Source organism: Desmodus rotundus, chromosome 10 (assembly GCF_022682495.2).
Source record: "Desmodus rotundus isolate HL8 chromosome 10, HLdesRot8A.1, whole genome shotgun sequence".
NCBI lineage: Eukaryota > Metazoa > Chordata > Mammalia > Chiroptera > Phyllostomidae > Desmodus > Desmodus rotundus.
The window spans coordinates 59182778-59254866 of NC_071396.1; positions in this window are offsets into that span (position 1 = coordinate 59182778).

The window sequence follows — 72089 nt, forward strand, 5'->3', positions numbered from 1 at the left end:
GCAACTTCTGTCTTTTCCCAAAACTAAAATCACCTTTAAAAGGGAATAGATTTCAGACCATTGATGAGATTCAGGAAAATATGACGGGGCAGCTGATGGCGATTGGGAGAACTGTATGAGGTCTCAAGGTGTCTACTTTGAAAGGGACTGAGGTGTAGGGTCCTATGTACAGTTTCTTGTATCTTCTATCTTCTTCAATAAGTGTCTCTACTTTTCATATTTCTTGGATGGATGCTTTTTGCATAGACCTTGTATTATTGGGTTGGCCAAAAATTTCATTTAGTTTTTTCTGTAAAATAAAAGACACATTTTTCATTTTCACCAATAACTTTATTGATTTGGATATTTGGAGTATGTAGGTTATCTCCCACATGGTATAATGTTGATTTTTCTCAATTAATGTCTCGATTTGATTGCTATCAACTTCAACTGGTCTACCAGAGCATGGAGCATCATTCAGCAAGAAATCTCCAGCACAAAACTTTGCAAACCACTTTTGACATGTTCAATCAGTCACAGCATCTTTTCTACACACTGCACAATTTTTTTTTGTATTTTTGGTTGCATTTTTACCTGTCTTGAAATAATAAAGCATAATATGCCAAAAATGTTGAGTATTTTCTTTCATCTTCAATATTAAAAAGGCTACACAAAAATTCACCAATTTTGATGTTTTTTTTTAATGCACGTCGATATGACAGTTGTCGCAATACAGTCTAACAAAATTGTTTTGAATGAAGTTAAAGACAAATAAGTGCTACTGGAGCCATCTCACAAAAAAACCCAAACAGACTTTTTGGCCAACCCGATATTTTCTGATTAAAAATTAATATGTGTTCATGGTAAGAGAAAGAAAGAAAAGAAGGAAGACAAAATCCTTGAACTTGCAGAAAAGTGTAAAGAATAAAATTAAAATCATCCATAAGCCTGTCACTGCTGTTAATATTTGGGAGTATTCCCTTGCAGCCTTTCTTTCTAATATATATATTATATATAATATTTTATATTATATATACATATCTGTATATGTATATAAAATACATATACAAATATATGTATGTTATATTATATGTATATATGTACACATATGTATATTAAATGCATATAATATACATATATAATTTGTAATATATATATCAATTGTGGAATTACATTATTTACAAGGTTTTTAATGTACATTTTTACTTAACATTTCCATAACCCATTACCATGTATTCTTTCCTTTTTAAAAAAAATATATTTATTGATTATGCTATTACAGTTGTCCCATTTCTGCCCCCTTACTCCACTCCAACCTGCCCACCCCCTCCCTCCCACATTCCCCCCCTATAGTTCATGTCCATGGGTCATACTTATAAGTTCTTTGGCTTCTACATTTCCTATACTATTCTTACCCTCCCCCTGTCTATTTTCCACCTATCATTTATGCTACTTATTCTCTGTACCTTTCCCCCCCTCTCCCCCTCCCACTCCCCTGTTGATAACCCTCCATGTGATCTCCATTTCTGTGGTTCTGTTCCTGTTCTAGTTGTTTGCTTAGTTTGCTTTTGTTTTTGTTTTAGGTGTGGTTGTTAATAACTGTGAGTTTGCTGTCATTCTTACTGTTCATATTTTTGATCTTCTTTTTCTTAGATAAATCCCTTTAACATTTCATATAATAAGGGCTTGGTGATGATGAACTCCTTGAACTTGGCCTTATCTGAGAAGCACTTTATCTGCCTTTCCATTCTAAATGATAGCTTTGCTGGATAGAGCAATCTTGGATGTAGGTCCTTGCCTTTCATGACTTGGAATACTTCTTGCCAGCCCCTTCTTCCCTGTAAGGTCTCTTTTGAGAAATCAGCTGACAGTCTTATGGGAACTTCTTTGTAGGTAACTGTGTTCTTTTCTCTTGCTGCTTCTAAGATTCTCTCCTTCTGCTTAATCCTGGGTAATGTAATTATGATGTGCCTTGGTGTGTTCCTCCTTGGGTCCAGCTTCTTTGGGACTCTCTGAGCTTCCTGGACTTCCTGGAAGTCTATTTCCTTTGCCAGATGAGGGAAGTTCTCCTTCATTATTTGTTCAAATAAGTTTTCAATTTTTTGTTCTTCCTCTTCTCCTTCTGGAGCCCCTATAATTCAGACTTTGGAATGTTTCAAGATGTCCTGGAGGTTCCTAAGCCTCTCCTCATTTTTCTGAATTCTTGTTTCTTCATTCTTTTCTGGTTGGATGTTTCTTTCTTCCTTCTGGTCCACACCGTCGATTTGAGTCCCAGTTTCCTTCACATCAGTATTGGTTCCCTGTACATTTTCCTTTGTCTCTCTTAGCATAGCCTTCATTTTTTCATCTAGTTTTTGACCAAATTCAACCAATTCTGTAAGCTTCTTGATTACCAGTGTTTTGAACTGTGCATCTGATAGGTTGGCTATCTGTTCGCTGCTTAGTTGAACTATTTCTGGAGCTTTGAAGTGTTCTGTCATTTGGGTCAGTTTTTTTGTCTTGGTGCTTCTATTACTTAAAGGGGCGGAGCCTTAGGTGTTCACGGGGCGGGGTAACGCTGGTCACTGTGCTGTGAAGCTGTACATGGGGGAGGGGCAGAGAGGGGGCAATGGGGCCTGCTCCACTCTCCACCAGATTTCATTCTTTCACTCCGCTACCCACAATCAAATTGGGCCCCTCTGGTGTTGCTTCCCGAGCCGGTGGGCTTGTGCACACTCTAGGCCCCTGTGGGTCTCTCCAAAGACCTCTTCTGTGAGTCTGGGAGTTTCTCCCGCTGCCGCCCCAACTCCCATGGGTGTTTTCATTCAGAGGTTTGAGGCTTTATTTCTCTGCGCCAGAGCCCTGGGTTACATGGTCTGCTTTGCTCCCCGCCGTTCGTCCTGGTTTATCTGTGCACGAACGTGGGGCCATGGGTTGCTACCCACTGCTCTGCCTGCCCCGTCCTCCGCCACTCTGAGGCCGACCCTCTCAGTTTATCTGTGTGCGAATGTAGGGCCGCAGGGTCTGCCTGTGGTCAGACTGCCTGCCCCGTTTGTCCCACACTACAATGCGAGTCCTCTCCACCCCGGCTGCCCATCTCCACCCCTCCTACCGGTCTGGATGAATGTTTCTTTTTTATCTCCTTGGTGTCAGACTTCCTTGGCGTTCGATTTTCTGTCAGTTCTGGTTGTGCGAGGAGGCACAGTGTGTCTACCTATGCCGCCATCTTGGTTCTCTCTATTCTTTCCTTTTTTAAAGTACATTTGCTTACCTAATATTTTTTATTGTGAATGTGACATATTTCATCATTCTAGTGGTGTAAGTCTAATATATGTGATATTTTTGAGTCTCGTATTCAGGTAGACAAACAATTGTAGTACTTTGTATTTACCTATTTCTTGACTTAACTCCACCTCACACTCCTTTCTTCAGATAGCAGAAGTTTGATCTAGTTATTGCCAGGGCAGTTCAGTCACTTTAAATTCAGATTTAAAAGAAGGTCACTTCTGCTTCTGTCCTTTTTCCCCTTCTTCTAGGTTTACAGCTAAGTTTTATTCTATTTTGTTTCTCAAAAGCAATCTGTAAAAGCCTCAGGGCATTAATCCACTGCTGCAGCTACAGTCAATGTTCCAAAAGCCCAGGTAGAAGAAAGTTCTGGAAGGGCACAGGCAAGATCACACTCCCTAGGAGACAAGACAGCCAAGATCACATTCCCTAGGAGATCCTGCACCATGCTTTCTTTCCCCATGACTGATGGCAAAATCACCTGAGGGTTTTCAGAATTCTTGACGCTAGACCATACTCCAACAGACTTCCTGGGCTGGTTCTCAGCTTCAGTACTTTTTAAGTCTAACCACATAAGCTTGAGAACCAGCTATATACCCATTCACTGTGGAGTGGGGTCCAAGGAAATGAGCTTGACCTAGGAGCTGTTAAAGAGCATAATCTCAGAATCTGTACTTTAAGAAGACCTCCATGTGGTTTAAATACACATTAGAAATTTATAGGGAAAGTGATATGGGTGCTAAAAACAATTAAAAAAACACTGAATGGGATTACTGTAGAGAGATCCATGCTGTGAGTCCCACATTGCCCATGGAGTGGGGTGGATATTATTGGGTGGTCTAAAAAAGGAACTTGATGAGGGCTTGCTGGCCTCAAAGCCAGTGACCTCTGCCACACAGGACCCAGAGCAGGCTAAACTAAGGGGCTTAGAAGTCATACCTCTTCTAGAAGTATAGGAGTGATGGATGAGTGAGTGTGCCCCATGGACTGGAGGTGATCATACACTGAAGGAGGCTAATGAGGACCATCTCCTGGTTGCTTGGAGGCCCAAGGGGACCCTGCAGATGGAAGCTGAAGATGGATCCCCAGATACTGGGGAATGTGGTCTCTCTGAGGGGGCTCTTCTGAGGAGCCCATGAAAGTACCTGTAAGAGGAAGAGTTAGCTTGAGATACCTAGCAAGTTCCCAAAAAGCAGAGAATAATCATTTGTCCATCAATGAAAAACCTTTCTGTTCCCTCTGCTCTGTTGACCTTAAAAATAAGTTATTTTATCAGCAAATGTGTATTTATTCAGGAATACCAGAGAATTTGTAACTCAGCACATGCAAGCAATGGCAAAGCCATAGGGAAGTCCAAAAACAAAGAGGAGGAATGTTATTCTATAGAGGAAAGGGAAAATTGGTAGGAACTGTTTTAAACAAAGACTTCATTGGAGGTCTGGGAATTTCAAGTGGTTTTCATTGGTTGGGTTGTGACAATCTCTTATTCACTGGGCCATTGGCAGGGCAATAAAGTAGAAAACATCTTCCTGTTGGAGATGCAAGGTATTCTATTCCTGTTTGGAACAACCAAGGAAAAGTTGTAGGGCCTGAGAGCTCTCCTTACAGGCCCTCCCAACACCAATCTTGGTTGAGGTCTCCTTCATTAATCTTCCCATCTCCAACCCTGGCATTGGCTAAGATTCACAGATGGAAGAGGAGGGGGTGGATAGGAGTGGGGTGGGGACTGGCTCAAATCAGATTTGCTTGTTTCCTAAGGGCAAACATTTGGATGCTGGAAATGAAATAGCAGTTTCTACTGAGTGACTGTAGGACACTGTATTGCCATCACAATGGCTATAACCGTTGTTATCCCTTTATCTATGTAATTGGTGCTAGTATGGGGCCTGCCAGTGGCATAGGGAGACAGAACTTCTGGGAGAACAGTTCTCATGGAATTAGGCTGGGTGAGTGAGTGATAGAATTCCCATGGTTTGGAATCTGGGTAGGAGAAATCCTAGTGCCTGCTCCCAGATGGGACTGTGGTAGGCATTGAGCAATTCAGGGTTTCTCCTGTTCCACATTTGCAAAGGTGGACAGGAGACAGTGAGTCCCAGTCCTGGCTGCCATTCAATTCCTTGCACAGACATTCAGGGGAATAAGAGAGATGCATTACAAAAATTCAAGCAGAATGATTCTTATGTTGGGAATATGTAAAAAGGAATATATAATAGCATTACAGGAATATTACATATGTAATATTACACTGATAAATATTACATTATGTGTAATATCTGGAAAGATTTACACTAAAATGTTAATAACATTTGGATTTTGGAATTGTGGATAATATTTATTTTAACTATGCACATATAATTGTTACACCAAATATATATTACTTTGGTTTTTTAATATTTTTAAACATTTTTTATTGTTGTTCAAGTACAGTTTTCTGCCTTTCCCCCAGACCCTTCCCCCCTCCCGAGTCCTCCCCACCTCCTTCCCCTGTTTCCACCCTGCACCCATTGTTATTGTCCATGTGTCCTTTATAATTGATCCTGTAAACCCTTCACCATTTTCCCCCATTATCCCCTCCCCTCTCGCCTCTGATCACTGTCAGCCTATTCTCAATTTCAGTGTCTTTGGTTATATTTTGCTTGCTTATTCATTTTGTTGATTAGGTTCCTGTTAAAGGTTAGATCATATGGTATTTGTCCTTCATTGCCTGGCTTATTTCACTTATCTTGATGTTCTCCAGTTCCATCCATGCCGTCTCAAAGGGTAGGAGATCCTTCTTTATTTCTACTGCATAGAATTCCATTGTGTAAACGTACCATAGTTTTTTGATCCATTCACTTACTGATGGGCACTTAGGTTGCTTCCAATACTTGGCTATTGTACATTGTGCTGCTATGAACATTACAGTGCATAGGTTCTTTTGGATTAGTGTTTCAGGGTTCTTAGGATATAACTCTAGCAGTAGAATTGCCAGGAAAAAGGCAGTTCCATTTTCAGTGTTCTGAGGAAATTCCATATTGTTTTCCATAGTGGCTGCACCGGTCTGCATTCCCACCAACAGTGCACTAGGGTTCCCTTTTATCCTCATCCTCTCCCACACTTGTTTGCTGATTTGTTTATGATGGCCATTCTGAATGGTGTGAGGGGGTATCTCATTGTGGTTTTAATTTTCATCTCTGATGGCTACTGAAGCTGAGCATCTTTTCATATGTCTCTGGGTCCTCTGTATGTCTTTCTTGGCCCATTTTTTAATTGCATCGTTTTGTCTTCCTGGAGTGGAGAAGTGTGAGTTCTTTATATATTTTGGAGATCAAACCCTTGTACAAGGTATCATTGGCAAATATGTTTTCCCAAATAGTTGGTTACCTTTTCATTTTAATGCTGTTTTCTTTAGCCATGCAGAAGCTTTTTATTTTGATGAGGTCCCATTTGTTTATTCTTTCCTTTATGTCCCTTGCTTTAGGGGACATGTCTGTGAGGATGTTGCTGCGTGGAATGTCTCAGATTTTCCTGCTGATGTTTTCCTCTAGGACTTTTATGGTGTCCAACTTATATTTAAGTCTTTTACCCACCTTGAATTTATTTTTGTGTATGGCATAAGTTGGTGATCGAGTTTCATTCTTTTGCATGTAGCTCTCCAGCTCTACCAACACTGTTCACAAGGCTATTTTTGCTCCATTTTATGCTCCTGCCTCCTTTGTCAAATATTAATTGACCATAGAGAGTTGGGTCTATTTCTGGGCTCTCTGTTCTGTTCCATTGGTCTGTGTGCCTGTTTTTATGCCAGTACCAGGCTGTTTTGATTACAGTGGCCTTGTAATGCGGTTTGAAATCAGGTATTGTGATCCCTCCTGCTTTGTTCCTCTTTTCTCAAAATTGCTGCAGCTATTCAGGGTTGTTTATGGTTCTATACAAATTTATGAAGTCTTTGTTCTGTATCTGCGAAATATGTTATGGGTACTTTAATACGGATTGCATTGAATCTATAAATTGCTTTGGGTAGTATGGCCATTTTGATGATGTTAATTCTTCCAATCCATGAGCATGTACATGCTTGCATTTGTTTGTGTCTTCCTTAATTTCTTTCTTCAGTGTTGTGTAGTTTTCTGTGTCCAGGTCTTTTACCTCCTTGGTTAGGTTTATTCCTCGGTACTTTATATTTGTTGTTGCTATAGAAAATGGGATTTTTTTCCTGATTTCTGTTTCTGATGTTTCATTGTTGACATACAAAAATGTGTTTGATTTCTGATCATTATGTTTGTATCCTGCTGTTTTCCAAATTCATTTATTAGGTCAAGAATTTTTTTGGTGGAGTCTGTAGGATTTTCAATGATATCATCTGCAAACAATGACAGTTTTGTTTCCTGTTTTCTTATTTGGATGCCTTTTATTTCCTTTTCTTATCTGATTGCTATGGATAGGACTTCCAATACTATGTGGAATAGAAGTGGTGAAACTGGACAACATTGTCTTATTCCTGATCCTAGTGGGAAAGTTTTTAGTTTTGCCCATTGAGTATGATATTGGATGTAGGTCTCTCATATATGGCCTATATTATGTTGAGGAATGCTCCCTCTATTCCCACTTTGCCGAGTGTTTTTTTTTATCATAAATGGGTGCTGTACCTGAGCAAATGCTTTTTCTGCCTCTATTGTGATTTTTTTTTCTGCTTTTGTTTATGTGATGTATAACTCTTATTGATTTCTGAATATTGTACCATCCTTGTATCTCTGGGATAAATCCCACTTGGTCATGGTGTATGATCTCTTTAATGTATTGCTGGATGCGGTTTGCCAATATTTTTTTTGAGGATTTTAGCATGTATGTTCATCAGCGATATTGGCCTGAAGTTTTCTTTCTTTGTTGTGTCTTTATGTCGTTTTGGGATTAAGATGATGCTGGCTTCATAAAAAGAGTTTAGGAGTCTTCTGTCTTCTTCCATTATTTGGAATACAGTGTGAAGGACAGGGGTTAGCTCTTCTTTAAATGCTTTGTGGAATTTTCCTGTGAAACTGTTTGATACAGGGTTTTTGTGTGTTGGGAGGTTTTTGATTACTGCTTCAATTTCATCTGCTGTTATTGGTTTGTTCAGGCTTTGTGCTTCTTCTTCATTAAGTTTTGGGAGATTATACTTTTCTAAAAATTTGGCCTTTTCACCTAGGTTTTCAAATTTCTTGGCATATACTTCTTCATAGGAATTTCTTACAATCCTTTGTATTTATGTGGTATCGGTTGTAGTCTCTCCTCTTTCATTTCTGATTATGTTTGTTGGATTGTCTCCTTTTTTTCTTGATGAGTCTGCTTAAAGGCTTGTCTATTTTATTTATCTTTTCAAAGAACCAGCTCTTACATTTATTGATCCTTAGAATTGTGCTTTTAAACTCTATGTCATTTAATTCTGCTCTGATCTTGGTTATTTCCTTCCTTCTATTTGCTCTGGGCTGTCTTTGTTGTTGTTCTTCAAATTATTGTAGGTATAACATTAGTTTGTTTATTTGAAATGTTTCTATCTATTTCAGGTAGTCCTGTATTGCTATGAACTTTCTTCTCAGGACTGCCTTCGCTGTGTCCCATAAGTTTTGTGTTGTTTTGAGTTCATTTTCATTTGTTTCCAGAGACTTTTTGATTTCTTCCTTGATCTCATTCTTGTCCCATTCATGGTTTAATAGTATGCTATTCAATCTCAATGAGTTTGAGTGTTTTTGAGTTTTTTCCTTTGGGGTTCGTTTCCAGTTTCAGTCCCTTGTGGTCAGAGAAAATGCTTGATATGATTTCTTTTTTTAAAGTATTTTTTAATGATTATGCTATCACTATTTTTCCTATTTTGCCCCTTTATCCCCCCTCCACCCTGCCCCCCCAACCTTTCAGCATCCATACCCCCCTTATGTTGTAGATAATGTTCATGTCCATGGGTTGTAGATATAAGTTCTTTGAGTTCTGTGTTTCCTATACCATTTTTATCTCTCCCCATCTATTTTATGCCTACTAATTATACTTCTTCTTCCCTGTACCCTCCCCCCCCTATTCCTCTCTTCCCTCTCCCCACTGAAATCCCTCTGTGTGATGGCCATTTCTCTGATTCTGTTCCTGTTGTAGTTGTTTGCTTAGTTTTTGTTTTCATTTTTTTTCTTCTCTTTTAGGTTCATGTGTTGATAGTTGTGAGTTAGTTGTCATTTTATTGTTCACACTTTGATCTTCATTTTCTTAGATAAGTCCCTTTAACATTTCATATGATAATGGCTTGGTGATGATGAACTCCTTTAACTTGATCTTCTCTGGGAAGCACTTTATCTGCCTTTCCATTCTAAATGATAGCTTTGCTGGATACAGTAATCTTGGATATAGGTCCTTGCCTTTCATGACTTCAAATACTTCTTTCCAGCCCCTTCTTGTCTGCATGGTTTCTTTTGAGAAATTAGCTGATAGTCTTATGGGCACTCCTTTGTAGTTAACTGTCTCCTTTCCCCTTGCTTCTTTTAGGATTTTCTTTTTCTCTTTAATCTTGGGTAACTTAATGATGATGTGTCTTTGTGTGTTCCTCTTTGGGTCCAACTTCTTTGGGACACTCTGGGCTTTCTGGACTTCCTGAAAGTCTATTTCCTTTTCCAGATTAGGGAAGTTTTCCTTCATTATTTGTTCAAATAAGTTTTCAAATTCTTGTTGTTCTTTTTTTTTCTGGCACCCCTTCAATTCAGATATTAGAATGTTTCAAGTTGTCCCAGAGGTTCCTAAGTCTCTCTTCAATTTTCTGAATTGTTCTTTCTTCCTTTTCTTCTGAATGGATGTTTTTTTCTTTCTTTTGTTCCAAATTGTTGCTTTGAGTCCTGGTTTCCTTCTTCTCACCATTGGTTCCCTGAATATTTTGCTTTATTTCAGTTTGGGTAGGCTTTATTTGTTTTTTTTCATTTTTTGACCAAGCTCAATTAGATCTGTGAGCATTTTCATTACCAGGGCTTTAAATTCTCCATCAGATATGTTGGCAATCTCCTCATTGTGTAGTTCTGAGGTTATGCTCTGTTTTTTCATTTGGGCTATATTTCTTTGTCTTGGTGCTGCTGATAGGTTGTAAGGGGGTGGGGCCTTAGGTATTCCCCAGAGCAGGGTAACCCACCTTGCTGCACTGGGGCACTGCCTGTTTGTGTGTTGGGTGGGGCAGAGAGGGAAGAGTGTGGCCACCTGCTTGTTTCAAGAACACTTTTCAACAAACTCTCATGTGAAGCTGGGAGTATTTCCCACCACGGCAATCCCATCCATAGCCTACAGTCAGGTCTGAGTATCAGTTTTCCCCTTAAGTAAGGCCCTCTTGTGCAGCCCACTGAGTTCAGCACCCAGCCTCACCCCCACGATCTGATGAGTTGTCGCGGTTTTTCTGAGTTGGCCGGTGCGTTCTGATGCCTTACTGGTCTGGTTGTTCTGGTTGAATTTTTCTTTAATTCCTTGGTTGTCGGAATTCTATGCAGTTTGATTTTCTGGCGCTTTTGGTTGTTTATTGATTTTAGATTGGTTGTTATCCTACTTTTGGTTGTGGGAGGAAGTGAAGGGTTTCTACCAATGCCTCCAGGTTGGCTGAAACTACGATATGATTTCAATTTTCTTGAATTTTTTGAGACTTGTTTTGTGTCCTTTCATGTGGTCTATCTTTGAAAATGTTCCATGTGCATTTGAAAAGAATATATATTTTGCTTCTTTGGGATGAAAGGTTCTATATATATTAGTTAAGTTCTATTGATCTAGGGCATTGTTCAATACCGCAATATCTTTGTTGATATTTTTGTTTGGAAGATCTATCCAGTCTTGACAGTGGGGTGTTGAAATGCCCTACTATAATCATGTTGCTGTCAATGTCTTTCTTGAAGTCCTCCAAGATTTTCTGTATGTATTTGGGTGCTTCTATGTTGGGTGCATATTTATTTATAATGTTTATGTATTCTTAATGCATTCTTCCCGTCAGTATTATGAAGTGTCCTTCTGGGCCTCTCTCTATGGCCCTTGTTTTGAATTCCATTTTGTCTGATGTGAGTATTGCTACCCCAGCTTTTTCTTCTTGTCTGTTTGCTTGGAATATTTGTTTCTAGCCCTTCACTTTCAGTCTGTGTAGGCCTTTTGTCTTGAGGTGGGTCTCTTGTAGGCGGCATATGTGTGGGTCATGTTTTCTTATCCATTCAGCTATTCTATATCTTTTGGCTAGATCATTTAATCCATTTACGTTTAAGGTTATTATTGATAGGCACTTATTCATTGCCATTTTTCATACCTGTGTTCCTCTCTCTCTCTCTCTGTTTTCCTTCTTTTTCTCAATGCAGTTCCTTTAGCATCTCTTGCAGAGTTGGTTTGGTGGAGGTATATTCTTTTAGACTTCTTTTGTGTGGGTAGCTCCTAAGTTGGCCTTCCATTTTAATTGAGAGCCTTGCTGGATAAGGTAACCTTGGTTGCAGGCCTCTGGTTCTCATTACTTGGAATATTTCTTTCCATTCTCTTTTGCCTTGGAGCATTTCCATTAGAAGTCACCTGCTAGCCTTATCAGGCCTCCCTTGTATGTTACTTTCTGTTTCTCCCTTGTTGCCTTTAATATTCTCTCTTTGTCTTGGAATTTTGCCATTTTAATTATGATGTGTCTTGAATTAGGCCTCTGTGGGGTCCTTTTGTTTAGGACTCTCTGTGTTTCCTGGATTTGTGTGATTTTTCTGTCATCAATTTAGGGAAGTTTTCCATCATTACTTTTTCAAACTGGTTTTTGAACAATTGTTCCTCTTCTTCTCCTTCTGGTATCCCTATTATACAGATATTTTTACATTTCACATTATCTTGCTGCTCCCTTATCACCTGTTTGTTCTTTCTGAGTCTCTTTTCCTTTTCTTTCTCTGTTTGGGTATGTTTTTCTACCTTGTCCTCCTACTCACTGATCCGATGCTCTGCCTTATCCAGCCTGCTTCTAATTCCTTCCAATGTGTTTATCATTTCTGAGATTGTATTGTTCATTTCTTCTTTATTTTTTTAAAAAATAGTTTCTATGTCCTTTTTCATGCTGATGTAGTTCTTACTCAGTTCCTTGAGCATCTTCATAATCATTAATTTGATTTCTATACTTGATAGTTTGGTTACCTCCATTTCATTTAGCTCTTTCAGTGGGGAATCTTCCATTGCTTTTGATTGCATGTTCTTTTTTGTCTCCCCATTTTAGGTGAATTTTGTTTGTTTCTGTGCTTCCTGATATTTTGCTTTGCTAGCTGTCTTAGTAGGGTAGAATTCTGTTAAGAATTCTATGGGGTTAAGTGGTGTGGTCTCTTTGATCTCCTTGTCTGGACACTCTAGGTTTGCTCTTTCTTTTGTTTGTGTGGGCTCTCTTGTTGTACTTTTGGTTTTCACCTTTTGGTGGTTCCTTTTTTGGTGGTTTTCCTTCTTCTGCAGATATACTGATGGTTGCAGCTCCCACCCATTCTTGTATGTGATCAGTGGCAGGATGTAGGCAAAATGGATTAAGACAGTGGAAGAGTATTTTATGGGATTTAAAGTACCAGCAAGTAGAGAAGAGGTAGGAGATTCTTTGGATAAGTATAGAATTAACTGTGTTATTTCACCGACTCACTTTTTATTAAAGGTGAAAGAGAGATAAGACTCTTGTGAGAGAGGAGGATTGTGAGCTAAATCCAGAAAACAGATCACTTGTGCAAGGTTAGATGATGAGATATAGTGAGAGTGAAGGATAGAAAGTAGGCATAGTGTGAGAGAGAGTAGAGTTAACTACAAAAACAATAATGCTCAGGATTAAAGTGAAATGGGGTAAGATCAGGGAGATGTGTAAAATTGTATGGAACAAGAATTATTTATAATAGTACTGGAACAACAATAATATGACAAGAAATATATGATTTGGATCAACAGAATAAAAAGTACACGATCAAGAGTAGTGTGTTTTTGGACCACAAGTGATGTGAAAGCAGGAAAATTAAAATACAATAAAGAGAGAATAAGGAAAACCAGTCAAACAATGCAATTAAACAGAGAAAGAAAATGAGCAAAACTAAACACAAGTTAGAGCAATTAAAAATACTAATAAAATAAAAATGGCAAAAATAAAGAAAAGATAATAATAATACATATAAACAATAAAATGCCAGCTCTATGGGATAGCTAAATGACATTTGTCTCAGTTTCTCAGTCTTTGGGGTTAGCCTTGTGCTTCCCATTTCAATCTGTCTCTGTAGCCTTCATAACTCCACATCTTGTTGTCTCACTTGGGGGAAGAAAAAGAAAGGAAAAGAAAAGAGAGAGGATCCAAAAAGAAAAAAAGAAAAACAATAAGCCTCCTGCTGACTTTAAACCTGTTCAGTGAGTTCTACTCGTCTTCCTAGATGCCACAGGAAGAGGGGGGCTGGGCTTCGCTTTTCACCCTTCCTGTGGTTTTAAGAGGATGGGGACCAGGTCTGGGCCACAATATTCATAGTTTCCCAGTCTCCAGCCCAGGTCCTCCGTGTACTTCTAGGCTCAAATCAGCCACTCAGCTGCTCACAGAGTAAGTGAATCATGGGTACAGAGCCCAAGACAAGCCTGAGAGGGGTTCTGCTTAGCTACTCAGTCTCTGGGCACTTGCAGATGAAATCACTCTCAGGGTGAGTCAGCTGCTGCTGGAGAGTTCCTTACAAAGCAGCTGCCCACCTTTCTTAACAAGCACCTGGCTTTTCACACAGCCCAACTTTCTAAGCACTCCAGAGACTATCCAGAGTCAGCATCTGACACAGCCCAACTCCTCCCTTCTCCAGGTGTTGCCAGGCACCTCAGTTTCTCTGGTGCCAGTGTCCACAGTCCCAGCGGATGTGCACCACCTCTGTGTGTTTCCCTCTTTGTCTCTATTCCCCCCAGCCACTTCCAGCATCCAGGTCTCTCCTGGTGTCAGGCTGCCCTCCCTGTCTGATAGGGGAAAGAACTGGTGATCTAACTCTCCTCCCTGTATCCTGTGGCAGGCGCTGGGCGGGCTGGGCCACAGCCTCAGCAGCCTTGGTGCCCACGCACATCCCAGGGACCTTACCGACCCAGTGCAATCTCCTCACTGTCTGTTTTTCAATGTCCTCTACTATTTTTGGCCTCCAAACTTGGCTGTTCACTCTGTTCCTCAGAAGATCTGCTAGGTGTTCAAGCTGGGCATTGGGAGAACTGGGCTCTGCTCCCACCTACCTCACCACCATCTTCAAAATATGTACTACTTTCATAAAATCAATAAAATTTTTTTAGATGTTCCTTTAGCATAAAGTAAATTGACATTTTTGTTTAACTCTACTTCTTTTGTAGGCTCACCTTGTACATTGAAATCTTAATTCATCTGTAATTTGGTGCAAGTTGAGTCTCTGTCTTAATTTTTGGGGTGTATTTAGCCAACATCCCAGGAGGATTAGTGAAAAATCTAGCCTTTTTCTCTTACATCTTAGCCTATTTTCCTTGATCCTCAATTTCATGTCATCTATGACATATATGAAATTACTATACCTGAGATAGTTTCTGTGAAATTTATCCTTATCCAATTATCTGCTCAACTATTCTAGTGGCAGTATTGTGCCATTTTGTTATGCCTTTTAACATTTTTGTTATCTGGGAGGACAAGATCAGCCTCATTATTCCTTTATATGATTCTTCAACATAAACCTTGGATTTACTCTGTCAGGTTTAAATTAAATATTACAATAATTTAGAAGAATTAACACATTTGAACATATCAGCATATTTGAACATAATTAGATGTTCTACTTAAGGACATGATCTTTCTCCACATGTTTACCTTCTTTAATGTCTAGTATTACCTTAATTTTCTTCCTCTGACTAGTACCTGCAGCCTCCTAAAAATATCCTTGGCCAAAAGTAAATAAATGAAGTCTCTAATTAAAGTTTGTTTAAAAAGTAACAATAATGAAAACACTGCATATTTAAACAAATGGAGGCAACTAGAGCTATACTCAGAGGAATATTCAGAGCCTTAAATACTTTCAATAGTAAATAAGAAAAACTGAAAATAAGAATTCCATTTAAATGCCTTTAAAAAAAATCCCATTTTGTCCACCTCCCATTTCCGGACTCTGGCAACCACCAATATGTTCTCTGTATCTATTAGTTTTTTTTTTTGTTTGTTTATTTGTTCATTTATTTCACATATAAGTGAGATCACATAATTTTTGTTTTTCTCTGACTCATTTCACTTAGCACAGTGCTCTCAATTTTCATCCATTTTTTCCTAAATGTCAGGATTCCCTTCTTTTTTATGGCTGAATAATATTTTATCATGTATATTTTCATATATATAATATTCCATCATATATAATATTCTACCATATATATATACATTTTCTTTATGCAGTTATCCATTAATAAAGACTTCAGTTGTTTCCATGCCTTGTAATTGTAAATAATGCTTTAAATAAGCAGAGCTAAAGAAAGTAGGAAGAAGAAAATAATATCACTGATAGCAGAATTAGAAAAAATAGAAAACCAGAAGAACTGAATAATAAATCAAAGATCCGGTTAGTAAATGTTTAGCTATAATAGTAGACTTATGTGTTTCTTCTTCAGTCCTACTAGTTTTTGTTTTTGAAGCTCTGTTGTTATGCATTTAGTGTTGTTAATGTCTTCTTAGAGAATTGATTCCTTTATCTTGCAGAATGTCCTTTTGCTACTAATAATATTCTTTTTTTAAGGTTATGTTGTCTCATGTTAATCTAGCCACTCAAAAATTTAATTAGTCTTTTCATTAGCGTATTCCTTTTCTTTTATCTTTTCTCTGTCTTTATACTTAATGTGGATTTCTCATAGACAGCATTTATCTGGACAAGACCTAATTATTAATTTACATACAATAAAAATAATTCAAACCTCTGGTTGAACCAATCAAACAAACCAAACAAAATTAAAAAGGAAGTAACAAGAGAATGTAACTGCAATATGAAAAACTATTTTAGGAAGAGTTATCTCCTACAAATAGAGGGTAGAGCCTAGAGATTTACAAATTCACAATGACAAAATTATTTTTCCTGCAAAAATATTAATCATAAGGGTAATTTTCAATGTATGTGAGTTGGCAGTTTTAAGTCCTAGATATCATTGATAAAGTTAAATTTTTGGCTTTTGCTCAAAAGTTATATTCTTCCTTTTGCCCTCACTACTCTTTATCATAGAACACAATCTCTTACATATTATTGTTCCATTTTATCACATATTGTTATGATTTGAAGTCACAAAAGTATTTACATAAAACAGTCATATTGCCTTTTCCTTACCCCACTTCATTATCTCAAGATTTTTGTGATCTTTTTAAACCACACTTTATAAAATTTCAGTATCTCCCTACCAGGAATTTATCTGCTTTATTTTATCTTTGTATTACTTATCACTAGCATACTCTATGTTTTTACATGTATATCTCATTTATTCTCTGTCTGCTCAAAATTAAAACACAAACTCCATGAAAGCAAGGATATTTGTTGGTTTTGTTCACTGGTGTATCTCCGATGCCTAGAACAATGCCTGGTATGTAGTAGGTACTTAATAAATATTTGTTAATAATAAACAAATGAGTTGCTTATGGTGAAAAGTTAAGGTGTGGTGTAATAAATCTGCCCTTTGTCATAGTACCTGGCACAGAGCTTCAAAACCCCTTTTAATTTTCTGAGTAATAGGAGTGTTTTTGTAATGCTAGTAAAGTGATTCTTGGTGAGCCCCTAAGTTTCAGAGTGGGGGCTGGTCAACAGAAAGATCAAACATGAGATTAGTGGGTTGAAACTTTCAGCTGTCCAACCTCTGGGTAGATAAAAGGAACTGGAGATGGAGTTCAATCATTTGGCCAATTATTCAATCAGCTGTGCTTAAGTAATGAAACACTGATAAAAAAAACAACTATGCATACCAAGGCATAATGAGTCTTCCTGGATGGTAAACATACTGATATGCTGAAAGGGTGATGCACATGGATTCCAAGTAGCACAGAAGCTCTGTGTTCCCCACTTCTGGCATTTTCTTGTCCTATATATCTCTTCAATTGACTGTTCCCGATCTGTCTCTTTAATAATAAAGCTGTGATCCTAGTGATAGAGCTTTTAATGAGTTAGTGAGTCATTCTAACAAAATTTTGAAGCTGAAAGGTCATGTGACCCTGAATTTGTAGACGATGGACTGAAAGTGCAGCATGTGAACTGAGTCAATCTTGTGGAGGACTTTGCCCTTAAACCTGTGGAGCTGACAGTAACTCAGGGTAGCTTGTGTCAGGATTATATTGTAGTACATCCACTTGGGGTAGAAATAGGCATAAGTTAAAAACTAAAATTTCAAGTTAAAAACTAGTAAGTTGATTTAAAGAAAGATATTAAGTAGTAACGACAGATAAATGTAAGGGGTCAAATAAACACTAATGGAGGTGCCTGAGAAGTAACTCAACTTATGGAAAGACCCCTTATGTGACTAATGATCAATGCAATAAAAACAGAGGTTCTTAATTTATTGACTGTGGCCTATTGGCAGTATAAGCAATTAAGTTGTGGGAGAGGTAATTTTTACAACATAGGAATGAGAAAGGAATTATTTCTACAGGCACAGGAAATACATGTGTCATGAATGCATACCACATTCAACTCTATGCTGATAAATTAGAAAGCTTGAAAAACTGAGATTTCATTAAAAAATACAAATGATTCAAACTGACTCAAGAAAAGAAAGAAAGATAGATACACCAAGAAACAGGAGAGAATATGATAAATTCATATAAAAGAAAAAATTGTCATCAATGACAGCTCTCAAGATTTGATGGGTAGGGTTTTTCCCAAACTTGTAAATTCTCAGCTTGTATAAACATCTAGTGAGATCTCTTACTGAGGTTAGCCACAGAGGAATTATTTCTTTCCTTGTTTAGTCTGACTTTACTGTCTTTTGTTGTCTAGGTTTATTGATTTCCTTTTTCTCCCAGGCAAGGCTGTTGGATTGGGTACATCTCCCCAGCTAAGCCTCCTTCTTCACCAAAGAGGAGATTGGCAGTGCCCCATACCAGCTTAGAGAGTAAACATTTTTGTAATAGAATTTTTATAAACTGATTTCTTTTAAAAATGTATAAATAAACAAGGAATGAGCTATCATTATAAGAAGAGAACAGGAAAAAGATATTATGAAATTTCCTGGTTCTAGAATTCTGCTGCACAATATGGGCCTGTAGTTAACAATACCATGTTGTGGGCTTAGAATTTTGTTAAGAGGGTAGGTCTCTTGCTAAGTGTTCTTACCACAATAATAGAAATAAAGTTTATAAAAGCAAAAAGATACTTAAACCTTTACTGAATTCACATACTCAAGGAAACACTTTATTTTGAGAAAATGTTTTCACTTCTAGGAAACAAAAATTCCTAAAAATAAAAATGAGAGAGAGAGAGAGAGAGAGAGAGAGAGAGAGAGAGAGAGAGAGATGGACAGACAAAAAGAGAGGGAGGGGGAGAAAATGTCAGAGTTCCTTGAGACAGTATGTTTCCTTTCAAGGAGTCTCCCTTCTCATGTGAGGCGATGGAATTAATAGACAGGAACCATGTTCTTTATCAGGGTCTGCCACATCGACACATGTTTCTGTGGTGAAGAACAAGAAGTCTGCAGAGACTAAAGGTCCTTTACACTATGAATTTATTTCTTTGTTTAATAGCCTTTATCTTGTTTTGCTTGCTTTTCCTTTTGGTTTATATAAAAAGTGATGGGAAATTTTGTTTATTGGTATCCCAATTAAGGTAAAAATGTATTTTAATTGTATGTTAACATGAGACCTAATTTTATGACTCAAGAAAAAACACAAAAAGGGATGAGACATACCAATACTGTTAGGGTGGTTGGTGATGCAGGTGAAAGAATTCACAAAGAGAAAAAACGCATAGAATAAAAGTTTTTATTTTTACTTTCCCAAGGGAGGGAGAGGGCTAGGTGCAGAGAAATGCACCAACCCTGAGGGGTTAGGCTTTTATCAGGTAATGGTCTGGATGTAGAACAGAATGTTTCAGTAGGGCAGTAACATGTTTCAATGTTATCTTTGGGTACAGGGTCCTGCTTTGTAAGTTTCTGGAGCCTCTGTACCTTCAGGGTGCTTCCAGTAATTTTCTAGTCCTGAGGATAAAGGCTCATAAAACAATTAGGGTAAATCTTGCTTTACTGAGACCAGCTAGCTCTGAGAAAGAGGACCTGAAAAAGAGGCTTATGTCCTATTGAATACCACTCCCCTCAGACTTCCACCCCTCAGCCCCTGGTGTAATGTATGAAGTCTTAGCCATTCTAGAAAGAAACCTCACCTCTCTCTTACCTCCCCCCTGCCCCACTAAGTTGCACGTGCTCAGGTCTTTGAGGAATGCCATCTTTCTGAGAGTGGGCTGGGGTCAGTGCAGGAAGTATCTGGCATGGTATTAAAATAGGAGGTAAGAACAGGACTTTCCCTGAAATCTCAATTTTGGCTGAGGTCACAGCTTAAGGCCACAGTGCCATGAAAACATCCTTAGGCAAGTATTAGGTTATCTGTGGAGAAGACACATCATCACTTCCTGACATTTTCCTTTCTCTCCACTTTATCTGGAATGGTAACATGACTTGCTCTAAAACATTTTCCAGCATTCCTTGCAATGGCAATCATGCAACACAATAAAGCGTAGGGGAGAAAAATGAGGCTGACTCCACTAGCCTGTCCCTTCCTTCTTCAAAGGCAGATACAAAAGCTAGGGTGCTGGTAACCATCCTGAGGACATGAGAATGTGGGTCAGAATTTAAGAGAGGCAGAGTGGGAAACTTGTGGAGACACGAGGCCAACCTTGGAATTCCTATCTCTGGCTTCTTTTAGGTGAAAGCAAAATAACTGTAATTTATTCAGGCCACTGTTTGGAGGAGCTCTATGAAATACAGCTAAGCAAAATTCCTAAGAAATACAATATCCACACTGACTTGTAAAGGCTGAGAAGGGAGAGCTTGGAAATGACCATGGGATGAGAAACTGGAAAGTACAGGCAACAGGGGCTGCCACTGTCTCCCCTTTCAACAAGTGAAGTGCTTCAAATCTGAAAGTTTAGCTAGACTCTCTTCCTTAACTGGGGTGTTCACACCTGAGTTATCCCCAGGAGAAAAGAAGGGAGGGGTGGCTGACCCAGAGGCAGACTGTGATGTGTGTGGCTCCTCAGCTAGACAGAACTGAGCACTCTCCCACCATTACCATGTAACCAACAGACCAGATGATGACCCAGTAGAACGAAGTCAGACTATAGCATCTGAAGAGTGATTCTACCCAAAAGTACTACCTGAAGAGGTAGGTAGACAGACAGTTTGAGCAGGGCAGATGGCCAGGAGTGAGGAGATGCAGAGAGAGAAAATCGCTCATTCAGGAGAAATCGCTCATTCAGAAAGTTGTGGATGAAATCCTTTGGGGATAATATCTAAGGAAACTGCCAATGCTCCCCTGAAAGAAGAGCCAGCTAGTGGGCATGTGACACACAAAAAGACCTGGTACCCTTGGCTCTGCTGCGTTCCTCAAATACAGAGGACTCTGGAGCCATGGGATCTTACATGCAGACAGGAAAAGAAAGAAAAAGAAAAACCAGAATTCCTTCCCTCACTGAAGGACAAACTGAGCTGAAGGAGCACAAGTGTTAAATTAGATAATAGTCTGTAGTTTGAGAAGACCACACTCTCTATTCTTAAATAGAATATTTATATGTATATAATTGATTATGCTATTACAGTTGTCTCTTTTTTTCTTCCCTTTATTCCTCTCCGCCCAGCACACTCTTCCCACCAGCATTCCCCCATCCTAATTCATGTCTATGGGTCATACATATAAGTTCTTTGGTTTCTGCATTTCCCATATGATTCTTGACCTCCCCCCGTCTATTTTGTACATACCATTTATGCTATTTATTCCCTGTACCTTTTCCCCCATTTTCCCCTCTAACCTTCTCCACTGATAACCCTCCATGTCATCTCCATTTCTGTGATTCTGTTCCTGTTCTAGTTGTTTCCTTAGTCTTCTTTTTTTTTAAGGTTCAGTTGTTGATAGTTGTGAGTTTGTTGTCATTTTACTGTTCATAGTTTTGATCATCTTTTTTCTTAGGTAAGTCCCTTTAATATTTCATATAGTAAGGGCTTGGTGGTGATGAACCCCATTCACTTGGCCTTATCTGGGAAGCACTTTATCTGTCCTCCCATTTTTTTTAATCTTTTGTGTTTTTTTTTAATGGTTGTTCAGTTACAGTTGTCTGCATTTTCTCACCACCCCTCCACCCCACCCCAGCCAAACCCACCTCCCTCCCCTGCCTCCACCCTCCCCCTTGGTTTTGTCCATGTGTCCTCCCATTATAAATGATAGCTTTGCTGGATAGAGTAATCTTGAATGTAAGTCCTCGTCTTTCATGACTTTGAATACTTCTCTCCAGCCCCTTTTGCCTGTAATGTTACTTTTGAGAAATCAGCTGGTAGTCTTATGGGAATGCAATTGTAGGTAACTGTCTCCTATCCTCTTGCTGCTTTTAAGGTTCTCTCCTTATCTTTAACCTTCGGTGACTTAATGAAGATGTGCCTTTGTGTGTTCCTCTTTGGGTCCAAATTCTTTGGGACTCTCTGGGCTTCCTGGACTTCCTGAAAGTCTATTTCCTTTTCCAGATTAGGGAAATTTTCCTTCATTAGGTTTTCAAATCAGTTTTCAATTTCTGGCTGTTGTACTTCTTCTGGCACCTCTATAATTCAGATATTGTAACATTTCAAGTTTTCCCAGAGGCTACTAAGTGTCTCTTCATTTTTCTGGATTCTTGGTTCTTCCTTTTCTTCTGGATGGATGTTTTTTTTCTTTTGTTACAAATTGTTGCTTTGAGTCCTGGTTTCCTTCCTCTCACTGTTGGTTCCCTGAATATTTTGCTTTATTTCACTTTGTGTATCCCTCATTTCTTTTTTTCGTTTTTTTGACCAAGCTCAATCAGATCAGTGAGCATTTTGATTTACCAGGGCTTTAAATTCTCCGTCAGATATGTTGGCAATCTCCTTATCGTGTAGTTCTGAGGTTATGCTCTGTTCTTTCATTTCAGCCATATTTCTTTGTCTTAGTGCAGCTGATAGGTTGTAAGGGGGTGGAGCCTTAGGTATTCACCAGGGCAGGGCAACCCTCCCTGCTGCATTGGGACACTGCCTGTGGGAGAGGGGCCAGAGAGAGAAAGTGTGGCTCACCTGCTCATTTCTAGAGTACTTTTCAACTTTCATGTGAGGCTGGGAGTATCTCCCACCACAGCAATCCCAGCCGTAGCCCACAGTAAGCTCTGAGTCCCAGTTTTCCCCTTAAGTCAGCCCCTCCCATGCAGCCCGCTGTGCTCTGCACCCAACCCTGTGCCCACAGTCTGCAGAGTCACTGTGGTTTTTCTGAGTTGGCTCTTGCTGTTCACCTCATTACCAGTCTGGTTGTTCTGGTTGATTTCTCCTTTAATTCTTTGGTTGTCGTAGTTCCATGCAGTTTGATTTTCTGGTGATTTTGGTTGTTTATTGATTTTAGACTGGTTGTTATCCTCCTTTTGGTTGTGCGAGGATGGGAGGAGTTTCTACCTACACCTACATCTTGGCCAGAAATCCGAATGTTGGAAGACTTAACATTGTCCCAGAGGTTCCTAAGCCTCTCCTCATTTTTTTGAATTCTTGTTTCTTTATTCTGTTCTGGTTAAAGGTTTATTTCTTCTTTCTCCTCCAAACCATTGATTTGAGTCCCAGTTTCCTTCCCTTCACTGTTGGTCCCCTGTACATTTCATTTATTTCACTTTTCATAGCCTTCAGTTCTTCCTCTATTTTGCAACCACACTCAACCATTTCTGTAAGCATCCTGACTACCAGTGTTTTGAACTGTGCATCTGATAGGTTTGCTATCTCTTCAATGCTTAGTTCTATTTTGGGGGCTTTGATCTGTTGTTTCATTTAGGAGATATATATGTTTATCTCAGAGTGCCTGTTACATAGTAAGGGGCAGATCCTTAGGTATTTGCCAGGGCAGGGCCACCCACATCGCTGCATTGTGGTGCTGCATTGTGGGGAGGGGTCTGAAAGGGAACAATGCCACTTGCTGGGCTCTCTGCTGGCTTTCAGTCACTTCCCCTGCTACCCACAAGCAAATTGGGCCCTTGTGGTGCTGATTCCCTGGGTGGGTGGGTTTGTGTACATTCTAGGACCATGTGAGTCTCTCCAACAAACTCTCCTGTGAGGCTGGGAGTTTCTCCCACCGCCACCACAACCCCCATAGGTTTTTACAGTCAGAGGTTTTGAGGCTCTATTTCCCTGCTCTGGAACCCTGGGTTGCATGGTCTGTCTTGCTCCCCAGTTGTTCCTCCAGGTTTATCTGCATGCAAATCTTGGACTGCCCAGTCCACCAGCCACTGCCTCTCCCAGTCTGCCAGCTGTCACCTCTCCCTCCCCAGTCCTCCAGCCACCACCTTGCTGAGAGTCTTTTCCCCTTTAGCTGCCCATCTCTGCCCCTCCTGCTGGTCTGGATGAATGTTTATTCTTTAACTCTTTGGTTTTCAGACTCCTATACAGTTTGCTTTTCTGACATTTCTGGTTATTTTTTGCTTTTAAATTTGTTGTTCTCCTTCTTTTGGTTATGGGAAGAGACAAAGTGTATCTACCTATGCCACCAACTTGTCTAGAAGTCCAGAATCCTAAGGCTAGATTTTTAAATAGAGAATTATTCTGAATACTCAGTTTCTCTGAGGGAATTAAATTATTCAATTAGGCATTGACAATGAAGTTGTAGAAGTTTTTATAAAATAAAAAAGTTCACAATATATTGTTAAGTCAAATACAAGATCTAGAGTATGATTTGATTGTGTAAAGAAATGTGCAATGTATGCCTGGCATGTTGTGCATCTGTTTTCCACCAGCTGCGATCAAGAAATAACTTATTACTCTTCCACCATGCTTGATCACATGATCTTCTGGTCCAACCTCCTACACCCCCTGGTCATATATCACAGTTTGTGGAATGAGAAAAATCTTAACCTTTATGTGTAAAAAAAGACCCAACCCGTTTAAATCAAAATTTAATTTCACATATAACTTAAAGCTTTTTCTTTCCTTGTCCCCCAGGACCAGCAGAGGCAGAGGGAGAGCACAATCTGCTTTCAACTCCTTGTTTCATCACCCTCCAACACATTACTGGATTTTCTAGGATAAGAGGAAAGAGGGTAAATACCTTTTAATTTGCTGGTGATGCTTGTTATGTTTCTCTTGACTGTTGTAAGCAGCTCCCTTGAGGGGTTTTCAGAGACACTCCCACAAAGGCCCTCCATTGCATCACTCCCTGGCGTGGGTAATGTACATTCCTCTTGCTTCACCTCTGCTCCTGTCCTCAGAATATGCTCACAGTCTCTTTTGTGGGAACATTTCTGCCTGGCAGGCAGTCTTCTGGGTGAGGTCATTTTGAAGAGGATAATGACCAAGCTACTACTTAGTGTCCAAAGACACAGGAGACACTGAACACTCTTGCTCTGATAAGCTGTGTCTGAAGGCTGCTTTCATGGTTCCCTGTCCCTATCCACTATTGGGAAAATCACCAGCCAGCCTCCTGGTGAAAGTTGAATGCCCAAGAACCAAGAACCATCTGATGCTTCAATCTAAGAGCAGTGAAATTTTTCACAGCCAGGCTAGCTGTGACCAAAGAGGAAGACCCTGGTCTCCCTTATTGTACACTACCCCAATTTTTATAGTGACTCTTATGGACTTTTCATATCTTGCCTGAAGGAGGAATACACACTCCTCACCTAAGGGTAGGGGAGGGACAAACAATGCTATGCCCTCTACATCTAAGCAGTTCCTGCAAATCACACTTTACACTGCTGAGCCACTAGCTCCTGATACAAGCTGGAAGTGATTCATGATAATGATGGATCCAATTTGGCAGTTACTGGACTTTTGTTGATGTGTCTCACCCCAGTCTTTCAAATATGGGAGCACTTCTCTGAAACAAGTGCAAGTGTCATCACAATTCTCTAAGCAAATGGGAAAGACACACACACAAAAATGGTCTCTGAAAAGTAGAATATGGGGGACTTTTATTCCATTCCTTATGCTCATCTTTTATGTTCAATATTGTGGACTGTCATTATTGCAAATGCCTTCTCTCTTTGACAGCAAAGTACTCTGATTCTTCCACTTGCAATGCAAAAGAAATCATGGACACCAAGAGGCAAAGTACTACCAGCAGAGTACACACCTGTCCCTTCATTTTACATTTCAGATCAGGCCTCTAGCAAGTTCAATCAACTCAGATGGGCATTCTTTCATACCACTGTCCTTCTCTTCAATTAATTCTTGCGCAGTTTTCACAGCCTGTCTGGTTTCTAACAACAACAAAAAGAGTCTGGACTTACAGACAAAATAGAGATGTAGGTAGATACACTTTTCCTCCTTGCACAACCAAAAGAAAGACAACAACAAATTTAAAAACAAAACATAACCAGAAATGCCAGAACATTGAGCTGTATGGAAGTCAGACAACCAAGGAATTAAAGAAGAAACATTCACCTAGAGAAGTAGGAGGGGCAGAAATGGGCAGGTGGGACAGACAGGACACATAGCAAGGCAGTGGCTGGAGGACTGAGGTGGGTGAGATGGCAGCTGGCAGACTAGGCAGTCTAAGATTTGCATGCAGATAAACCTGGAGGAACAACTGGGGAGCAAGACAGACCATGCAACCCAGGGTTCCAGAGCAGGGAAATAGAGCCTCAAAACCTCTGACTGTAAAAACCTATGGGGGTTGTGGTGGCGGTGGGAGAAACTCCCAGCCTCACAGGAGAGTTTGTTGGAGAGACTCACATGGTCCTAGAATGTACACAAACCCACCCACCCAGGGAATCAGCACCACAAGGGCCCAATTTGCTTGTGGGTAGCAGGGGAAGTGACTGAAAGCCAGCAGAGAGCCCAGCAAGTGGCATTGTTCCCTTTCAGACCCCTCCCCACAATGCAGCACCACAATGCAGCGATGTGGGTGGCCCTGCCCTGGCAAATACCTAAGGATCTGCCCCTTACTATGTAACAGGCACTTTGAGATAAACATATATATCTCCTAAATGAAACAACAGATCAAAGCCCCCAAAATAGAACTAAGCATTGAAGAGATAGCAAACCTATCAGATGCACAGTTCAAAACACTGGTAGTCAGGATGCTCACAGAAATGGTTGAGTGTGGTTGCAAAATAGAGGAAGAACTGAAGGCTATGAAAAGTGAAATAAATGAAATGTACAGGGGACCAACAGTGAAGGGAAGGAAACTGGGACTCAAATCAATGGTTTGGAGGAGAAAGAAGAAATAAACCTTTAACCAGAACAGAATAAAGAAACAAGAATTCAAAAAAATGAGGAGAGCTTAGGAACCTCTGGGACAACTTTAATTCTTCCAACATCCTAATCATAGGGGTGCCAGAAGGAGAAGAGGAAGAGCAAGAAATGGAAAGCTTATTTGAAAAAAAACAGTGAAGGAGAACTTCATAAATCTGGAAAAGGAAATAGACTTCCAGGAAGTCCAGGAAACTCAGAGAGTCCCAAAAAAGTTGGACCCAAGGAAGCACATAGCAAGGTATATCATTATTACATTACCCAAGGTTAAAAATAAGAAGAGAATCTTAAAAGCAGCAAGAGGAAAGGAGACAGTTACCTACAATTGCATTCCCATAAGACTACCAGCTGATTTCTCAAAAGTAACATTACAGGCAAAGGGGCTGGAGAGAAGTATTTAAAGTCATGAAAGACAAGGACTTACATTCAAGATTACTCTATCCAGCAAAGCTATCATTTAAAATGGGAGGACAGATAAGGTGCTTTCCAGCTAATGTCAAGTTAAAGGAGTTCATTATCACCAAGCTGCTATTATATGAAATGTTAAAGAGACTTATGTAGGAAAAAGAGGAAGATCAAAACTATGAACAGTAAAATGACAACAAACTCACAACTATCAACAACTGAACCTAAAAAACCCCCCCAAAATACTAAGCAAACAACTAGAACAGCAACAGAGTCACAGAAATGGAGATGACATGGAAGGTTATCAGTGGAGAGGTGGGGTGGGGATAATGGGGGAAAGGTACAGGGAATAAGTAGCATAAATGTTGGGTACAAAATAGACAGGGGGAGGTTAAGAATAGTATGGGAAATAGAGAAGTCAAAGAACTTGTATGTATGACCCATGGACATGAACTTAGGTGTGGGAATGATGGTGGGAGGAGTGTGTAGGGCAGAGGGGAATAGGGGAAGAAAAAAAGGGACAACTGTAATATTGTAATAAATAATATATATATAGGGGGTTCCAGCCAAGATGTAGGCATAGGTGGAAACCCTTCACTTCCTCACTTCCTCGCACAACCAAAAGGAAGATAACAACCAATCTAAAATCAATAAACAACCAGAAGTGCCAGAAAATGAAACTGCATGGAACTCTGACAACCAAGGAATTAAAGAAAAAAATCAATCAGAACAACCAGACCAGTAAGGTGGTGGAGGTCGTGGGCCGGTAGGCAGAGAAAAGCCTCAGTGATTTAGTGGACCTTGGGGGCATGGCTGCCTGCAGCGAGGTGGCAGGCTGCATGGGAAAAGCTGAGTTAAGGGGAAAAGGAAGACCCAGAGTTAATACTGTGGTTGCTACACTGGGAGAAACTCCCAGTCTCATACAAGAGTCTGACAGAAAGTGCACTAGGGACAACCAGGAGACCTGCACTGTTCCTTCTCTGGCACCTCCCCACAGTCAGTGCAGCAGTGCAGCAAAGAAGGTTGCTCTGCCCGAGTCAATTCCTAAGGCCCTATCCCCTTACAACTTCTCAGGTGCGACAACACAAAGAAATATGGCCCTAATGAAAGAACAGAGCATAACCTCAGAAAGAGAACTAAATGATGAGGACATAGCCAACCTATCTGACGGACAATTTAAAGCCCTGGTAATCAAAATGCTCATAGATCTGTTTGAGCTTGGTCCAAAAATGAAAAAACAAATGAAAGACACACAAAATGAAATAAAACTAAATATTCAGGGAACCAACAGTGAGAGGAAGGAAACCAGGAATCAAAGCAACAATTTGGAACAAAAGGAAAAAATTAACATCCAACAGGAACAGAATGAAGGAACAAGAGTTCAAAGAAGTGAAGAGAGTCTTACAAACCTCTGGGACAACCTGAAATGCTCCAATATCATAATTATAGGGGTGCCAAAAGGAGAAGAACAACAGCCAGAAATTGAAAACTTATTTGAACAAATAATGAAGGAAAACTTCCTCAACCTGGCAAAGGATATAGACTTCCAGGAAGTCCAGGCAGCCCAGAGAGTCCCAAAGAAGTTGGACCCGAGAAGGAACACACCAAGGCAAATCATAATTACATTACCCAAGATTAAAGAGAAAGTCCTAAAAGAAGCAAGAAGAAACGAGACAGTTACCTACAAATGAGTGCCCATTAGGCTATCAGCTGAATTCTCAAAAGAAACCATGCAGGCAAAAAGGGGCTGGAAAGAAGGTTTTGAAGTCATGAAAGGCAAGGACCTACATCCAAGAATATTCTATCAAGCAAAGCTATCATTTAGAATGGAAGGGCAGATAAAGTGCTTCCCAGATAAGGTCAAGTTAAAGGAGTTCATCATCTCCAAGCCATTATCATATGAAATGTTAAAAGGACTTATTTAAGAAAAAGAAGATAAACAATATGGACAGTAAAATGACAATAAACCACAACTATCAACAAATGAACCTAAAAGAAAAGAAAAACAATGAAAACAAAAACTATGCAAATAACCAGAACAGGAACAGAAAGGGAGAAATGGCCATCATAACAAGGGATTTCAGTGGGGAGAGGGAAGGGAGGAATAGAGGGGAAGGGTACAGGGAAGAAGAAGTATAATTAGTAGGCATACAATAGATGAGGAGAGATAAAAATGGTATAGGAAACACAGAACTCAAAGAACTTATACGTACAGCCCATGGACATTAACTAAGGGGAGTGGGGATGCTGGAAGGTTGGGGGTGCAGGGTGGAGGGGGGATAAGGGAGAAAAATTGGGAAAACCGTAATAGCATAATCAAAAAATACATAAAAATAAAAAATATATAAATTAAATTATAAAAATAAAAATGATAAATCTAGCCTTAGAAGCTCTATCTCACATAAGCAGTCATCACACTGAAGTCTAATGGAAATTACAAATAAACTGTGAATGTTGGTTTCCATCATATTTTTGAACATTTTTTGCACTTTCTAGGTATTTCAATTACTTAACCATGAATAAGAGGTATGATTCTTACATTGAAGAAGAAATATAATTATTTGCCAATGATATGTTTATTATATTCCTGTGTTTTCCAAGAGTATAAAAAACCAGGATATTAGTAAAGGGCTTCAGTATAAACAAAATACAACTATTCAGGTGTATGGACTTTTAATATAAATAACAGTTAGATAGTGCTCCTGATCACAATAAGGACAGGAAATATTCAAAAGTTTGCAAATAAGGTTCAACAAAAAATATGATAACATAAAATTTACTCTTTTTTGAGAAAAAAGTGGATAATTTTATTTCTGCATAACAACACATATTTATTTTTTTAATGCTGTAGCAACTAAGCATATGATAAGCTGTTCAACATTATATGTCATTAGGGACTTTCAGACTATAAGAACACTGTTGGCAAGATGGAAATAGAGTAGGAGAATTTTCTCACACCTCATCCAAGAACCAAACTGGAAATAACACTAAAGAGGGGAACCGCCACCCAAAATAACCACCTGAAAACTCCCTGAAGAGGAGACTTTATTTATATATTATAAGTTGTATTTTATTGATTATGCTATTACAGTTGTCCCAATTTTCCCTTTTGCCACCTCCACCCAGCACCCACCACTCCAAAAGGCCCTCCCCACAAAACTGTTCATGTCCATGGGTCATGTGAATAAGTTCTTTAGGTACTCCATTTCCTATAGTGTATGTTCATCCCCATGGCTGTTCTGTACCTATTTGTACTTAATACACTCACCTCTTTACCCATGTCCCCACACTGCCCTCTCAAGACGCTCTCTGTAGCCATTACTCTGTTTCTGTTCTTTTTTGCTTATTTTTTTTCAGATTCATTGTTGTTAGATATATATTTATTGCCATTTTATTAGTCATAGTTTTGATCTTGTTTTTCTTAAGTTCTTTTAATATTTCACATAATAATGGTTTGGTGGTGATGAACTCCTTTAGTTTTGTTTTTTGTTTTTTGTTTTTGTTTTGTCTGGGAAGGTCTTTATCTGCCCTTCAAATCTAAGTGATATCTTTGCTGGGTAGAGCAATCTTAGCTGTTGGTCCCTGCTTTTCATCACTTTGAATATTTCTTGTCAATCCCTTCTAGCCTGCAAAGTTTCTTTTGAGAAATCAGCTGACAGTCTTATGGCAACTCCCATGTATGAAACTAACTGCTCTTTTTTTGCTGCTTTTAAGATTCTTTCTTTACCTTTAACCTTTGGCATTTTAATTACGATGTGTCTTAGATAGGGCGTCTTTGAATCCATCTTGGTTGGGACTCTCTGTGCTTCCTAGATTTGCATGTCTATTCCTTTACCAAATTAGGGACCTTTTCTTTCATTATTTTTTCAAATCGATTTCTAATTCCTTGCTCTTCCTTTTCTCCTTCTGGCACCCCTATGATACCTATGCTGGAATACTTGAAGTTGTCCTGGTGGCTGCTCACACTATCCTCATATTTTTGCAATTCTTTTTTCTTCTTATTTTTCTGATTGGTTGTTTTTTGCTTCTTTATGTTTCAAATCATTGATTCGATTCTTGGCTTCATCCACTTTACTGTTGTTTCCCTGTGAATTGTTCTTTATTTCAATTAATGTATCCTTCATTTCTGATTAGATCTTTTTAATGCATTGAGGTCCTCACTAAGTTCTTTAAGCATCCTTATAACCACTGTTTTGAACTCTGGATCTGACAGATTGCTTATCTCCATTTTGTTTACTTCTTTTTCTGGAGTTTCGATCTGTTCTTTCATTTGCGCCAGGTTTTTTTTTTATCTTCTACTTTTAGCATCCTCCCTGTGTTTGTTTCTATAGATTAAGTAGTGCTGCTTTGGCTACGTGTCTTGATAACATGGCTTAATGTAATAAGTGTCCTGTAGAGTTTAGTGTCACATCCTCCCCTATCACCCAAGCTGAATATGCAAGGTGCACCCTTCATGTGGGCTGAGTACTCCCCCCTCTTATAGTTGAAGATTGATTTCTCTTGGCAGTCAATGGAAGGGAGTTACCCAGTCCAGTCAGCTCTAAGGATTGGCTGTGACTGCTAACCACCAACCTCCACCCTTCTTAGAGTATCAGCAATTCAGGGGAAGAGTTGTGGTGTTCCAGCATGGTCGGTATCTGTCCACTGGGTTTGCAGGCTCTGGGGTTTCCTGAGTTATGCAGGCCAAGGTCAGCTTCCACATGTGTTTTGCCCGGGGCCATGCTGCCTCAGCCATAAAGCAATCTGAGATGGTTGCCACTTGTGCTGGGCTTGAAGATTCCCAGCTGAGGCCAAGCTGTGAATCTATGCTGGTTGCTGATAGTAGTGGGCCTGGGGCCACTTAGAAAGATGTATGGGGGCTGAGGGCTCACTGAGGCTTGCTGTCGCTTGTTTGTTAGGATTTAGGAAGTTGTGAAGCATGAACAAAAACCAACCATTCATATGGAAACATCTCTGTTAACAGCTTGGGTGGGCCCATGAGTTGGGTGGAACAGAGTCCCAGGGGATCTTTAGGCCAGGGAAAACAGTGTTAGCCAGGTTGATGGAGTCGCAGATATGGCACCTGACTGAAAACTCTGTGGCTCTGTTGGGGGAGGGTTCAGAAAAGGGAAAATGACCTCTGCACACCTTTCTGTGTGGGAGAAAGCTGTCCCCCAGATCTCACCTCTGTATGCCATTGGTGCCTTTCAAGTTGCTACCACAGTGCTAGAGTTCAGAGGGAGAGAGCCTGAGTAAATCTGTGTGTGGGTTCTTTAAGGGGTACTGCTTGGGGCTCCAAAAGTTTCCTCCACCTACTCAGTCCCCACTGGTGATTGCTACCAGAAGTTATGGGGACTTATTTTTCTTGCAATGGAACCCTGGTCTTAAGGGTGTGGTGTGGAGCTGGGACTTCACATGCCTAAGATATCCCTCCCAAATGTTTATCCACCACACATGGATGTGGAACCAGCCTGTTCTGTGTCCTTGCCCCTCCTGCCAGTTGGATGAATGAAGTTTCTTAAATTCCATAGTTTGTCAGACATTCAACTCAATTTCTGATGGTTCTGAATTATGTTTTTCTATATTTTCATTGTAATTTTGATGTGGTTGTGCAAGGAGGTGAGCCATGTTTACCTATGCCACCAACTTGACTGGAAGTATTGAAGAGGAAATTTTTAACCAAGGATGGGCAGAAACAAACTTGAGACAGGTGGGAAGGACAAGGATGTGATTGGAGTCAGCCCCACTCCCACGGGTGGCAGGCTGAGGTTACAGCACTGCTGTGGGAGCTTCCCCCTGAATGGAGTGAAGCCTCGATCCCATACCAGGCTCTCACACAGCGAGTGCTAGAGCTAAGAGCAGCCACCCCCATATCATCCAGCAGTAAAAGGCTGCAGGACTTCTGATGCCATGGAGAGACAGAACCCACTGGAGAGAGCCATTATTTTTAAGGGACCAAAGCACACTTTTTTTTTTTTTTTTTAGCTACTCATCTTGGGCTCTGGTGAAAGGAGGGTGGTGTGGCCTGGAAAATCTGAGGAGAATCTGAAGTGGGTGGCCTCAGGGAGAGATGCGGGGAGTGGCTGCTGGGATCCCTGTTTGAGAACATCCCCTGATACTACAGAAACCATTTTTCTTGAGAAGAGTAAGACCCTCCAAGAGGAAAAACAATTTCCTCACCCTGTGGGATGTTGCTCTCCTCACCCCCTGCAATCCTGCTCACATGACCCTGCATCTGTTTTTTTCTTTTCTCCCTCCCCCCCCACTCCATCTTAACCCCTACTGAAGATACAGCAGCATAGGCAGACTCAGGGGGCATCAGAGATTGGATTTAGGGCATAGCCATTCCAAACACTTTCCTGGAAATCACACTTGCACTTCTCTCTCATGGGGAGCAATAGCAATTCCAGCCTGGTTTCTGGCAGACCTAAACTTTGGGCTCTGGAGGGTCCACCTGCATCCCTACCAGGGGTTCCACCATGCTGATTTTAGGGAAATCATCTGGAACAAACTCTAAAGTGTGACTTGTGGGTAAGGGAACATCTCACAATCTTCCTTGAAGTCTGAATGACACCTCCCTCCCAAGGGAGATCCTGGGGTCCCATCCTCCCAATTCCACCAAAAACCCTCTCAGAAATGTTCAGGTCAATGACTATCAGGTGGAGGCATAACCTACAGTTCCTCGAGATATTGTCTGACCCATGTCTGGACCTTGTACTGATAAAAGTCAACCTTGCCCTGCAGCTTGGTCCATCCTGTGTGCAGCCAAGCCCGAAGGAGAGAGCCAAAAATTGTGGATCACTTGTAGTTTCAAACGGGCTGCCAAGGGCTAGATGTAAACAGTGTCTAATATTAGCTTACACAAGCTTGACAACATCAGAGCCATATGCAAAGGCAGAACCCAGCAAGATGGCACTAAACATTGATGAAATGATGTCTACTTTCTTCTACTTCATTATTTTTGTTATTTTTTCTTTTACATAGTTTAAATTGATTTATTTTTTTCAGTTTTTACTTTTATCTTTCCTTCTATTACTATATTTTTCTTCTTTCCTTTTCTTATTTTTTCTCAATTAAAAAAATTTTTTTAGTTGTTCAATTACTAGCCCTTATCCCAGACAGTCTCTGGTCTGACTGGAGAGGTGGGCTGGTTAGAGGACAGGCCCTTCCTTGTATGGAGCGGCAGGATTGAGCAGGAGGTTTTTCTCAAAAAGAAAATACATTTGGGGGCACTTTGGGCAATTCTCCTGCAGCACAGGTCCAGTATCCTCTTCACCTGGCTGCCAACCTGGTCATCCCAGGGAAGTGTGGGGGGGTAGTGAGCCCAAATCCTCAACACCCAGGAAACTGCACACCTCAGGGTGGGGGGCTGAGACCACAGGCACCCAGGAGATGCAAATAACAGAAGGCCCCACCCTGGCACCCACAGCCTGGAGGAGGGTGAGTGCCTGAACCTGTGAGTCTGGGGGCTGCTAGAATGCTGGTTGGAATGGAGAATACCTGGGCTAGGCCCCCTGAGTTGGCTGCAGCCAAAAAGACCAGCAAAAATGGCTTGACCAGTTTGAATCCAGCAGGCTTGTTTTTTTGTTTTCTTTTCATTTTTTAAAAAGTAAATCTTTATTATTTTTTTCTTTCTCTTAATGCCTTCTTCTTCTCTTTCCTTCTTCCTTGTTCTACTCTTTCTTTCTCTCCCTTTATATCTCTTCTTCTTTCAGTCTTTTTTTTTTTTTAAATCCCCACCAGAGAGACAATAAAACCTGGAACTGTAAAGGACCAAAGTTGGACCCGAAGAGGGAGCATACCAACAGCTGAGACAGTGAAACAAATTTCACTTTGCTACCCCGGAGACCTTGGGAGGTATTCTATATTTGCAGTATAATTTTTTTTATTATTCTCACATTACTCATTTTATTAGAATTTTTGTATGTCTGTTTTTTGTATCTTCTTTCTGTTTAGTCTTCTTCACTTGAGTTGTTACTTTGCATTGTTTGACTGGTTTCCCCGTGTTCACTCTTTCACAGTGTATTGTTAATTAACTGTCTTTCACTTCACTTGTGTTCCATAGCACACTACTCTAGGACCTATACTCCCTATTCTAGTTATCCAGTTCACATAGATTCTGTCCTATGATTACTGCTCCATTACTATTGTAAATAATACCTGTTCCATACATTTGTAAATACTACACAGAAACTCTCCCAGATCTCAGGCCACTTCACTATTTCCTGAACTTGATTACTGGTGTAGTTAACTATATTCTCTCAAACATTACAACAATTTTCTACCCTTTACTCTCACTTTAACTCATAAATTGACCTCCTACAACCTCACAGCTTTCTATATCCAACTCACAATCCAACCCTACTGCACCCACACACAACAAGAGTGTTATTTTCTTTATACCTTTTCTAAAAAGAGGATAGGTGGATGAATTACCACTGTTAAAACTATACATATCCAAAGAATCTCCTATCTCTTCTCTAAGGGCTGATACCTTAAATATCATATAATATACTCCTGCGCTCTTAAACCATTTCGTCTTCCCCCTACAACCTATCCCAAAAAAAGACTAGGTAGAAGCTGTGAACACCAGGACACTTCCTGGAAGAGGAAACCAACCAACAAAGGAAACACCAACAGCTAAGAACAGAAGAAGGTGAAGAAGGGAGTTGAAGCCACACTAACTCAACCCAGGACCTATCGGGAAATACAACTAAATAGTGGAGAAATTACTCAGAACAAACAACTGGACAAGAGCAACACAAAAGCCTCAAAACCTTGTAAACACAGAAGAACCACCTCCAACATAACATGCCCACACCTGCACAACAGAAAACAAGAGGTGGGGGACAGACTGAATCTCAGATAACAAGCTGCTAGGAAAGACCCACCAAAGAAAGACCCAACAAGAACTAAAAACCAAAGACATACAAAGAACTGACATAAACCACAGCCCAAGATCAGTAAGCTTGGGAGATCAAGGAGACTCAGATATTTTACCACAGAAGTTTACACCATAAACACAGGGGGTCAAAACAGAGCAACTTAAGAAGCAGGGGCTAACAGGAAGAGTCTCACAAACAAGGGGAAGATAAAGAATTGCCAAATGAAAGGAAAGGAGGAAGTCTCGGAAACAACGCTAAAAGAAAAGAGGCAAGTCAACTATCAGATATTGAGTTCAAAGAATTCGTTATAAGGAAGCTTAATGAGCTCACGCACAATTACCAAAAACTACAACGAACTAACTGAAAACTATATCAACATGAAAAAGGAAATATAAACTATCAACAAGGGCCAAGAGATGAAGAATGAAGAATACAGTTCCTGAACTGAAGGACACAGTAGAAGGGATTAAAAGCAAGCTTGATGAAGCAGAGAATCAGATCAGTGAACTGGAGGACAAAGTAGACAAAACACCCAGAATGAGCAAGAAAAAGAAAAGAGGCTCAGAAAGAATGAAGAGAGGTTAAAGGAAATGCTGGACAACATGAAATGTAATAATATCCATATAATAGGAATACCAGAAGGAGAAGAAGAAGAGCAAGGGATAGAAAACCTGTTTGAAAAAGTAATGATGGAAAATTTCCCTAATCTGATGAGAGAAAAAGTCACCCAAATCCAGGAAACACAGAGAGTACCAAGAAGGGAAACCCAAAGAGCCCACTTCAAGACAAAAAATAATTAAAATGGCAAAATTCCAAGACAAAGAGAGAATCTTAAAGGCAGCAAGGGAGAAACAGGAAGTAATGTACAAGGAGCCCCAATAAGGTTAGCAGCTGAGATCTCAATGGAAATGCTACAAGCAAGAAAAATATGGAAAGAAATATTCCAAGTAATGAGAACCAGAGGCCTGCAACCAAGACTACTTTAACCAGCAAGGCTCTCAATCAAGATAGAAGGCCAAATAAAGAGTTTCCCAGACAAAAGAAGTCTAAAAGAATACAGCTCCACCAAACCAGCTCTGCAAGAGATGCTAAAGGGACTGCTTTAAGGAAAGGAAGGAAAAAAGAGAGAGAGGAACACAGGTACAAAAAATCGGCAATGAATAAGTACCTATCAAAGATAACCTTAAATGTAAATGGATTAAATGCTCCAATCAAAAGTCATAGAATAGCTGAATGGATAAGAAAGCATGACCCACACATGTGCAGCCTACAAGACACTCACCTAGGACAGAAGACTACACAGACTGAAAGTGAAGGGCAGGAAACAAATTTTCCAAGGATATTTGTAGCAAAAAAAGCAGGGGTAGCAATACGCATATCAGACAAAATGGAATTCAAAAAAGGGGCCCTAATGAGAGACCCAGAAGGTCACTTCATAACTCTCAAAGGAAGAATCCACCAAGAAGACATAAACACTGTAAATATATATGCTCCCAACATAGGAGCTCCAAATACATAAAGAAAATCTTGGAGGACTTCAAGAAAGATATTGACAGCAAAACAATTATACTAGGGTATTTTAATACCACATGGGAAAGATGGACAGATTTTCTAAACAAAATATCAGCAAAGATATTGTGGCATTGAACAAGGACTTGGATGAAATGGACTTAACTGATATATATAGAGCCTTTCATCCCAAAGAAGCAAAATACACATTCTTTTCAAAAGCACATAGAATATTTTCAAGATAGACCACAGGATAGGACACAAAACAAGCCTCAACAAGTTAAAGAAAATTGAAATCATATCAAACATTTTTCTCTGAACACAAGGGACTGAAACTACAACCAAATCTCCAGGAAAAAAAAAACCCAAACCCTAAAAAACATGGAGAGTGAATACTATGATATTAAACAATGAATGGTGAAGAGTGAGATTAGGGAAGCAATCAAAAAGTCTATGGAAACAAATGAAAATGAACTCACAACAATGCAATATATATGGGACACAGCAAAGGCATTCCTGAGAGGGAAGTTCATAGTCATACAGGCCTACTAAAAATAATAGGAACTTTTCAAATAAACAACCTAACCCTACACCTACAAGAGCTTGAGGAACAACAAAAAAGACAACCCAGAACAAGTACTAGAAAGGAAATAACCAAGATCAGAGCAGAATTAAAAGATATAGAGACTAATAGTGCAAGTGTAAGGGTCAATGAAACCATGAGCTGGTTCTTCAAAAAGATAAACAAAATCAATAAGCCCTTAGGCAGGCTCACCAAGAAAAAAAAGAGAGAGGACCCAAATAAACACAATCAGAAATGAAAGAGTAGAGACTACAACTGATACCACTGAAATACAAAGGATTGCAGGAAATTACTGTGAAGAACTATATGCCAAGAAATGTGAAAACCTAGGTGAAATGGACAAATTCCTAGAAAACTGTAACCTTCCAAAACTCAATGAAGAAGAAGAAGCCTGAACAGACCAACAACACCTAATAAAATTGAATCAGTAATCAAGAAACTTCTGACACACAAAAGCCCTGCACCAGATGGTTTCACAAGAGAATTCTACAGATTGTTTAAGGGAGAGCTAATCCCCATCCTCCACAATTTATTTCAAAATAAGAAGTAGAGAGACTCCCAAACTCTTTTTATGATGCCAACATCATTCTAATCCCAAATCCAGATAAAGACAAAACAAAGAAAGAAAACTTCAGGCCAATATTGCTGATGAAAATGGATGCTAAAACCCTCAACAAAATATTGGCAAATCAATCCAGAAATACGTTAAAAAGATCATACACCATAACCAAGTGGGATCATCCTACAGATACAAGGATGGTACAATATTCGCAAATCAATAAACATAATACAACAAAAGCAAAGACAAAAAACACATGATCATATCAATAGATGCGGAAAAAGCATTTGATAAGGTACAGCACCCATTTCTGAAAAAAACACTCAGCAAAGTGGGAACAGGGGGATCATTCCTCAACATAATAAAGGCCGTATATGAGATACCTACAGCCAACATCATACTCAATGGATAAAAACTTAGAGCTTTCCCTCTAATATCAGGAACAAGACAAGGATGCCCTCTCTCACCACTCCTATTCAACATAGTATTGGAAGTCTTAGCCACAGCAATCAGAAAAGAAAAATAAATAAAAGGCATCCAAATTGGAAAGGAGGAAATGAAACTGTCACTGTTTGCAGATGACATAATAGTGTACATGGAAAACCCTATAGACTCCACCAAAAAACTACTCGACCTAATTAATGAATTTGTCAAAACAGCTGGATACAAAGTCAATACTCAGAAATTAAAGGCATTACTGTATACCAACAATGAAAAAGCAGAAACAGAAATCAGGAAGACAAATCCCATTTGATATAGCAACAAGAAAAATAAAGTACCTAGGAATAAACCTAAACAAGGAGGTAAATAACCTGTACTCAGAAAACTACATGACATTGAAGAAAGAAGTTAAAGAAGACACAAACAAATGGAAGTATGTATCATGCTCATGGAATGGGAGAATTAACATCATCAAAATGGGCATACTACCCAAAGCAATTTATAGATTCAATGCAATTTCTATTTAAGTATCCATGACATATTTTATAGATATAAAACAAACATTTCAGAAATTCATATGGAATCATAAACGACCCCGAATAGCTGCAGCAATTTTGAGAAAGAAGAACAAAGCAGGAGGGATCACAATACCTGATATCAAACTGTATTCCAAGGCCACTGTAATCAAAAGAGCCTGGTACAGGCATAAAAACAGGCACATAGACCAATGGAACAGAACAGAGAGCCCAGAAATAAACCCAACTCTCTAGGGTTGATTAATATTTAACAAAAGAGGCAGGAGTATAAAATGGAGCAAAAATAGCCTCTTCAACAAATGGTGTTGGGAGATCTGGACAACTACGTGCAAAAAAATAAAACTCGATCACCAACTTACAACATACACGAAAATAAATTCAAGGTGGATAAAAGACTTAAATATAAGTCGTAACACCATAAAAGCCCTAGGGGAAAACACTGGCCGGAAAATCTCAGACATTCTACCCAGCAACATCCTCACAGAAACGTCACCTAAAGCAAGGGACATATAGAAAAGAATAAACAAATGTGACCTCATCAAAATAAAAAGCTTCTGCAGGGCTAAAGACAATAGCGTTCAAATACAAGGAGAACCAAGTATGTGGGAAAACTTATTTGCCCATGATATTTCAGACAAGGCTTTGATCTCCAAAATATATAAAAAACTCACAGGACTCCACTCCAGGAAGACAAACAACCCAATTCAAAATGGGCAAATGACTTGAACAGACACTTCTCCAAGGAAGACATACAGAGGGCCCAGAGACATATGAAAAGAGGCTCAGCATCACTAGCCATCACAGAGATGCAAATTAAAACCACAATGAGGTACCATCTCACACCAGTCAAAATGGCTAACATAAACAAATTCACAAACAAATGTTGGAGAGGATGCAGAGAAAAGGGAACCCTAGTGCACTGTTGGTGGGAATGCATACTGGTGAGGCCACTGTGGAAAACAGTATGGAATTTCCTCAGAAAACTAAAAATGGAACTGCCCTTTGACCCAGCAATTCCGCTGCTGGGATTATACCCTAAGAACCCTGAAACAGCAATCCAAAAGAACCTGTGCACCCCAATGTTCATAGCAACACAATTTACAATAGCCAAGTACTGCAAGCAACCTAAGTGCCCATCAGCAAATGAGTGGATCCAAAACTATGGTATATTTACACAATGGGATTCTACGCAGCAGAGAGAAAAAAGGAACTTATACCCTTGGCAACAGCATGGATGGAACTGGAGAGCATTATGCTAAGTGAAATAAGCCAGACGGTGAGGGACAAATAGCATATGATCTCACCTTTAACTGGAACATAATCAACAAAGGAAAAAAGCAAACAAAATATAACCCGAGACATTGAAGTTAAGAACAATCTAACAATAGCCGGGGGGGAGTGGGGTGGGGACAGTGGGAAGAGGGGATTACAGGAACTACTATAAAGGACACATGAACAAATACAAGGGGGAGGGTGGAGAGGGGGGAGGGAAGTGGGTTCACCTGGGGTGGGGTGAAGGGATGGGGGAAAAGGCATACAACTGTAATTAAATAACAATAAATAAATTTAAAAAAAAAATTTTTTAAATAGATTTGAAAAAAAAAAAAAAGGACACATGGGCAAAATCAAGGGGGAGGGTAGAGATGGGGGAGGGAGGTGTGGAGGGATGGGGAGAAAAGGCATACAACTGTAATTGAATAACAATAAAAATTTTTTAAAAAAGAAAAAAATTATATATTCTAACACCATTTTTGCCATGTACAGATTCACACAAATCTGTTGATGAGCTTTATAGAAAATATAAACATAATAGAATATTTATTCCTGAAAGAAATTGAAATTTGGGGATTTAAAAAATCATACTGAAAAATTAAGATGCATTGTGATGAGGGTTTAGATTATTATAAACTTTTCTGGAAAATACCTTGAAATATCTTAAAATCTTTAGATATTCAGAAAATATCTAAAATATCAATACATGTTGTCCTCTCAATTCTATACAAGAAACCCGTTTTAAAGTGGCAATCACCAATTCTGTATATACAAATGACAAAGTTTATTGGAGGTTAATTACATATGTAAAAAATAAAATAGTTTAAATGGACAATGACAATAATTATTAAATTATTTCTTCGGAATTCATAAAAGCAATTTGAAATCATGCTTTAAAATATTCTAATGACTTAATAAATGCATAGAAATGCAAAGGTGAATGAAATGATATGTATAATAACAAAGAATATAAAACTATAGTTGTAAATTTTTACTACAAAGTTTCATATGTCTGTAAGCCCATGTACATACATGACTGAAAGTGAATAAATCAAAATATTCTCAGCAGTTATTACTAATTTTAATTTGTCTACATTACCAGTTTCCTGAAATATAGATATTACTTCTTTAATGGCAAATGTTCAACAATCAAAGTTATATATTTCAAAGGATATCTGTGATGGATTTTTATTCAGAGGAAAATTGTGTACATCAAAATTGTAATCAATTTGTCTAACCTCAGAGTTTACCATAATTATTTAAACAGTAATTTAAATAAAATTTAAACAAAAAAAAAAGGCAAATCAGAGAGATGCAAATTAAAACCACAATGAAGTACCATCTGACACCAGTCAGAGTGGCCAACATAAACAAATCCACAAACAAATGTTGGAAAGGATATGGTGAAAAGGGAACCCTAGTGCACTCTTGGTGAGAATGCAGACTGGTGAGGCCACTGTGGAAAACAGTATGGAATTTCCTCAGAAAACTAAAAATGGAGCTGCCCTTTGACCCAGCAATTCCGCTGCTGGGATTATACCCAAAGAACCCTGAAACACCAATCCAAAAGAACCTATGCACCTCAATGTTCATAGCAGCACAATTTACAATAGCCAAGTACTGGAAGCAACCTAAGTGCCCATCAGCAAACGAGTGGATCCAAAAACGATGGTATATTTACACAATGGAATTCTATGCAGCAGAGAGAAAGAAGGAGCTTATACCCTTTGCAACAGCGTGGATAAAACTGGAGAGCATTACGCTAAGTGAAATAAGCCAGGCGGTGAGGGACAAATACCATATGATCTCACCTTTAACTGGAACATAATAAATAGAAAAAAACAAGGAGACAAAATATAACCAGAGACATTGAAGTTAAGAACAATCTAACAATGGTCAGGGGAGAGTGGGGAGGGGACAGTGAATAGAGGGGATTACAGGAACTACTATAAAGGACACAAGGACAAAATCAAGGGGGAGGGTAGAGTGGGGGAGGGAGGTGGGAATGGCTGGGGTGGGGTGGAGGGAAGGGGAGAAAATGCAGACAATTGTAACTGAATAAAAATAAATTAATTAATTAAAGAAAAACTATGGTACATTTACACAATGGAATTCTACATAGCAGAGAGAAAGAAGGAGCTCCTGCCCTTTGCAAAAGCATGGATGGAACTGGAGAGCATTACGCTAAGTGAAATAAGCTAGACAGTGAAAGACAAATACCATATTATCTCACCTTTAACAGGAACCTAATCAACAAATGAACAAACAAGCAAAATATAACGAAAGACATTGAAATTGAGAGTAAACTGACAGTGACCAGAGGTGAGAGCTGAGGGGATTGTAGAGGTAAAGTGTGAAGGGTTTTCAGCAACAATTATAAAGGACCCATGGACAATAACAAGGGGGTAGAAACAAGGGAGGGTGGTGAAGAGGGCTGGGGTGGTGCGTTGGGTTGGGGGAATGGAAAAGGCAGCAAACTGTACCTGAACAATAAAAATTGTTAAAAAAATTAAAGAAGTTCTTTATGTAAAAAAAATTAAAAAACCCCATTAACCCAGCATTAATTTCAACAAATGGTGTTGGAATAGACTGGAGAGTTATGTCTAAAATATAAAACTTAACCTTTACCTCACACCCTAACAAAAGTAAACACAAATGGGTCATTGACCTAAAGGCTAAAGCTAAAACCATAAAAATTGTAGAAGAAAATATAGGAAAAACTCTTCATTACCTAGGAGTAGGCAAATGTTTCCTAAATGGGTCACGAAAACATGAATTATGCAAGAATATATTGATAAATTTTATACGTTGGGTACTGTGCCTAGCTACTAGATCCTTCTTCAGAAATAAAGGATGTATGATCTCAGATGTTGTAATTGTCATTAACAGACAGCTCTCAGCTATCAAAACCAGCTGTGGTCTTCTACAACACAGCAGAGGCATAACACTGAGACTGCCCAGTTCTGCTTCCTTCCCTCCCATACCCTTAAGGGTGCCCGTCACTCTAATTCCATCTCAGATTTGTCTTTCTGGGAATCTCAACCTGAGACATGGGGCTTCATTAAAATTAAAACATTTTGATCTTTAATAGACACTATTAAAGCAATGAAAAGACAAGCCATAGACTGGGAGAATATTCTTGTAACACATTCATTCACGAAAGGACTTGTATTCATAATATATATAAAGAACTTTTATAACTCAGTGATAGCAAGTCAACTCAAAAATAAAATGGTAAAATTTTCCAACATGTATTTCACAGAAGTATTAGTAAGTATGGTCTAAAAGCACATAAAGATCAAATAAGGAAGGGAATGTACAAGATAAGCGTGGAAAATCTTGTGGTGCAAGAAAATAAGGAGGTACTCAGAAACAAAACAAAAAGTCACAATGATGAGGGTATGTCAAAAGGATACAGGAGCCAACTGAGAGAGACCCCAATTGCTAAAGCTGGGACCTTTGACTAACAAAATGATTAATATAGAATTGGATTACAACCCAAAGTATAAAATAAACACCTGTAAGTCCATACCAATATAAATAAATGATTGAATAAATACATGAGAGAAAATAGACAAATCACCCATACAGAAGAATTTCAAATAATACATGTAGATAGATACTCCTTTGCCCCAAGGAAAAGAAGTATAATTCTTTTTTTTCTTAAATGTAGACTGTTCTCAGTGACTTCATTTCAAGAGGACAGTGTGGAAAGGGGAAAAGAATAACTTTACAGTGGAGAAAGAAACCTGACAAACATGACCTCCTCCAAGTGATCAAGGTCAACTCCATCAGTAACAAGCCATGTTGATAGCATGTACTCTTGATCAGATATGATGAGAATGGCACTGTACCTCTGTGGTCTTTCTCACACAAACACATAATCTCAGCCTAATGAGAAAAACATCAGACATATTCCAATAAAGGACAACTGATCATTACTTCTCAAAACTATTAAAGTCATCAAAAAGAAACTGTCACAGCCAAGTAAAGCCATGACTAATTGCAAGTGGTATCAAGGATGGGATCCTTGGATAGAAAAAGTACATTAGGTAAAAACTAAGAAAATCTGAATCAAATATGGACCTTGGTTAATAATCATGTATTAATATTGGTCCATTAATTGTGAAAATGTACCATACTAATGTAAGATAATAATAATAGTGTGAAGCATATAGGAACTCTTTGTACTACCTTCACAACTTTTTTGTAAGTTTAAACTTACAAAAAATTTTAAAAATTTTATAAAAATTTTAAAAATGTATTCAAACCATTTGTTGTCAAGGAAATGCAAATTAGAACTACAGTGAGATACCACTCCTTAGACACTAGAATAGCTAAAATTAACAGATTGACAATACAAGTCCTGGCAAGGATTGGACATCTAGATGTCTCAAACACTGCTTAGAGGGAATATAAAATGGCAGAAACACTTTGAAAAACAGTTTGATAGTTTTTATAAAGTTAAACCAACAGTCCATATTTGACCCAGAAATTCAACTTCTACGTATTTACCCAAGTAAAATGAAAACATACATCCACCCAAAGACTTGCACATGAACGTTCAGGGCATCTTCACTCATAACATTACAAAATGGGAAACCACCCAAATGTCCACCAAGTAATGGATGAATAAACCTACTGTGGTGTATTCATGCAATGGAATACTATGCAGCAATAACAAGGAATGAATTACTGATACATAGTACAACATAAATGAACATTAACAATATTATGCTGAGCAAAAGAAAGCAGACATAAAAGTACATACGGTATAATGACATTTATATGAAATTCTAGAATAGGCAAAATTAATCTGTAGTGATAGAAAACAAAACATTAGTTGCTTGGGGTGAAGTGGGGTGTGGGGTGGGATGTATTGCAAAGAGGCTCCAGGGAATGTTTTAAGAAAACAAAAGAAAAAAATACCATTGACAGTCTTAGTAGAATTGAAGTATTGATGCACTAATCTTGGAATACTTTTTAAAACAACACTATGGCTCTCATCCTGTGTGCTGACTTGTCTCTATGCTCTCTTCCTGGATGATTGTGATTATAACCATAGCTTTAAATGCCAATAATGTATGTCACACACAGGTCTTCAACCTCAACTTCTTTTCTGAGCTGCAGACCCCAAAACTGCCACTTGACATTCTCACACTTGGTAGCTCAAAAGATCCTTCAATCCAATATGTGCAAACCAAGCTTGTAATCTTTCTGCTCAGAGTAGGTTCTCAGTACATCTTCTGTTTTAATAAACTTCACTACCAACTTGGCAATCTCCTTCCCCTCCATGGGTGAGTCCAGACCATCAACTTTTGTTCTTTCACTTGTAAGTTTCTAACCATGGAAATTTCCTCTTCTTTATAGCCCTAGTCTAATAAGACATCATCTCCAACCCAGAGGACTGCACTAACCTCCTTGCCCCTACTAACTTAATTTGGGTACCCTCAAGTTGATTTTCATTTTGTGGCCAGGGTGATCTTTTATGAAATATTAATCCCTTCAAAGAATCTCCCTCAGCTTGAAACCCTTCTCTGATTTTCCTTGGCCCTTAAAACAAGATCAGAACCTGCATGGTCTCTCTGACCTCATTATGTACCAATGCTTCAGTCTGGCCCCAGCCTCCTCTCAGTTCCTGGGATGAGCATGGCTCCCTTCTACCTCTCAGGTGAGCATGTGCTCTTCCCCTCCCAGGTAGCCCCCTCCCCACCACTCCCAACCTGGTTCATGTTTACTAATTTTTCCAATTTCAGCCCAAATATCTCTCCCTAGGATGTTTTATTTGACAACTCCCTCCAAACCTACTCAAACACTCCTATTCTTAATTTTTATGACATCACACCATCCTTTCACTGGCATTTATGCATATTTTTTCTGTAATAATTCTATTAATAATTCTAGCAAACCTCTATGTCTAGAATTTTTTCATCATGGCAGGATGATTTAGCAGGCAAGAAACTATAGCTCTATTATCTCCTTCCTTGTCAAGCCAACCCACCCATCCTGGCTCCACCTACCCTCCACATAAGAGAGGTCAAGAGTAGCTGGCTTCCTGAAGGGATTCTTGGAGGGCCTGCCAAGCACATCCTTTTGCCGTCCTTCTGGGAGACACATCTGGAGACTGAAAGAGCACAGTCCTGACCTAGGGACACCTCTGGACCCCTCAAACCCTAAACCACTCAGGAAGTAGCTCTAAATCTCCAGACTTTCAGAGCCAGCTGCAAAGAAGTGAACAGCAGGGAAATCAGGTATGATATATAGCCCCTGGGATTTTGTATTTTCCAGTTGGGGAAAGAATCTTTAGTACACTAGAAGGGCCAGGGACACCTCTCTGAATCTCTCCACCTTCCCACCTTTGCTCTCCAACTTTGTTCCCCTTTCCCACCTTCTTTCCCTCTTTCCTGCAGGAGAGGGGTGTAATTTCTCCACTTGTACAAAATTAACCTAGTTTCTTCCACTTTTGCCTGCATGATTTGGGGTAATTTAGTGAACCTACCTCTAGGTCAATGTTTACTGGCTCTTTTTTTTTTTTGAAAATAGTTTAACATGTTGGAGTCTTCATCATCCCACCCTACAAACTCCCTCTACCATTGCATCCCCCTAAGTTTCCCCCAGCATGCTCTGCCTGGACTGTCATGTGCCTTGAGGGCCTGGTACTGGAGCAGCAGTGCCCACCTAGAGTGCTGCTGGGGAAACTGTCTCACTGGTTGACGATTGGGAAATGAGGTATGGGTTGAGCCCCCAGACTAACTCTTTTCATCTCTTGGGCAGAGCAAGCAGAGGCCTCCCAAATGACTTTGCTCAATGGCCCCTAATCAAGGTACAGTCAAATGCCTGCCATTTTCGTTTTAGTATTTTCTTGGTATTTAGTTACTTCAGTATTTACTTATATAAATTAAAGATTCAAATAAGACATATGAAAACATCAGCGCCTGCTTCTTTTCAGTTTACCACACCTTAGCAACAACTATTTTTATCTGTTCAAATATTTTCTTTTATCATAACTTTCTGTTCTCTAATTTTATGCTTCCACTACTCTTACCTTTTTTTACACTTGAGACTTTATTTATGGTCTTCCCTTTATGATAGAGGAGTATTTAACTGTAGTTCATTCATTTCCTCCATTATTACCTCCACCACCCATTCCATCAAATGTATATCTTCTGCCCCCATCTCCCAGTAGAACTCCACTATTTAAAATGGAGCCATCTAATATACCAGGATTATTTTCCTCTTTTGGATAACATGAATTTTCCAGGACTTAACATTTGGTCTATTATTTGCTTATGGGCACTAATTTATTCTCAGACTCTTCCCAATTGTTTAAATTCAAATACAAGAAAGCATTCTATCATTTTACCTTCTAACCTGATTTAATCTAAACTGGCTGCTGTAAGCCAGCTCCCATCCATCACCCTGGAGTATCCCTTCATCATGCTCTTGGAAATTTCTTTCCCTCTTGGACTTTTATCCCCTGTTTCTTATATATTGTATCTTCTTCTTTCTTGGTTTGTTTTTTCTTTGCTAAAGCAAATCCTTTAGTAGTCTCCCAGGAAAACATGCATCAAAAAATTATTTGAGACCTTGCATATTTTAAAATGTTTTTATTCTATTCCCCATGTTTATAATTGACACATTGGTTGGGTGTTGAATTCTAGGTGGAAAATTCTTTTCCTTCATAATTTTGAAGACACTTTTATTGTCTTTAGATTTCAATATTATTCTTGATGTGTCTGACTTTCTTCAATTAAAGATCTCTCAACCTCTCTCCCTACACTTCTACTGGGTTGGAATCTAGGTTAAGAATAGGGAAGATGGTTTACTATTATGTGATCCTTGGTCCACACAGCCACCTCTTGCTTCTGTTTACATGGGTGTGCAATCTTCAGTCCATTTAGGTCATTCAGAGGCCTCTAGGTCCTACTTGCAAGGCTCCTGCAAGTTCACCAGCCCTTCAGTAGCTCACCTAGGCTATTTTTGGTTGCTTCTGGAGACATAGAAAGCTCAGGGGCTGAGTTGGGAGATCACATGTAAATGACTCTGGAAGGCCACATAAGTCATTTAGGGCTGTTGAATAAAGCACAGGCTTTATATGCTCTGGCTCTCCTATGACCCTGATTTTTGATGCTCAAAACACAAAACTCAAACATTTTTTATCAATTATATATGTCATGAGTTCTGAAATTGTCCTTGCTCAAATAATGACTACTATCCCTTTTTTTTCTGTTACCTTCCATCTTCTGAGAGTAGAAAGGAAGAGATCAAAGGAACCACCAACAGGGCTGTGAATGTGTCAGAAATTGATGCCACCATAGAGCACCATGTCTCAATCCTCCCCTCTCAGTGCTGTTGGGACTCTGACCTGTTTGTAGATTGATATAAGCTATTAATATATGTTTGAATTTTCCTAGCCAAAGAAGAATTCACCAATGAGACTCTCTGATCTTGCTTTTAAAAATGATGATGATTATGAAGAAAGAAAGCATTGGTTACTCCATCATGGTGGGTCTGTTGGAGTTGCTATTTATTCCTGAGTCTACTTGTCAGACTTCTGACTCCTGACCATGACTCTACCACACCTGGTGAAAGTCTATCCTGCTATATCTCCTCACTGCTGTCATTCATTTTCCATATTCCCCTACCATGTGCTGCTCTGGAAGCTGAGCTCTTCCCCCACCACTACCCTGAAGTTGCTCTAACTAATTCTAGGGTCAACTTATCCACAACCAACCCAATTGGCTCTCTCAAAGGTCTGCTCAGCCCCACTAAACTGACACCACTGGCAGCTACCCTTTCCTAATCTGTTCTGTCCATCCAGAATCTGGGTGCACACTCCAATTTTCCTCTATACTAGTGGTTCTGGATGGTACTTTTTCTCTTTCCCTCAAAGGTTAGCAGATTTCGAGGTTCTATCAGAGGCCTTCTCTGTTCCTTCACTTTCTCAGGCTGATCTCATCAGCCCCCAACAATGGCAATAACCAACTATGTGTAGTTAACTCCAAATCCAACTCCAACACAGCCTTCTACTGTGCCCTGGACTCACATGTACTTTTTCACATTTCCACTAGGATAACTCACAAACACTTTATCATCATCAGGCACCTCAATGAACAGTTTTTGTCACCCAAACATGCATCTTATCCCTCGAGTTCCAGCTCAGGAAAAGTATTCATAGAAGGATGCTTAAGAGATGGTCAAGAGACTGCTCTGCAGACAGACAGGGTCTGATGCCCCTTAACCCAAGCATCACCAGCAACATCAGTGCTACTTTCAGGTGATCCCTGCACTCCTGCTGTTTTTCTCTAACCCCTTCAGATCCCCGAGAAGGCTACAATACTTCCCAATACTTTCACCTCTCAGCATGCTCCACTTCCCTCTTGTTCTAGCACGTCACTGTCCAAGACCAAATGTGATAACGTTGCTCACTCCTTAGAATTATTCAATGGTTCTCCTTTAATCTCAGGATAAACTTAAATCTGGATTACATTAAAGGGGTCTTTATGAGATTCTCCCCCCCTGTTGTATGATGCCACAGACCATCTGGGCTTTTTCCAGTTCCAGAAACCCTGCCACCACCCTCTCTGTGCTTCCTGGAGTACTCTGCTACTCTACTCCTCACCCTTGCCTTGCTAAACCCCACTCATTCCTGAGGTGCCAGCTTATGGGTTTATGTTAACTCCTCTGACCCAAACACATGTTAGGATGATGACTTGAGCCAGGCACTAATCTATGCAACTTTGCTTACAGCACCTCTATTCTTGTAAAGCCCCCATCCTACCTAGAATTTGGTATGCTATATCAATTCTCTTTGTTTTGTTTTTTAAATTGTAATATTGTTGATTTACAATATTATATTAGTTTCAGGTGTACAACATAGTTGTTCAACATCTACCTTATGATGTGATCACCATGATAAGTGTAGTAACTATTTGCCATCATACAAAGTTATTACAGTATTATTGGTTTTATTTCCTGTGCTGCACATTAGTGCCATGACTTTTTTGTTTTGTAACTGGAAGTTTGTACCTTCTATTTCCCTTCACCTTTTTCACCCATCTTCCACATCTTCTAACTATAGACATTATTTTTTTAAGTTTCTTTCCATTACAGTTGACAGTTAATTTTATTCTATATTAGTTTCAGGTATACAGCATAGTGGGTAGACAATGGTATAATTTGCAAAGTGATTGCCCTGATAATTCAATTACCCACCTGGCACCAAACATAGGTATTATAATATTATTGACTATGTTTCTTGTGCTGTAGTTTACATCCCAGTGACTATTTTGTAACTCCAATTTGTACTTCTTAATCCCCTTCATCATTTTTCATCCAGTAACCAAACCTTCCCTCCTATCTGGCAACCCTGAGCTTGTTCTCTGTATCTATGAGTCTGTTTCTATTTTGTTTGTTCATTTATTTTGTTCTTTAGATTTCACATATAAGTGAAATCATATGGTATTTGCCTTTGTCTAACTTATTTCACTGAGCATAATACTCTCCAGGGCCACGCATGTTGTTACAAGTGATAAGATTTCATTCATATTTATGGCCAAGTAATATTCTATTGTATACATAGACCACAGCTTCTTTATCCACTCATCTATGAATGGACACTGTGGTTGCTTCCATATTTTAGCTAATATAAATAATGCTGCAATGAACACAAAAGTTTATACATTATTTCCAATTAGTGCTTTGGATTTCTTTGGAGTAGAATTGCTGGTCATAACATAGTTGTATTTTTAATTTTTTGAGAAATCTCCATACTATTTTCCATAGTAACTGCACAAATTTGCAGTCCTACCAACAGTGCACAAGGGTTTCCTTTTCTCCATGTCCTCACCAATACTTGATGTTTGTTGATTCATTGATGATAGCTATTCTGACAGGTGTGAAGTAATATTTCATTGTGGTTTTAATTTGCATTTCACTGATGATTAGTGACATTCAACACTTTTTCATATCTCTATTGGCCATCTGCATGTCCTCTTTGGAGAAGTGTCTATTCAGGTCCTCTGCGCATTTTGTAATTGGATTGCTTGTTTTTTTGGTCTTGAATTGTATGAGTTCTTTATAATTTTTTTATGTTAACCCTTTATTGGTTGTATCATTGATAAATATCTTCTTCCATTCATTGGGTTGTCTTTTTGTTTTGTTGATGGTTTGTCTTTTTTGTGCCATGCAAAAACTTTAGTTTGATGTAGTCCCATTTGTTGATTTTTTCTTTTGTTTCCTTTATTTGAACAGATATATCAGAAAAAAATATTATTAAGAGTAATTTCAGAGAGTTTACTGCTTATTTTTTCTTCTAGGAGTTTGAATGTTTCAGGTCTTATGTTTTAGTCTTTGATACATTTCGAGTTTATTTTTGCATATGGTGTAAGAAGGTGGTCTACTTTTTTTGTATGTATCTGTCTGATTTTCCCAACACCATTTATTGAATAGACTGTCCTTACACCATTTTATACTCCTGCCCCCTTTGTCAAATAGTAATTGACCACATAGGTGTGGGTTTATTTCTGGGCTCTCAATTTTAAAAAAATATTTATTTATTTTTAGAGAGAGAAGAAGGGAGGGAGGAAGAGGAGAGAAAATCAAAGGTGGTTTCCTCTCATGAACCCCTCTACTAGGGACTTGGCCTGCAACCCAGGAATGTGCCCTGACTGGGAATCAAACTGGCAACCCTTTGGTTCACAGGCCGCACTCAATCCACTGAACCACACCAGCCAGGACTCTGGACTCTCTATTTGATTCCATTGATCTATGTGTCAGTTTTTAATGCCAGTATCATGCTCTTTTTATTACCATGGCCATGTAGTATATATAGTTTGATATCCGGTAGTGTGATTTCTCCCACTTTGTTCCTCTTTGTCAGTATTGTTGTGGATATTTGGGGCCTCTTGTTCTGTATAAATCTTGGTAATATTTGTTCTAGGTTTGTGAAATATGCCATCGTTTTTTTGATAGGAATTGCATTGAATCTATAGATCACTTTGCATAGTATAGACATTTTAACTATATTAATTCTTCCTATCCATAAGCATAGCTATGCTTCCATTTATTTGTATCTTCTTCAATTTTCCTTCTTTAATGTTTTATAATTTTCTGAATACAGCTTTCTTACCTTTTTGGTTACATTTATTCCTAGGTATTTTAAAATGTAATTGTAAATGGTATTAAGGTTTTTTTCCCTTTCTGACTCTGACTGGCATGGTTCAGTTGCTTGGGAATCATCCCTCAAAAAGTTTGCCCATTCGATTCCCAGTCAGGGCACATCCTGGGTTGTAGGTTTAGTCCCCAAAGGCAAACCAATAAATGTTTCTCTCCTTCCTTTTCTCCCTCCTTTCCACTGTCTCTAAAATTAAATAAATAAAATCTTTAAAAATTTTTCTCTTTCTGAGAGTTCATTAATAGTGTATAAAAATACAACTGATTTCTGAATGTTAATTTTGTATCCTGTTACTTTACTGTATTCATTTCTTAGTTCTAGTCATTTTTGGTGGAATCTTTAGCGTTTATGATATACAGTATTATGTCATCTGCAAATAATGTTTTATTTATTCCATTTAAGTTTGGATGTATATCCTTTGCAACAGCATGGATGGAACTGGAGAGCATTTTGCTAAGTGAAATAAGCCAGGTGGTGATGGACAAATACCATGCGATCTCACCTTTAACTGGAGCATAATCAACAAAAGAAAAAAGCAAACAAAATATAACCAGAGACATTGAAATTAAAAACAATGTAACAATAGCCAGAGGGGAGTGGGGAGGGAATAGTGGGGAGAGGGGTCTACAGGAGCTACTATAAAGGACACAAGGACAAAATGAAGGGGGAGAGTAGAGGTAGAGGAGGGAGGTGGGATTGGCTGGGGTGGGGTGGAGGGATGGGGAGAAAATGCAGGCAACTGTAACTGAATAACAATAAAAAAATTAAAAATAAATAAATAAAAATAAATTTGGATACCTTTTATTTGATCTTCTTATCTGATTGTTGTGGCTAGAACTTCCAATACTATTTGAATAAAAGTGGTGAAAGTAGATAACTCTGTTGTGTTCCTGATCTTAAGAAAAACACTTTTAGGTTTTCCCCACTGACAATGATGTTAGCTGTGGGCATGTTACGTATGGCCATTTTTACATTGAGGTATATGTCCTCTATTGCAACTTTCCTAAGCTTTTTTTTTTTTTAAATCATAAATGCGTGCTGGATTTTGTCAAATGTTTTTTTCTGTATCTATTGATATGATTTTTATCCTTCATTTTGTTTAAGTGGTATATCACATTTATTGATTTGTGGATATTGAATCGACATTGTATCCCAAGAAAAATAATACCACTTGATCATGGTGTGTGATTTTTAAAAATTTACTGCTGAATTCAGTTTGCCAATATTTGGGGGGGATTTTTTGCATCTATGTTCATCAAAGATATTGGCCCATAATTTAGTGTTTTTTGTTTTTTTGTAATTGTCTGGTTTTGGAATCAGTAAAATGCTGCCCTTGTAAAATGAGCTTGAGAGATTTCTCTTTACTTGAATTTTTTGGAATAGTTTGAGAAGGTTAGGTATTATTTCTTTGAATGTTTGATAAAAGGCACATGTAAAGCAATCTGGTTCAGGACTGTTGTTTGTTGGGAGTATTTTGTTAATAGTAATCAGTCTGTTCAGATTTTCTCTTTCTTCCTGAATCAGTCTTGAAAGATTGTATGTTTCAAGGAATTTATCCACTTCCATTTTATCCAATTTGTTAATATATAATTGTTTGTAGTATTATCTTATAATCTTTTGTATTTCTGTGGTGTCAGTTGTCATACTCATTTCTGATGCTATCTATTTGGGTCCTCTTTATTTTCCTTGTTGAGTCTGGAAAAAGATTTATCAATCTTGTTTATCTTTCCAAAGAACAAGCTCTTGCTTTCATTCATTTATTGTGGTATTTTTTTTTTTTTGTAGACTGTATTGTTTATTTCTGTTCTGATCTTTATAATTTAGTTTCTGCTACTCAGTTTGGGCTTTACTTGTTGTTATTTTCCTAGTTCCTTTTTAAAAAATTTTTTTATTGTTATTCAATTACAGTTGTATGCCTTTTCTCCCCATCCCTCCACCCGACCCCAGCAGAACCCACCTCCCCCCACCTCCACCCTCCCCCTTAATTTTGTCCTAGTTCCTTTTTAAATTTTAATTTTACTATTGTTGTTCAAGTACAGTTGTCTCTATTTTCACCCTACCATGGCCCCTCACTCCACCCATCCCTGCCTCCCACCCTTGAAATTACCCCCTTTGGCTTTGTCCATAGGTCATTTTAGTTCCTTTGGGTATGGGGGTAAATTGTTTATTTCAGATTTTTGTTTGTTTCTTAAGGTAAACTTTATGTATAGCTATGAATTTTTGTCTTAGGACTGTTTTTGCTGTATCCCATAGATTTTGGTTCATTGTGCTTTCATTTTAATTTTCTCTCGAGGTATCTTTTGATTTCTTCCTTGACCTCATCGCCAAACCATTCATTGTTTAGTAACATGCTATCTCGTGTCCATGTGTTTGTGTGTCTTTCAATATTTTTCTTGTAATTGATTTCTAGTTTCATACCATTGTGGACAGAGAAGATGCTTGATATTATTCGAATCCTCTTAAATTTATTGAGACTTGTTTTGTGGCCTAACATGTTGTCTATACTGAAAAAAGTTCCATGTACATTGGAAAAGAATGTATATTCTGCCACTTTGGGGTGAAATAAACTAAAAATATTAAATCCATGTGGTCTAATTTGTCACTTAAAGCCACTGTTTCCTTGTTGATTTTTTCTTGTTTTGGAAATTGTTTATGTCTCCTTCAGTTATAAATGATAGCCCTACTAGGTAGAGTAGTCTTGGTTGTAGGTCTTCCTTTTTATCACTTTGAGTAGTTTGCACTTCTGGCCTACAAACTTTTTGTTGAGAAATCAGCTGGAAGTCTTATGGGAACTCTCTTGTATGGTAACCCTCTCTTAGGGTAACTGTTTTTCTCTTGCTGCTTTTAACATTCTCTCCTTATAGTTAACCTTTGCCATTTTCATTATGATACATGTTGTTGAGGGTCTTTTGGGGTTCATCTTCTTTAGGACTCTTTGTGCATCCTGGATTTGTATGGGTTTTTTTTTCCATCAGCAAATTAGGGAAGTTATCACTCATTATTTTTACAAATAGGTTCTCAATCTTTTCCTTTCCGCTTCCCCTTCTGATAATCCTGTGATGTGCATGTTGGTGTGCATAATGTCATCCCAGAGGTGTCTAAACTATCATCATTTCTTAAGATTCCTATTTTCTTTTTGATTTTTTTTGACATGTTGGCTTGGCAAATTTTTATAGAAATATTTTCTTGTTATTCAATTACAGTTGTCTGCCATTGCTCCCAACCAATCTACTCTACCCCAGCCAAAACAACCTCGCACCTTTGCTTCGACATCCCCCTTGGTTTTGTCTATCTGTCCCTTATAGTAGTTCCTGAAGACCCTTCTCTCCACTATTCCCTCCCCCCTCCCCTCTGGTTACTATTAGATTGTTCATAACTTCAATGTCTCTGGTTATACGTTGTTTGCTTTTATCTTCTATTGCTTATGTTCCAGTTAAAGGTGAGATCACATGGTATTTGCCCCTCACCGCCTGGCTTATTTCACTTAGCATAATGCTCTCCAGTTCCATCCATGCTGTCTCAAATGGTAGAAGCTCCTTCTTTCTCTCTGCTGCATAGTATTCCATTTGTAAGTGTACCATGCTTTTTGATCCACTCATTTGCTGACAGGCACTAAGGTTGCTTCCAGTACTTGGCTATTGTAAATTGTGTTGCTATGAATATGGGGATGCATAAAATAATTTGGATTGGTGTTTCAGGGTTCTGGGGGCATAATCCCAGTAGTGAAATTGCTGGGTAAAAGACCAGTTCCATTTTTAGTTTTCTGAGGAAATTCCATACTGTTTTCCACAGCGGCCACACCAATTCCCACCAACAATGTACTAGGGTTCCCTCTTCTCCTCATCCTCTCCAACATTCGTTTCTGGATTTGTTTATGTTGGCCACTCACACTGTGGTGTGAGATGGTACCTCATTGTGGTTTTAATTTGCATCTCTCTGATGGCTAGTGATGCTGAGCATCTTTTCATATGTCTCTGGGCCCTCTGTATGTCTTCCTTGGAGACCTGTCTGTTAAACTCCTTGGTCCATTCTTGAATTGGGTTTTTTGTCTTCCTGGAGTGGAGTCCTGGGAGTACTTTATATATTTTGGAGATCAGACCCTTGTGTGAGGTATGATTGGCAAATATGTTTTCCCATACTGTTGGTTCTCTTTCCATTTTAATGCTGTTTTCTTTAGCCATGCAGAAGCTTTTTATTTTGATGAGGTCCCATTTGTTTATTCTTTCTTTTATGTCCCTCGCTTTAGGGGACATGTCTCTGAGGATGTTGCTGCATGGAATGTCTGAGATTTCCTGCCAATGTTTTCCTCTCAGACTTTTATGGTGTTACGACTTATATTTAAGTCTTGTTTTTTTTAAATTTTTATTGTTAATCAATTACAGTTGTATGACTTTTCTCCTCTTCCATCCCCCCCAGCCCAGCTGAACCCACCTGCCTCCCCCAACCACACCATCCCCCCCGATTTTGTCCATGTGTCCTTCATAATAGTTCCTGCAATCGCCTTTTCCCACTGTCCCCACCCCACTCCGCCATGGCCACTGCTAGACTGTTCCCAACCTCAATGTCTCTGGTTGTATTTTGTTTGCTTTTTTCTTTTGTTGATTATGTTCCAGTTAAAGGTGAGATCATATGGTATTTGTCCCTCACCGCCTGGCTTATTTCACTTAGCGTAATGCTCTCCAGTTTTATCCACGCTGTTGCAAAGGGTATAAGCTCCTTCTTTCTCTCTGCTGCATAGAATTCCATTGTGGAAATATACCGTAGTTTTTGGATCCACTCGTTTGCTGATGGGCACTTAGGTTGCTTCCAGTACTTGGCTACTGTAAATTGTGCTGCTATGAACATTGGGGTGCACAGGTTCTTTTGGATTGCTGTTTTAGGGTTCTTAGGGTACAATCCCAGCAGCGGAATTGCTGGGTCAAAGGGCAGCTCCATTTTTAGTTTTCTGAGGAAATTCCATACTGTTTTGCACAGTGGCCTCACCAGTCTGTGTTCCCAACAAGAGTGCACTAGGGTTCCCTTTTCTCCACATCCTCTCCAACATTTATTTGTGGATTTGTTTATGCTGGCCACTCTGACTGGTGTGAGATGGTACCTATTTGTGGTTTTAATTTGCATCTCTCTGATGGCTAGTGAGGCTGAGCATCTTTTCATATGACTCTGGGCCCTCTGTATGTCTTCCTTGGAGAAGTGTCTGTTCAAGTCCTTTGCCCATTTTTTAATTGGGTACTTTGTCTTCCTGGAGTGGAGTCCTGTGAGTTCTTTATATATTTTGGAGATCATGCACTTGTCAGAGGTATCAATGGCAAATATGTTTTCTCATGCTATTGGTTCTCTTTGTAATTTGGTACTGTTTTGTTTAGCCACGCAGAAGCTCTTTATTTTGATGAGTTCCCATTTGTTTATTCTTTCCTTTATGTCCCTTGCTTTAGGGGACATGTCTGTGAGGATGTTGCTGAGTGGAATGTATGAGATTTTCGTGCCAATGTTTTCCTCGAGGACTTTTATGGTGTTACAATTTATATTTAAGTCTTTTATCCATCTTGAGTTTATTTTTGTGTATGGCGTAAGTTGGTGATCAAGTTTCATTTTTTTGCACATAGCTGTCCAGATCTCCCAACACCATCTGTTGAAGAGGCTGTTTTTGCTCCATTTTATGTACCTGCCTCTTTTGTGAAATATTAATTGACCGTAAAGACTTGAGTTTATTTCTGGGCTCTCTGTTCTGTTCCATTGGTCTATGTGCCTGTTTTTATGCCAGTACCAGGCTGTTTTGATTACAGTGGCCTTGGAATACAGTTTGATACCACGTATTGTGATCCCTCCTGCTTTGTTCTTCTTTCTCAAAATTGCTGCAGCTATTCGGGGTCGTTTATGGTTCCATATAAATTTCTGAAATGTTCGTTCTATATCTGTGAAATATGTCATGTGTACTCTAATAGGGATGGCATTGAATCTATAAATTGCTTTGGGTAGTATGGCCCTTTTGATGATGTTAATTCTTCCAATCCATGAGCATGGTACATGCTTCCATTTGTTTGTGTCTTCCTTAATTTCTTTCTTCAGTGTTGTGTCATTTTCTGAGTACAGGTCTTTTACCTCCTTGGTTAGGTTTATTCCTAGGAACTTTATTTTTTTGTTGCTATATCAAATGGGATTTTTTCCCTGATTTCTGTTTCTGCAGATTCGTTGTTAGTGTACAGGAATTCCTTTGATTTGTGAGTATTGACTTTGTATCCAGCTGTTTTGCCAAATTCATTTATTAGGTCAAGTAGTTTTTTGGTGGAGTCTATAGGATTTTCCATGTACACTATCATGTCATCTGCAAACAGTGACAGTTTCAATTTCTCCTTTCCAAATTGGATGCCTTTTATTGCTTTTTCTTGTCTGATTGCTGTGGCTAGGACTTCCAATACTATGTTGAATAGGAGTGGTGAGAGAGGGCATCCTTGTCTGGTTCCTGATCTTAGTGGGAAAGCTCTAAGTTTTTGTCCATTGAGTGTGATGTTGGCTGTAGGTCTGTCATATATGCGCTTAATTATGTTGAGGAATGCTCCCTCTATTCCCTCTCTGCTGAGTGTTTTTATCAGAAATGGGTGCTGTACCTTATCAAATGCTTTTTCTACATCTATTGATATGATCATATGATTTTTTTCTTTGATGTTGTTGATGTGATGTATTATGTTTATTGATTTGGGAATATTGTACCATCCTTGCATCCCTGGGATGAATCCCACTTGGTCATGGTGGATGATCTTTTTAATGTATTGCTGGATGCGGTTTGCCAATATTTTGTTGAGAATTTTAGCGTCTGTGTTCATAAGCGATATTGGCCTGAAGTTTTCTTTCTTGTTTGTGTCTTTATCTGGTTTTGGGGTTAGGATGATGCTGGCTTCATAAAAAGAGTTTGGGAGTCTTCCATCAGTTTGGATTTTTTCGAATAGTCTGTGAAGGATAGGGGTTAGCTCTTCCTTAAATGCTTTGTAGAATTCTCCTGTGAAACCATCTGGTCCAGGGCTTTTGTGTGATGGGAGTTTTTTGATGACTGCTTCAATTTCTTCTGCTGTTTTTGGTCTGCTCAGGTTTTTTGCTTCTTCTTCACTCAGTTTTGGAAGATTATATTTTTCTAGAAATGTGTACATTTCATCTAGGTTTTCAAATTTCTTGGCATACAGTTCTTCACAGTAGTGTCTTACAATGCTTCATATTTCTGTGGTATCAGTTGTAATCTCTCCTCTTTCATTTCTAATTCTGTTTATTTGGATCCTCTCTCTTTTTTTCTTGATGAGCCTACTAAAGGCTTGTCAATTTTTTTTATCTTTTCAAAGAACCAGCTCCTGGATTCATTGATTCTTATAATTGTGCTTCTAGTCTCTATGTGATTTAGTTCTGCTCTGATCTTGGTTATTTCCTTCCTTCTGCTTGCTCTGAGCTGTCTTTGTTGTTGTTCCTCGAGTTCTTGTAGGCGTATGGTTAGGTTGTTTGTTTGAAATGTTTCTATCTTTTTAAGGTAGTCCTGTATTGGTATAAATTTCCCTCTCAAGACTGCCTTTTCTGTGTCCCATAGGTTTTGGGTTCTTGTGAGTTCATTTTCATTTGTTTCCAGAAAGTTTTTGATTTCTTCCCTAATCTCGTTCTTGACCCATTCATTGTTTAATAGCATGCTATTCAGTCTCCATGATTTTGAGTGTTTTGGGTTTTTTTCCTTTGGGGTTGGTTTCTAGTTTCAGTCCTTTGTGGTCAGAGAAAATGCTTGATGTGATTTCAATATTCTTGAATTTGTTTAGGCTGCTTTGTATCCTATCATGTGGCCTATCTTTGAAAAAGTTCCATGGACACTTGAAAAGAATGTGCACTTTGCTTCTTTGGGATGAAAAGCTCTATATATATCAGTTAAGTCCATTTCCTCTAGGGTATTGTTAAGTGACACCATATCCTTCTTGATATTTTGTTTGGAAGACCTGTACATTTTTGACAGTGGGGTGTTAAAGTCCCCTAGTATAATTGTGTTGCTGTCAATATCTTTCTTGAAGTCCTCCAGGATTTCTTAATGTAGTTCGGTGATCCTCTGTTGGGTGCATATATATTTACAATGTTTATGTCTTCTTGGTGGATTCTTCCTTTGATTATTATGAAGTGACCTTCTGGGTCTCTCTTTATGGCCCTTCTTTGGAAGTCTATTTTGTCTGATATGAGTATTGCTACCCCTGCTTTTTTTTCCTGTCCATTTGACTGGAAAATTGGTTTCCAGCCCTTCACTTTCAGTCTGTATATGTCTTTTGTCCTGAGATCGTCTCTTGTAGGCAGCTAATGTGTGGGTCATGTTTTCTTATCCATTCAGCTATTCTATGTCTTTTGATTGGAGCATTTAATCCATTTATATTTAAGGTTATTATTGATAGGTAGTTATTCATTGCCTTTAATCCTACCTGTGTTCCTCTGTCTTTCTCTTTCCTTCCTTTCCTTAAAGCAGTCCCTTTAGCATCTCTTGCAGAGCTGGTTTGGTGGAAGCGTATTGTTTTAGACTTCTTTTATCTGGGAAACTCTTTATTTGGCCTTCTATCTTGATGGAGAGCCTTGCTGGGTAAAGTAGCCTTGGTTGCAGGCCTCTGTTTGTCATTACTTGGAATATTTTTTGCCATTCTCTTCTGGCTTGGAGCGTTTCCATTGAGAAGTCAGTTGCTAACCTTATTGAGGCTCCCTTGTTTGTTACTTCCTTTTTCTCCCTTTCTGCTTTTAAGATCCTGTCTTTGTGTTGGAATTTTGCCATTTTAATTATGATGTGTCTTGCAGTGGGCGTCTTTGGGTTCCTCTTGCTTGGGACTCTCTGTGATTCCTGGATTTGGGTGACTTTTTCTATCCCCAGATTAGGGAAATTTTCCATCATTACTTTTTCAAACAGGTTTTCTGTCCCTTGCTCTTCTTCTCCTTCTGGTATTCCTATTATACGGATATTGTTACGTTCCTGTTGTCCTGCATTTCCCTTAATCCCTCTTCATTCTTTCTGAGCCTCTTTTTCTTTTCTTGCTCTTTCTGGGTGTTTTTTTCTACTTTGTCCTCCAGCTCGCTGATCTGATCCTCTGCTTCATCAAGTCTGCTTTTCATTCCTTCTACTGTGTTCTTCAATTCAGAAATTGTATTCTTCATTTCCTCTTGGCCCTTGTTGATAGTTTCTATTTTCTTATTCATGTTGATATAGTTTGCAGTGAGTTCATTGTAGTTTCCCTGCGGTTTCTGGTAGTTCTCTTTGAGCTCAGAGAACTCAGTGAGCTTCCTGATAACCATTGCTTTGAACTCAGTATCTGATAGTTGACTTGCCTCTTTTTCAGTTAGCATTCTTTCAGAGGCTTCCTCCTTTTGTTTCATTTGGCAGTTGTTTCTTTGTTCTCCCATTGTTTGTGAGACTCTTCTTATTAGCCCCTGCTTCTTAAATTGTTCTATTCTGACTCCCTGGGTTTATGGTATGAACTTCTATGGTAGAATGCCAATGGGATTCAGTGGTGCTGTCTCCTTAATCTCCTGTGCTCACTGGTCTTGAGCTGACGTTTATGGGTGTAACACGGTCTAACTCTCATTGTTTCAGCACTCCAGGTTTTGTTGTGTCACCTGTGGGAAAAAGAGAAAGGGGGGAATGGAAAAAAAGAGGAAAAAAGAAGGGAATGAGGGAAAAAGGAAATAGAAAAGGAAAGGAAGGAAGGAAGAGGGAATAAAGGAAGATCGGAGGCAAGATAAGAAGGAATTGTAACAAAAATTAAAACAACAGAATAAATAAAAGAAGGCAGGAAGAAGGCATAAAAATGGTAAAGGATGGGAGGAAGAAGGAATGAAAAAAAAAACTAAAGGAAGAAGCAATTCAGGGGGAAAGGAGGAAAGGGGGACAAAAAAATTCTTTTGGTGGCTTTAAACTGGTCAGGTTAGTTCTGCTGGTAGTCCTATCTGTGGAACAGGATGGGGTGGTTGGAAGGATTGGTTTCACTTTTCTCCCTTCCTGAGCCACACTCTTCGCTGTTGTTCAGCCTGCAGTCCAGTTCCTCATGGTCCTTCTGCTCCCCAGTAGGCCTTTAGTTCACCAGTTGTGCTGTCCTTGAGTTGCACCAATTAGGTGAAATTCACACTCTACCTTCTTGCTCTTTTGTGTCTTAGATGCTAGGGGCTCTGGGTGCTGCTATGGGGTAGTTCAGCCCCCTACTGGGTTGTGTCTTTGTGGGGAATGCAGTCTCCCCCAGCCCTGCAGCTCCCCTCTGCTGGGTATTCTGCCTTTGTCCTAGAGAGCTAGTAGGCCCTGCAGGGCTCTGTGCGCAGGTGTTAGGTAGGCGTTGTAGGTGTGTTCCCTGGCAGGCAGCCAGCTGTTGATCAGCCAATCCAGCCGCTTTGTGTTGGATCGCGTGCAGAGGGCTGATCTAGCCACTTTGGGCTTGAGATGTTAGGGAAGGCAGGGCCCTGGGACTGAGTCACGTGGCACTTGGGTCGCTGTTTTGGCCCTGTGGGTGGAGCAGCTAGCCTCTGCTCCAGATGCTCTCCCACCTGAGGTTTCAGGTGTGGGCGACCCGCAGGGGGTTTCATGCGTGGGCCCCCAGTTTGCTAATCTGTGTGCGCGCAACTGGGCTTCAGGTGAGTGCAGGGGCTGTTTATGCAGTCCAGAGGCAGAGGTTGGAGGGGCGCCAGGGGCCGAGGCTGCTGCCGAGAGTTCTCTAACCAGCCCCTGAGTGCCTCTATTTTCTTTTACTTTTTGAGAAATTCTTCCTATTCAAGCCCCCCTGGTCCAAACAAGCACCTGGCTGCTCACAGCTCAGCCTGGCCCTCTCCCAAGACTTATGCAGCAGCCCTTTCACCTGGGCTGGGGTTTCTGCCACCCTTGACCCCGTGCACGTCCCGGGTCCCGGGTCCCAGGGACCTTACTGTTCTTAAGCACTCTTCTTACCGTCAGATCTTTCAATGTCCTCTATCTTTAGTCTCTGATCTTCATATATGCTGGAATACTGTTGGCTGTTCGCTCTGCTCCTCAGATCAGCTAGGTTTTTCCCTGGCATTGAGGGGAAGTGGACTCCGCTCCCACCTATGTTGCCGCCATCTTCCCTTACCTCTTTTATATATATTTAAGTCTTTTATCCACCTTGAATTTATTTTTGTGTATGGTGTAAGTTGGTGCTTGAGTATCATTTTTTCCCATGTAGCTGTCCAGATCTCCCAACACCATTTGTTGATGAGGCTATTTTTGCTCTGTTTTATGCTCCTGCCTTTGTTGAAAATTAATTGACCTTAGTTGGGTTTATTTCTGGGCTCTCTGTTCTCTTCTATTGGTCTATGTGCCTGTTTTTATGCCAGTGACAGGCTGTTTTGATTACAGTGGCCTTGATATCAGGTATTGTGATCCCTCCTGGTTTGTTCTTCTTTCTCAAAATTGCTGCAGCTATTCAGGGTTGTTTATGGTTCCATATGAATTTCTGAAATGCTTGTTCTATATCTGTGAAATATGTCATGGGTACTTTAACAGGGATTGCGTTCAATCTATAAATCGCTTTGGGTACTATGGCCATTTTGATGATGTTAATTCTTCCAATCCATGAGCATGGTACATGCTTACATTTGTTTGTGTCTTCCTTACTTTCCTTCTTCAGTGTTGTGTAGTTTTCTGAGTACAGGTCTTTTACCTCCTTGGTTAGGTTTATTCCTAGGTACTTTATATTTCTTGTTGCTATATCAAATGGGATGTTTTTTTGATTTCTGTTTCTGATCTTTCATTATTGGTATACAGGAATGCTTTTGATTTCTGAGTATTGACTTTGTATCCAGCTGTTTTGCCAAATTCATTTATTAGGTCAAATAATTTTTTGGTGGTGTCTACAGGATTTTCCATGTACACTATCATGTCATCTGCAAACAGTGACAGTTTCATTTCCTCCTTTCCAATTTGGATGCCTTTTATTGCTTTTTCTTGTCTGATTGCTGTGGCTAGGACTTCCAATACTATGTTGAATAGGAGTGGTGAGAGAGGGCATCCTTGTCTTGTTTCTGATCTTAGTGGAGAGCTCTATGTTTTTTTCCATTGAGTATGATGTTGGCTGTAGGTCTCTCATATATGGCCTTTATTATGTTGAGGAATGCTCCTGCTATTCCCATTTTGCTGAGTGTTTTATCATAAATGGGTGCTGTACCTTATCAAATGCTTTTCCCACATCTATTGATGGGATCATGTGGTTTTTGTCTTTGCTTTTTTTATGTGATTTACTATGTTTATTGATTTGTGAATATTGTGCCATCCTTGCATCCCTGGGATGAATCCCACTTGGTCATGTTGTATGATCTTTTTAATGTATTGCTGGATGCGGTTTGGCAATATCTTGGTGAGGATTTTAGCATATGTTCATCAGCGATATTGGCCTGAAGTTTTCTTTCTTTGTTTTGTCTTTATCTGGTTTTGGGATTTGGATGATTTTGGCTCATAAAATGAGTTTGGGAGTTTTCCATCTTCTTGAATTTTGTGAAATAATCTGTGGAGGATGGGGATTAGCTCTCCCTTAAATGCTCTGTAGAATTCTCCTGTGAAACTGTCTGGTCCAGGGCTTCTGTGTGTTGGCAACCTTTTGAATACTGTTTCAATTTCATCAGGTGTTATTGGTCTGCTCAGGCTGTCTGCTTTGTCTTTACTGAGTTTTGGAAGGTTATATTTTTCTAGGAATTTGTCCATTTCATCTAGGTTTTTACATTTCTTGGCATATAGTTCTTCATAGTAACTTCTTCCAATCCTTTGTATTTCTGTTGTATCAGTTGTAGTCACTGCTTTCATTTCTATTTGTGTTCATTTGGGTCCACTCTCTCTTTTTTCTGGATGAGTCTGCTTAAAGGCTTGTTTATTTTGTTTATCTTTTCAAAGAACCAGCTTCTTGGATTCATTGATCCTTACAATTTTGCTTTTAGTTTTTTTTTAAATTTTATTAATATTTTTAACATTTTTATTGTTGTTCAAGTACAGTTACTGCCTTTTCCCCCCAAACCTCCCCACCACCTCAGCCCTTCTCACCTCCCTCCCGTGTTTCCACCCCCACCCTTGTTATGCTTTTAGTTTCTATGTCATTTAATTCTGCTCTGCTCTTTGTCATTTCCTTCGTTGTACTTGCTCTGGGTTGTCTTTGTTGTCTTTCCATGCATTCTTGTAGGTGTAGAGTTGGGTTTTTTTATTTGAAATGTTTCTATTCTTTTTAGGTGGGCTTGTATCGATCGCTATGAACTTCTCTCTCAGAACTGCCTTTGCTGTATTTCATAGTTTTTTGATGGTTGAGTTTATTTTTGTTTTTTCCAGAATTTTTTTGATTTCTTCCCTAATCTCATTCTAGAATCATTCATGGTTTAATAGCATCGTATTCAATCTCCATGTTTTTGAGTGTTTGGGTTTTTTTCCCCAAGAGGTTTGTTTCTAGTTTCAGTCCTTGGTGGTCAGAGAAAATACTTGATATGATTTCAATTTTCTTAAACTTGTTCAGGCTTGTTTTGTGTCCTATCCAGTGGTCTACCTTTGAAAATATTCCACGAGCATTTGAAAAGAATGTGTATTTTGCTTCTTTGGGAAGAAAGGCTCTCTATACATCAGTCAAGTCCATTTCATCTAGGGTGTTGTTTAATATCACAATATCTTGACATTTTATTTGGATGATCTGTCCATTTTTGACAGTGGGGTGTTAAAATCTCCTACTATAATTGTGTTGTTGTCAATATCTTTCTTGAAGTCCTCCAGGATTTTCTTTATGTATTTGGGTGCTCCTATGTTGGGTGCATATATATTTACAATGTTTATGTCTTCTTGGTGGATTCTTCCTTTGAGTGTTATGAAGTAACTTTCTGTGTCTCTCATCATGGCCCTTTTTTTTTAAGTCTATGATGTCTGATATGAGTATTGCTACCTCTTCCTTTTTTTTCCTGTCCGTTTGCTTGGAAAATTTGTTTCCAGCCCTTCACTTTCAGTCTGTGTAGGTGTTTTAACCTCATGTAGGTCTCTTGTAGGCAGCATATGTGTGGGTCATGCTTTCTTATCCATTCAGCTATTCTGTGTCTTTGACTGGGGCATTTAATCCATTTACATTTATGGTTATTATTGATAGGTACTTATTCATTGCAATTTTTTTTGTACCTGTGTTCCTCTCTCTTTCTCTCTTTTCCTTCTCTCCTTAAAGTAGTTCTTTTAGCATCTCTTGCAGAGCTGGTTTGGTGGACGTATATTGTTTTGGACTCTTTTCTGTGGGAAACTCATTATTTGGCCTTCTATCTTGAGTAGGAGCCTTGCTGGATAAAGTAGTCTTGGTTGCAGGCCTCTGGTTCTCATTACTTGGGATATTCCCTGCCATACCCTTCTGGTTTGGAGCGTTTCCATTGAGAACTCAGCTGCTAACCTTATTGAGGCTCCTTGTATGTTACTTCCTGTTTCTCCCTTGCTGCCTTTAACATTCTGTGTTTATCTTGGAATTTTGCCATTTTAATTATTATGTGTCTTGCAGTGGGCCTCTTAGGGTTCCTCTTGATTGGGACTCTCTGTTTTCCTGGATTTGTGTGACTCTTTCTCTCATCAAAATAGGGAAATTTTCCATCATTACTTTTTCACACAGGTTTTCTATCCCTTGCTCTTCCTCTTCTCCTTCTGGTATCCCTATTATACAGATGTTATTACGTTTCATGTTCCCCTGTATTTCCCTTAAGTCCTGTTCATTTTTTCTGAACCTGTTTTCCTTTTCTTGCTCATTCTGGGTGTTTTTCTGTACCTTGTCCTCCACTTCAACAATCCGGTTCTCTGCTTCAACCAGCCTCATTTTGATTCCTTCTACTGTGTTCTTCAGTTCATAAACTGTATTCTTCATTTCCTCTTGGCCCTTGTTGATAGTTTGTATTTCCTTTGTCATGTTGATGTAGTTTGTAGTGAGTTCATTGTAGTTTCCCTGTAGTTTTTGGTAATTCTGTGTTAGCTCATTAAGTTTCGTTGTAACCAATGCTTTGAACTCAATATCTGATAGTTGACTTGTCTCTTTGTCCTTTAGCATTGTTTCTGAGACTTTCCCCTTTCCTTTCATTTGGTGTTCGTTGTTTTTTTTTTTTTTTTTTTTTTTGTCTTCCTATTGTTCATGAGACTCTTCCTGTTAACGTCTGCTTCTTAAGTTGCTCTGCTCTGATCCCCTGCTTTTATGGTGTAAACTTCTGTGTAGAATACCCGTGAGATTCAGTGGTACAGTCTCCTTGATCTCCCGAGCTTACTGATCTTGGGCTGTGGTTTATGTTGGCTCTGTGGATGTCTTTGGTTTTTGGTTCTTGTTGGGTCTTTCCTTGGTTGGTCCTTCCCACCTGCTGGTTAACTGAGGGTCAGTCTGTCCACCACTTCTTGTATTCTATTGTGCAGGTGTGGGCAGGTTGTGTTGCAGCTGGTTCTTCTATGTGTACAAGGTTTTGAGGCTTTTCTTTTGCTCTTGTTCAGTCGTTTTTTTCTGAGTAATTTCTCCACTATTTAGTTGTATTTCCAGATTGGTCCTGGGTTGAGTTAGTCTGGCTTCCACTCCCTCTTTCATCTTCTTCTCTTCTTAGCTGTTGGTGTTTCCTTTGTTGGTGGTTTCCTTTTCCAGGAGGTATCCTGGTATTTACAGCTTGTACCTACTCTTTTTTTGTGATAGGTTGGAGGGGGAAGGCAAAATGGTTTAAGAGCACAGGAGTGTATTATATAATATTTAAGGTACCAGCCCTTACAGAAGAGATAGGAGATACTTTGGAATGTATAGTGTTAACCATGATAAGTCACCCACCCAGCCACTTTTTAGAAAGGGTGGAAAGAAGATAAGGCTCTTATTGCAGGTGGGAAGGATTGTGGGTTGGATCTAGAGAGCTTTGATCTTGTGGGAGGTCAGATTATGAGGTATAGTGAGAGTAAAGGGTAGAAAATAGGTGTAGTGTGAGAGAGAATAGAGTTAACCACACCAGCAATGAAGTTCAGTAAACAGAGAAGTGGACTGAGATCTGGGAGAAGTTCTGTGTAGTATTTACAGATGTATGGAACAACTATTATTTACAATAGTAATAGAGCAACAATCATATGACAGAATCTATGTGATCTGCATAACTAGAATAGGAAGTATTGGTCCTAGAGTAGTGTGCTAATGGAACACAAGTGAAGTGAAAGACAGTTAATTGAGAATGCACTGTGAAAGAGAGAACACGGTAAAACCATCCAAACAATGCAAATTAATCAGCCAAGTGAAGAAGACTAAAGATAAAGAAGAGAAATACAAAAATACTAATAATATGAATGATGTATTGAAGAGCTGCAAATAAGACACCATTCTCGAGGGAAGGTGAATTGCCAGAGGCAAACAGCCAAAGGCAATGTTTATTGTCCAAGCTTCTAATATATAGCTTTTGTTATATAACTTTGTTACATAAAGTGTTTTTTCTTTTTTACACACATGATTCCATTATAGGCTGTAACATAGCAATCACTATGATAGGTATGTTATGTGTTCTTGGTACTAAGGTTACCTCTATAGTAACTTACTTCTGTATACCCAATGGGGCGAGCCTTAGGTTACTTCTATGGTAACCTGGGGTGAGACTGAGGCTACCTCTATGGTAACTTTACCTCAGCCAATAAGGGTTTGTTATGTGGTTATGATTCCATTGGTTACGGAGCCAGCCTTGGTTATGGAACATGTTGTGTTTCACAGCATCTCTGTAACCAGGCCCTGGTTATGGAGCATGTGGCATTCCACAGCGTCTCTGTAACCAGGTTTTATGGTCTGTAACCAAGGATGAGGAATCTAGGTTTTGATTACCACAATGTATGAATAATGAAAAAATAGTACTATAAATATAGAATAACTTGCAGGTTCTCTGGAGTAGCAAAGTGAAATTTGTTTCACTGTCTCAGCTCTTGGGATGCCCCCTCTTTGAGTCCAACTCTGGTCTTTTCACAGTTCCAGGTTTTATTGCCTCATTGTGGGAATTTAAAAAAAAAAGAAGATGATGAAAGGAAGAGATATAAAGGGAAAGCTAGAAAGAATAGAACGAGAAAGGAGGAAAAACAGGAGGAAGGTGTTAAAAGAAAAAAAATAATAATAAAGAATTACTTAAAAAAAAAAAAAAGCCTCCTGTTGGCTCCAAACTGGCCAAGCCAGTTTTGCTGGTCTTTTTGTCTGTCTCAGGCTCAGGGGCCTTACTTTCGCTTTTCTTCATTCCTGACCAGCACTTGGCCAGCATGCAGCCCACCTCTTCAGCAGCCCCAGACCCACAGGTTCATGCCAGCACCCTCCTCAGTGCTATGGGTACATATCATGGCCATCCACAGTGTGTACTCTCCCTGGTGCCTTGGATGTGTGCTTGGAGGCCCTCCGAGATGCATACTCTCCCCAGTGCCTCGGATTTGGGCTTGATGCTCCCCACACCCCACAGGAGTGCTGGGCACCCGGGTGGAGAGGAGGCTGGAGCTGCTGCTGCAGGAGAATTCCTCAAACTGTCCCTGAGTGTCTCTTTTTTCACTTTTTCATTTTGAGAAATTCCTCCTGCTCAATCCTGCCACTCCATACAAGAAAGGGCCTATCCTGTCACACAGCCCACCTCTCCAGCTAGAATGGGGACTGTCTGGGTCAGGGCCCCACACGGCCCAACTCTCAACTATCCCCAGCCACTGCCTGCAGTCTCCATGGATTTACCATTTTGTCCTTATTCACCTCCTTGTGACTTCAAGCAACCAGGTCTTTCTCAGTGCTGCTCAAACCTTGTTTTGTGGGGGAGGGAGCAATTAACTCGGCTCTCTCCCAAGAGTCCTGCGGCAGGCTTGGCAGGCATCAGGCCTGAGGCTGCAGTCGCCCTGTTCCCCACACTGGTCCCAGGGACCTTTTTGTCTGAAGCAATCCCCTTACCGTCTGTTTTTTTCAGTGTCCTCTATACTCTGTGGTCTCCTATCTTCATAAACGCTGGGGTACTGTTGGCTGTTCACTTTGTTCCTCAGTAGATCAGCTAGGTGTTTTACCCATGTGCAGGGGGAAGTGGACTCCTCTCCCACTTTTCTCGCTGCCATCTTCCTGTTTTTGCTGTTTTGATTGTGTGTTTTCTGCTACTTTGTCTTCCAAATTGTTGGTTCAGTCTTCTGCTTTATCTAAGCTGCTGTTGATTCCTTTTAGTGTATTCTTCATTTCAGTTACTGTATTCTTGTTTTTTGTCTGGTTCTTTTCTTATCATTTCCATGTCCTTTTTTATGCTTACATTCTCTTTGTTGAGATCTCACTGAGTTCACCTATTCTTCCTCTAAGTTTCTTGAGCATTCTTACTACCAGTGTTTTAAACTAGTACCTGGTAAATGCTTGACTTCATTTCATTAATTTTTTGAGATGTTTTGTTCTTTCATTTATGACATGTTTCTTTGCCTCCCCCATTTTGAATACGTCCCTGTGTTTGTTTCTATGTATTAGGTTGATCTGTTATGACTCCCAGCCTTGTTGAGGTGAACTTATGTAGTAGATGTTCTGTGGAGCTCAGTAGCATAGTCTTCCTGATCACCTGAGCTGGGGGCTCCAGGAGTATCCCTAGTTTGGGTTATGTGTTTACTCCCATTTTAGTTGAGCCTTGATTGCTGTTGGTACATTAGTTAGTGGGACTGACACTCAGACTGACAGGCTTTGAGAAGATTGGTCATGACCACAGCATATGTGCAAGGGCTAACCCCATGGAGCAGGATTTGTTCCAGATGGCTCTGGTACCTTCTGAGACCTCCCTTTGGGTATGCTGCTTGTGCAGATAATGGTATGGTTTTCTGGGTGGTCTAAAGTTGGTCACCATGTGTGTTGGTTCTGGGGTCTTTTGGGAGTGACTGGTGCAGGTCAATATCTGAAACTACCTATGACCAGCCTAGAGCTACTTGGCTGGTAGCCACCTGTTCTGGGCCCATGTGCATGTTAGAAGGGCTACACTACAAACTGAGGTTGGCTGCCAGGAGAAATAGGCCTGGGGCAGGTCAACAAATGTCCTAAGACACCCATAAATCCCTTATCACATTCTAGTTGCCGGTAAAGTTCAACTGCTTAAAGAAACTAAGGTTGAGTGCTAGTGGCATGAGGCAATGTCTCAGGGAGTCACAAGGGCAACATGAGTGGTGTTCAACGGGTTAACATAGATTCAGACTTGGTGCCAGTACTGTGTCTGAGGC